General features: G+C 47.6%; 1 protein-coding gene across 1 annotated transcript; it reads left to right on the top strand.

Annotated features, from left to right (window-relative positions):
• Window positions 1-5870: 5870 nt before the first annotated feature.
• Window positions 5871-11546, top strand: CRYBA2 (crystallin beta A2). The gene is made up of 5 exons (XM_088472351.1): window positions 5871-5951; window positions 8657-8823; window positions 9279-9420; window positions 9655-9797; window positions 11289-11546. Exons 2-5 carry the CDS (start codon window positions 8666-8668, stop codon window positions 11434-11436), a joined length of 591 nt encoding a protein of 196 aa, XP_088328477.1. The 5' UTR covers window positions 5871-5951; window positions 8657-8665; the 3' UTR covers window positions 11437-11546.
• Window positions 11547-60948: the final 49402 nt, after the last annotated feature.

Below are 60948 nucleotides of genomic sequence, written 5' to 3'. Positions count from 1 at the left end.
TGTGTGTGTGGCTATGGGGGAAGTGTGTGTGTGCAGCTATAAAGGCAGTGTGTGTGGCTATGGGGGCAGTGTGTGTGCGTATATAATGGCAGTGTGTGTGTGTGCGGCTATGGGGGCAGTGTGTGTGTGACTATGTGGGCAGTGTGTGTGTGGCTATAATGGCAGTGTGTGTGTGTGGCTATAATGGCAGTATGTGTGTGGCTATGTGGGCAGTGTGTGTGTGTGTATGTGGCTATAATTACAGTGTGTGTGTGTGTGGCTATGGGGGCAGTGTGTGTGTGTGGCTATAATGGCAATGTGTGTGGCTGTAATTGCAGTATGTGTGTGGCTATAATGGCAGTGTGTGTGGCTATAATGGCAATGTGTGTGGCTATAATGGCAGTGTGTGTGTGTGTGGCTATGGGGGCAGTGTGTGTGTGTGGCTATAATGGCAATGTGTGTGGCTGTAATTGCAGTATGTGTGTGGCTATAATTGCAGTGTGTGTGTGGCTATAATTGCAGTGTGTGTGTGGCTATAATGGCAGTGTGCGTGTGTGTGGCTATGAGGGCAGTGTGTGTGTGTGTCTGTGGCTATAATAGTAGTGTGTGTGGCTATAATGTCAATGAGTGTGGATGGGAGGACAGTGTGTGTGTGGCTATGGGGGCAGTGTGCGTGTGGCTATAATGGCAATGAGTGTGGCTATGGGGCAGTGTGTGTGTGGCTATAATGGCAATGAGTGTGGCTATGGGGGCAGTGTGTGTGTATGGCAATAATGGCAGTGTGTCACAGATGCATACACTCCCGAAAGTCGTGGGAGGCTTCAGTTTTTTCGGGTAACCCACCACACTCCCGGCCCGTCATTAGGGGGCAAGGCTTAATGACGCAATTCTATTATAATTGTGTCATTTGCCCCACCCCTTATTAAAATATGCGTGATTTTGAGTGGGGCGGAACCTAATGATGCGCATGGTCCGTCCCTGCCCCCATCACTGCCCGACTGCTGCCTCTCCCCAGGCTTCTCCCGGGGAGGGCAGATTAAAAGTCGGCATGTATGCAGTGTGTGTAAAATTATTATTATTATTACATTTTATTTATAGGGCACCACAAGTGGTCCGCAGCGCCGTACATACAGTAAAGCGTACACAGAACATTACATTACAATACAGTAAAATATAAACAGAACACAAGTAACAATTAGCAACACAATTCTCCATACACAGTACAGCTCTGAAGGTGAAGGCTATCATAGAAGTGCTAGAGAAGAAGGCTGTAAGACATTGGGGAGGAGGACCCTGCTCCTAGGAGCTTACAATCTAGGGGAGAGGGGAGATGGATAGATGACATGAGGCGTGAGTGTGTAGAGGGGGACTTGGGTGCAGGAAGTAAGCAAAGTAGAGATGGCTGAGGCAGGAGAGACAGAGACCTAGTGACACGGTTATGTGGTGGAAGGGTATGCTTTGATGAACAGGTGGGTTTTCAGTGCACATTTGAAGCTCTGCAAGGTTGGGGAGAGCCTGATCGAGCGAGGGAGCTCATTCCAGTGAAGGGGTAAAATTGCATGCAGTTGAGGGAGTGGGGCCCCAAACTGATATCTTGCTTAGGGCCCCATGAGGTCTAAATCCGCCTCTGCCCACAACTCACTGGATTACACCCACACACCTGGGAATGTGCACTTATCTGTCTCTAATGAAACAAGGCTTCAGCAGCTCTGTCTTATTCAAATTTATTCTATCATTATGCTAGTTTTGCACGTTCAAGCACTATTTTATGCACTTTTTGTGAACTGATGGTTTTCTAGACATGCTAAATTGTGGTTTCTAAAGTATTTTTTCAATTACTATGTACATAAATCAATTTTAGCAGTTTCTGAATGATATGAAGGTGTCACTAATTGTATGGGAAAGCTATCTGCATGGCAATAGGGAGGGTGGTGTGGCTGGTGCCATAGGGCAGAGTGACGCGACGCCCAATACCCATGGTAACACGCACTGCCTAATATCCCTGTTTAAAAAATGTGTATATATTATAAATTTCTCAGAGTTAGATCATCTCCTGGGTCCATTTTCTAGTTTGTTTGGCTTAGGGAGGGGATGCAGGAGAGGAGGGGCTACAGAGGAGAGAAAATATTATTTTTCTGTTTGTTTTTTCCTTGATCTGTTTCTGTGTTTAGGTTTGTAACTGTATAAAGTGTACGGCTAACACCTATGATGTGCAATGTGTATGTATTCTATATGTTGTCTGACATATTTGTATTTGTCTTTTTTTTTATATGGAAAAATAAAAAAATATTGGATAAAAAATGTGTATGTGTGTGGGGGGAGGCCCCGATGCTATTTATAGCACAGGGTCCTGACTGCCAAGATAATTAAATTGATATACTGTATTTTAATGTAATTTTTGCAAAGTACATAGCAGGTGTTAAGAGTGCTGTAAGAACATGAAGAGGATGCACTGTATCTGTACTTATATCTATATTCTATTTGTTTTAGAAAAAAGAGACATGCATGATACCACACTCCCAATTTGTATTTATGCACCCTGAGAATATCATGTACTATACTAAGTGAGCCACAATTTATCACCCACCTCAAACTCCAGCACAAAGATTCCCTGAAATTATGAAATAATAATAAACTAGGTTTAAATACTTTCTAGCTTCCACCATTGCCTCTTGTTCACCCTCAGAACTGGTAACTTTTTAACCATTTTGTATAAATTAAATACCTCTAAATAAAAAAGAGAACCCTTTTTTATTGTAATGTCACTCTTTATTTTCCTAGTTTGTGGCTATACCCTATCTATCTTATCTTAAACCTTCACCACCATAGGGGGGTGAATGTCTAGCATTCAGACCTTCAGGTCTCCGAGGTGTGGTGCCCACACTGAACGGCATTCACTGAACATCATTCAGTGAAGGAGCCCGACCTCTTTTTCCTAACATGCAGAACCTGACAAAAATCATCAGGTTGACGGGCATGTTCAGTAGATAGTCGGGGACGGCAAGGACCCAGCGTGCACGCGCATCGCTGTTCCTTGCCGGCTATCCGACTTTGTGAACAATGCGACCAATACCTCCTGGTATAGGGATCATTTACTACCATTGTCAGTAGTGCAACAGAGTATGCTGACCTTAGGCAAATACAATGTAACAATAACTTATCTAAGTAGTTTGCAAACTGCAATATCTTACACCACTCACAAGAGGGCGCAGTAAACATGGTTACACTGTTACAGCATTCAGGGTTTTCACCTGATAAAACCTAAAACTATTATTGTCAAGTTAAGGGACATTTGCCATGCAAAAATAGTCCAAATAATATGAAAAGAAATATACGGCAGCAAATTCACTGCAGGAAGCACTATAAATATAAAATAGCCACACTCATTGTATATGTTTCAAAATAAATAAACTCTCCCTGTGAAATAATATTTTCTTTATGTATTCTGTTAAATAGTTCAGTCAACTAAAATATTTGACCTTGCAATTTTAGATTTCATTTTTCCATACATTTTTTTAGGTTATTGCTGAGGCAGCAGTTTGCCTGATTTATTTGTCTTTTACATGTACTCAATAAATAGACCCCTCCCATCTAATGATGAGACACGTCAAACCTATCACGGAATATACAAAAGTCAGTGGAAGCCAGTGTGCCTACATGGTGCACAAGCCCACTTCAAAGTACATCATACTTGCCTACTCTCCCAGGACCTGCGGGAGGCTTCCGATTTTTCATGTAGCCCCCCACACCCCAGGAAGAGCAGGCACTCCTCCTGCATCACACTTAATTCCTAGTGAAGTGGGCAGAACGGGGAGAATCTTGCCTGGAATCAGCGAATCTGTGAGGATGGGGCGGGACCTAATGACGTGATTTTATGATAATTGCATAATTTGACCCCACCCCCTATTTAAATATGCATTTTTTTCAGCATTTTGCTGCAAGGGGGCAGGACCTAAGAACGCGAATAGTCCGGCCCCACCACCATCACCGCCGACCTGAGTCTCCTCTCCATATGAGGCAAGTATGACTGATGCAGAGTTTCATGCAAGTTCATTTTGAGGACAGATCTTGCAATTATTAGCAGGGCTGCCGACAGCTATGCTGGGCCCTGGTACGGGGAGGGGGCATGGCCAATTCATTAAGATGTGGCCAGACCACCACCTTGCAAAATATAGAGGTAGCAGATATGGTGGGGTGGGGGTGTGTGCGCGATTGCTCCCCCTGACATCACGCAGGGAGAGAGAGTACTGACTACTGCTGCAACAGCAGCCTCTCGCTGTAGCCCAGCATACAGCAGAGTGTGTGCTGGGCTGGGGAGAGACTGCTACAGCAGCAGTCTCTTCTCTCTCCCTGTCCGAAGTACCGCTTCCTGTTTCGGGGGTGGGGGAATGGGGCTGCAGGACCTGGGCCCCTGCTGGGCCCCTCCAACAGGCACAGGCCCGGGTAAAGAGTACCTCCCCTTCTTGGCACTCCTGATTAAAAGTGCTCAACATGCTGTGTACCCAGTGTACAAAACTATAGCTGGGTACACGCTATACAATATATCGTCTGATCTTGCAATTGCTTAGTGTGTATGAGCAAATTCACCCAATTCATCATTTGATGAACTTGGTGGTTCAATTATTTCATCTATTGTGCTGCACATCATATGGGATAATTCCACGGATGATGCGGTATTGTTACATGACGCATGTAACAATATTTTGCACCTTCACATGGCAGATCGTGTAGTGTGTATGACAATACAATATACTGTTACATTGCAATGCTGGGTCACACCATTGTTCAGGTGTACCCAGCTTTAAAGTACCTACAGGCAATCTAAGATACATCTCCACTGTGGCTGTATGGGCATAACTGGGTGACAAATAATTAGCACTTTATAGCTCTACCAATCGCTGTACTACAAAGGAGACCTAAACTCTATGAGGCATATTCAATTGGGTGTGAGAATAGCTCAATTAGGTGCGTGTTTTCTTTTTTTTTTTTCATTAGGACTAGTTAAGCAATTGGAAGTTTCCTATTAGCTTAATTATTCCTTAATTACTCACCTTCCAGAGTGCTGTATTCTTCGACGGGAGCCGGCTCTTCGGCAGCAGCAGAGTTGAGTATGTCAGTGTCTGTGGTGCTTGTATGAGTGACTATGTGTGTTCAAGAGTGTGTGTTTGTGTGTGACCCCCGGTGTTTGTGTGGCCCCCCACGGAATGGGTGCTGGGAGAACTATTTCTAAATTGGGCACGAGGGGCGTGAGGTTTTTGCCTTGCTAAACCTCGTGCCCAATTGTATGTGCCCCATATATATATATATATATTTATTAATATCAGCTTCCATTATGTATTGTCAGTCACAATAGAACACTGCCTCTAGTGGCATAATGTAAAAGAGTAAAATATATCCAGAGAAATATGTAATTTTTGAATGACATGAATATGATGTGAGGGCTCTTATTTACACAGCAAGATAATATGAAAAATGTATATATTTTTTAAATAAATATCAGTTTAAGTTTGATTTCCCTTTAAATCCATTTTTTCTGCAGTTTCCAAGTGACTACAGTGACCCAACACTTTACTCTCGCCCAACGCCCCTGTGCTCCAGCACTCTACACCGAAGGTGCCAAGGCAGCAGGACTTACAATAAACCAAACAGAATGACCATTGATTACATCAGTCACTCTGCCCATTGTGCCTGATCCTGTACAAACACATAGCAGCAGTTTCCATTGTTCTTCCTGATCCTCTTTTACAATAGCCCAACTGGAACGCACAGCAAAAGTCTGGTTTGATGCAGGCCCTGTGTCTCATTCATACCCTGCCCCCCTTCTCCTATTCTGTTCTGCTCCCCTCCGGCTGTGCTGAGTCTGCACCTCTGATCTGCGGATTCTGCACAATTCAGTATGTTTGTGGGCATATATAAGGGCAAGGTGGGCAAACAAACCACAGCCCACTGCATCCAGTCTCCTGTGTACAGAGGTAAGGTCTGTGGCATATAGTGTTAGGCATGAGTCACTACAATGTGGCACCAGGGTGTCTGATCATGGAATTATTTCTATACAGTCTCTGGCTGCAAATAATATCCATAGACTGCAAAATAAGCCCAGCACATAGTAATATGGGTGTAGGGCAGGTGTAAAACCCAGGCCTCAGATAAAATACAAAAATCAGCTTAAAATGAAGTCGGAAACCATATATTACAATGTTTTAGTACAGAATGAGCAGTGCGGTTTTCACTTTTCTTTGTTGTCAGCCAGCTATATTCACTCATTTAATAGTATAACTTTCCCAATTCTTCGATCTTTCTTGAGAATATCCATCCCACTTCCTTAATGGAATTGGGTTTAGGATAAACTGACCATTTTAGCAGCTACCAGGCACGTGCCTAGGGGCACCACCTGTTGGGGGTGGCACAGCAGGCCATCCCCATGGCCCCAGCATCAGAGACGATGAACCTTTTTTTATGTAGCACCAGTGGGGAGAGGAGGTCGTGGGTGGTGTCTTGCCTGCAGGAGAGGTAGGAGCTACCTGCCTAACTGCTGTTTGCCAGGAGGCTTCAGTTTTGGGACCAGACGGCATCGGCTGTCATAAAGGTGGTAGAGCCTGAGCCAGCAGTGGCACTATCATGATGTACAGTATATGCAGAGCCGCCTGTCACTGCTGCTGGGCAACTCTGTAGCTATGCTCAACTGACCATGACCGCGGAGGCTGAGCACAGTTGTGAAGGAGGGGGGATCAACCAATAATATGACCCCTAAATCTGCCTCTGGCAGCCACAATGTATATTATACTTTTTTGTACTATTTAAGCTACCAATTATTGCAATAACCAATAAGAACAAAGCATTTTTTGTCCTGGGATTTTTTTTTGTTCGTAATAAGAAATACGGTCCAGCATTACAGAGTTCATGGAAACCACCAGGAAATGTGGAGACTGTAAAACAGTATACAGCAAGTAACAGATGTTTAGCTTTTTTAAAGTCATTCATTGATAAAAAGAGATTGCTACATTTAGGGTATATTTACTAATGCTTCTAAAGAGTAAAAGTGGTGTTGCCATAGCAACCAATTATATTCTAACTTACATTTCTCTATTGCATCCTAGAAAATGAAAGGCAGAATCTGATTGGTTACTTGCTATAGGCTACACCACCATTTTTCATTTTACAAGCTTTAATAAATCTTCCCCTAAGTCTTTTCATGTTTGTTTTACATTTTTGAAACACCTAGTTGCTGTATTACGGTCACAGTAGACAGTGACTATGAATGTGACCAGTGTTTAGGGTGTGGAATCTGTAGCCCTTTATTTGCGAGTACAATTATGACTACCTTTGACATGCTGAGGTGATAGTAATGGCTAAAGTTTTTTCTGAGGATTAGCTCTTTATTTGGAGTGTGGAGAATCTGAGGGGTTAGAATCCTCTGTGCTTATACTGGGATGTTACAGGACAGCTGATAATCTTCTGAGGTGTTAGAATTTTCTTCTCTAACATTAGTGAGTTAATGCAACAAAATACAGTAGTTTTCAGTGAGCTGGAATTGGGAGCAGCCACAGGAAAAACACCAGGCGTTATCTTACCCAGAATATTTAAATCTACAAACAATAAACAAACGTAAATTCCGCGCTCCTCTTATTGGGATATTTCTGATTTCCCGATGATGTCAGGAAATGATGTTGTATGTTTCGGATCCTTCAAATTTCACCAAATCCATCTCGATGTAGTACATAAAAATGTGAAAACATAGAAAAATACAATATATATCAATAACATTAATAATATAAATAGGTTATTTCTCTAGCCACACCACATACTATTCTGGGTGGGATAGGGTATCTGTGAAAATGGCTAAGGCTCACATGTATGCTTACTTGAGCAACATGGGATAAAACCCATAAAGGTATCTTTAAAGACTTCTATAAGTGAAGAAAACCTTCCCGCCTGTAAACACTCATATACTGTAGGTCACCACGTGTATTCAAAATTAGTAAGTAGATGCTCACATGTATTCTTACATGAGGGTGGTCTTTTGCAGATGTATAATGGTATCTATCTTTATCAAAGGCAAAAACTTTGCCCTTTCTCAAATGAAGTATTCCAACCACGTATTCCATACGGTCCAACCACGTATTCCATACGGTCACAGTAGAAAGTGAATGTGACCAATGTTTAGGGTGTGGAATCTGTAGCCCTTTATTTGCGAGTACAATTATGACTACCTTTGATATGTTGAGGTGACAGTAATGGCTAAAGTTTTTTCTGAGGATTAGTTCTTTATTTAGAGTGTGGAGAATCTGAGGGGTTAGAATCCTCTGTGCTTATACTGGGGTGTTACAGGACAAAGTGGCCATTTTTACAGATACCCTATCTCACCCAGAATAGTATGTGGTGTGGGTAGAGAAATAACCTATTTATATTATTAATGTTATTGATATATATTGTATTTTTCTGTTTTCCCATTTTTATGTACTACATCGTGAGGGATTTGGTGAGATTTGAAGGATCCGAAACATACACCTTCATTACCTGACATCAACGGGAAATCAGAATTATCCCAATAAGAGGAGCGTGGAATTAGCGGGTTAATATTTGCCCATATTTTTCGGACAGCTGAGCCAGACTCTGAACGGAATCGGTCTCTTGACTACATCCCCTCTGAACAGTGTACTCTCATTTACTTCCCAAGTAAATCGCTATGACCAGCCAGCCAATGGAGACCCTGGGCCAGTGGAGAGTAACTGTATGGGAAGAGGAGAACTTCCAGGGAAAGAGATGTGAATTCCTCATTGAATGCCCCAACATTATGGAGCGAGGATTCCGGAAGATCCGCTCAGTTAAGGTGGAGAATGGACCGTAAGTGTCGCTTGTATTTCCAATATCTTTTCCAGTATCAGTATTTTACCAATCCTTAATAAGCATTTCTACCAACATGTCTCTGTTACCACCTCTGGAAAGGATACAATATATTTGCTGTCTGGGGCACATAGGAGTTTTGTTATCATTAACTTAATAAATGAAAAGTAAATTAGTTAGAATGAAATAATAACTTTGCTGAAAAGCTATTATTGTCATTAGTAACTGAGCTGTTATAGGTTACAGCAGATTTGTGTAATAATTACATTATTATTACATAATGTTCATCGCATGCACATATGTCATATGCAACTACTTCTATTTGGACATTATAATCCTAATTATAAATTATAGTTTGGATACTTTCCCGATGACCTAAGACCCACATATGGACCATAAAGTCAGTCCTGAGCCATTGTTTCCTTCTACCCTCATTGTCTTCTTCTTCATAACAGATGGGTTGGGTTTGAGTACCCAGAATTTCAGGGGCAACAGTTTATCCTAGAGAAAGGAGACTACCCTCGCTGGGAGGCATGGAGTGGGAACAGTGGCTACCGAACAGAGCACCTTCTGTCCTTCCGACCTGTTAAATGCGCTGTAAGAGTCTGTCTGTTTGTGTACAACACAGTTATCTCTGGGCTCTGCGCTTAGGTTACCTCACGCAGATGTACTTACACAAGGGTATTTATAATATACAGTTAGTTCTAATATAATTTAGTGGATTATCTTTAACATACCAGTCTTCTTACCCTTATATACAGTAACAGACTAGATCCTTGTAATCCTGACACTTAAGTGCAACAGCATAAATGGAGTTTCTATGTCCCACAGAACCACAGCGACAGCAAAGTCACTCTGTATGAAGGTGAGAATTTCCAGGGCCGCAAGTTTGAGCTGTGTGATGATTACCCCTCACTGCAGGCCATGGGCTGGTGCTCCAAAGAGGTAGCTTCAATTAAAGTCAACTCTGGAGGGTGAGTATTCATACCCCCCACACATCCCCACACTTCCCCTTACATTCATAGTATTGTTATGTTCAAGCAAATTGGATGTGAGAGCTTTGCTTCATATAGAGGTGTGTTTTACACCCCAGTCTTCCCACATTGATTAAGGCAGTACCCTCACATCACCTTTCTGTACTGTTAGCAGTACCTGCACCTTCCACTTTGTAACTCTCAGTCTGTGGCTTTCTGTTGCCTCCATTCTCCTATGTATATCTTGGCAATGCCTCTGTCACATGCAGCCCTGTCCACACAGACATATCACCCAGGAAGCCTTGCGAAAATAAAGCAATTTTCAGATAGCATATGCAAGCTTTTCTTTTTTTTCCTACTCCTGATCTGCCCTGCGTGCATGCTGAGAGGCTGAGCAGAGCCTGGAGCCGGCTTCTGTGATCAGCCTGTGTGTCTATTAGACCACAGGCTGATCACAGAAAAAATAGTTATGATAGAAAATAAATAAAATAAAACTGACATGCACCTAGGGATCGGTGATTGATAAGCTCTTTCTGTAAATTGGTCAACTGATCTGTGCAGTCAGCTGAGGTTTAGTGGAAGTCCCGGCCGGTATTTCAGCTGACGACACAGATCAGCTAACCGGATCACAGAAGGAGCTCATCAATCACGATCCCTGGGTGCATGTAAGTTTTATGTTATTATTTTCTATTACAGATGAGAGAGGGGCAGGAGAGGAGGCTGGGACCAGGGCAGCAGCACATAAGGATCCGGGGGTTGGGGCACAGAAGAGGCAGGAGCACTGTCCCGAGATATGAATTATAATACATTCATGCAATATTTGCAAATATCACTTTGCAAATTTACTCTAAATAATCACATCACAATAGCATCTGAGATGCGGGTCGTGATAAATATGCCCCAAAGAATGATAACAAGCGGCCCAAACTCCAAAGCATTTAAAAAACTTGTCCATGTTCCTTATTCACAAAGCAATATTAGAATTAATCACTGCATGCACTGTTGCTTTTATTGACAAATAAGAAGACCTTATTCTAAAAGTGTAATATATTTCTTATTACTTATTAAGATGATTCAAGACAAAATAAAAACTCCATAAAGTGTTTGTGTCTAGAATGTGAAATTGTAACCAGAAAACTAAGTCTAATATGAGACGCCACTTCAAGAGTAATGATAAATATTGAGCTTTATTAGGTGACAGTTTCCTTTTTTTGTAATTAATTGTCAATCTTATAATTGTTTTATAACTGGGGCATTGTAAAGAGAATTAAGCAAATAGGAATATTTAGGAATTAAGAGGTAAAAAATTCAGTTTTTAAATTTTTTCCAAGTTAGACGTTTAAAATGGTATTTTACAGTCTCCAATGAGGACTTTTTTTCTCTGACTTTCTGTAAAATATATACACTGACATGTTTCTAATGTTATTATGTCCTTACTGTGTTTTTACCCCAACTCACCGATGCTCCCTCTCTGTTTCCCCCTCCCCATAGTTGGGTGGCATACCAGTATCCCGGATACAGAGGTTACCAGTATGTGCTGGAAAGAGACAGACACAACGGGGAATATAGAAACTACAATGAATACAGCACTCAGGCTCACACTAACCAGATCCAATCCATCCGCCGGATCCAGCACTAAGGACAGTGTACAGACCCTAACAGACCCCAGCCCCATCCAACTCCCCATCCCATGACTAGAGGCCTGCTCCCATAATCATTCTGACAGCAATAAATTCAACTTTAATGATACATTGTTCCACCTGTATTTTTTTTATTAGCAGAAACCTCATTAAGAAACCCAAACACGTTGGAGTCTACGACAATACACGTGTCCAAGATCAAACGATTGACTCTGCACTGAGCTGTAATAAATATGTTTTGGTGTGTTTAAAACAATGTATATGTTAAATCTCTCAGGAAAGTTATTTAAAGTTGGTGGTGCTCCCGACCCTAGGGTTAGTACATAAAGCACTTAAACCAGAAAGACAAACAGAAAAACCCTTTGTGAGGCACACTTGAAAAGATATATGTATGAATAAAACTTTCACTTTTATTTCTGATGTTTAATAAGGTCAAGGATAGACACAATAATATAAAATATTATCTAATTATCATATGCTCTACCCATCATATAATAAATCTCAATATCACAATATATTGTTATGACTAGTGATAGGATATACATAAATCACACCATAATTTTTTAATCCATTTGTTAATTAACTTATTAAAGCCATGTAATATATGTGACAAAAGATGCTGATATCTGGCTATTTTTCATACATGTGTGGTTGGTAAAGAAATTCTATAATATGTGAAAATATTAAGTAAGTGTTCTGCATTCATTTTCTTAGTAGAGTCACTGAAAGGAAATTCCAAACTCCTTAGTTTGAGTATGTATGCCGTGATATACCACCTTAAATTCTGCAACATATGTATCTTATTAACGTGGAAAAAGGCCAATTATTTCTAATTCTAATTATATAGAGATTAGATTATCCCATAACAATGTTGTATCATATACATAGATACCTTGTTACTTTCAAATTGGTAAGAAGGATTAAATCAAAAGGTGCTGACCTCCTCCTTACTCTGGATAGAGCACCTGATTCAGTGACGGACGATAATGCCATTGCAACTGCGTTTTCGCACACAATGCAGCTGAGAAAATATGTTTATGTTAGCAAAGATCACCTGAGGATATAGACGTCCACTGCTGCCTTCTCACCTGCATGTGATGACGCATACCTACGTAAACATCGGTAACATCGAAGCACATCGGCGGCCATCTTACCCTTGCGGCAGGTCTGACCTGGTGCAGCCTTGGGTACGCTTCTGACATGCAGAGCTGCACAGGCAATCACAGTTGCTAATTTATGCACGCCCATGTAACGGCATTTAAACGGAATGGCACGCATTCGTTTTTGTGACCACTCCCCGATACCACCCCGAAACGCTGGCAGTCTGTCACTCGCTTAGCAATGGATTCCTCTGTGCGTGCGTGATCACATTGCGATCTCAGCACACGCGCAGTGCGGTGCATAGGCAATGGCAAACAATCGCTCGATCTGCGTGAAACTTGCTTTAGCGTCCGTCTCTGAATCAGGCCCAGAGTGTGGTCTTTAAATGCAGTCAGAGCAGTCTGTGTAAATCAATGCTTAGTATCTAATACAGACATATCACGTATTGATACAAGACTTAATTCTTGTTGATACTGTTTATAATGGATAAGTTAGAAGCATACGAGCTGGGATACATGTGTCAAATTGGTTCCATATCTCTTAGGGAAAATCCAAAATGGTGTATTAACCCTTCATATGCCAACAGAAAAAAATGATGGTTTTTGCAGGTCAATGATTATCAATGAATATACAAAGAGCTTACAACATGTTGCAGAATCTATAATCTAAACAAGATATACTGTATATTGGTGCAAAACTTATTTCTTAGTAACACTGTTCAGTATAAATATAACAGGTAAATATTCCTTATACATATAGTGCCGCTACGGCGGTAGTAATTACACTGAATGACACCGCGCTTATAATACTAGATAGCACAATGGTAGTTGGAGGAGCATAGTGTATCCTAAAACAGCACAGAGAGGCTGATTGCATGGCATTGATCATCGGAGAGATCATATGGCAAGCATGTGTGTTTATTTAACGTGGAATTAGCTACATACAGTGTTTTCAGGCAAAGTTAAGCCTACAACTAAATAAAGACAAGTTATGATGTATCACGAGGCAAGCACCTGACTGTTGCCACTAGGGGGAGTCTGTGATTAACTAAGAAAAAATACATAATGACAGATGAAGGATCTGCAAAAAAAGAAATCCTGTTCCTTCCTAACTCTGGTGCCTCCTACAGTAAATTACAACATGAAAGGTCAATGTGGATATAATAGAAAGGCTTGCTTTGTCATGAGTAATGTGGCATTCAAATATAATGTCACCGGTACTGCTGGAGCCTCTACCAGTATTCAACTTTGCAGTTCAGTTTGTCCATGTGTGGCTCTTCTGAAAACTGACAGACAACTTTATGTACCAAGGAGAACATCAAATAGACCACTCTAAGAGGGGTATTCAATATGGGAGCGAAAAGTCCGTGCTTGACTTTTCGCTCCACATCGCAGATTTTCCTGGGATAAAGTATCGGGCGCACGCCCGCTTTATCCCAGTATTCAATATAAAAGCTACGAAAACGGCAAACTGCGAAGTGGGATCTGCGTAAAAAAAAAAATTTTCCTTTAATAAATTGTAGGACCCCCCTAAAGTTGTAAAAACATGGGGGATCACTATGGGTACCCCCGTTTTAGCCTGCAAATGAAAGTCGGGGATTTAAATAGCTGCAGCAGGTGTTTTTTCCCGACATTGAAGAAGTGTTGCAGAAGAGCACTTAGGTTATTTTTTTCATTTTTTTAAGTGGTCCCATCAAATTTGGGGTACATGAAAATGGGTACTAGCATATTTTTATGTCCCTAAAGTAAGTTTTAAAAAATTCTGCAAATATGCACCTGCCGCTAATAGCCTATTCTAGAATACACCTGCCGCATATTTGCAGAATAGCCCTGAACCTATTTCCCTATTGTTAAACACTATTTTCCCTTTTTTTTTTTTTCACCCCAATTTTTAAATTAATATTTTTGGGTGTCCCTATTTTTTTTTAAACTTTTTTTGACACAGTTATTTTTAAAATCTTATTCCCAGAGGTGCAGGCTATTTTTTTTAAGCCTGCACCCCTAAACCCCAATTCTGCACTTTTTTTCGCCACCTATTCAGTGGTGAAAAGTTATCCCCATTTTTTTTCAAAGACTTTTCGAACCTGCGAAAAGTCTTTGAAATTGAATACGGTGTAAAACTAAAACCTGCGATAATGACGTCATAGGTGCGATATTAACGCAAAAACGGAGTTCTCGCTCCATATTGAATTCCCCAATAAGTATCAGCTCAAATATAGAGGAGCAAAACTCACTTATATAATATACAGTGCCTTGCAAAAGTATTCACCCCCCTTTGCATGTTTTGTTGCCTCACAACCTGGAATTAAAATGGATTGTTTGAAGGTGTGCATCATTTCATTCACAGAACATGTCTACAACTGTGAAGTTGTGTTTTTTTTTATATTGTGAATCAAACAACATTTAGGACAACATAACAGAAAACTTCAGCGTGCACAACTATTCATCCCCTAAAGTCAGTACTTTGTCGAGCCACCTTTTGCGGCAATTACAGCTGCAAGTCGCTTTGGATAAGTCTCTATGAGCTTGCCACATCTTGCCCCTGGGATTTTTTCCCATTCCTCAAGGCAAAACTGCTCCAGCTCCTTTATGTTGGATGGTTTCCGCTTGTGAACAGCAATCTTCAAGTCTGACCACAGATTCTCAATTGGAGATCTGGGCTTTGACTAGGCCATTCCAACACATTTAAATGTTTCCCCTTAAACAACTCGAGTGTTGCTTTAGAAGTATGCTTCGGGTCATTGTCCTGCTGGAAGGTGAACCTCCGTCCCAGTCTCAAATCACAGGCAGACTGAAACAGGTTTTGCTCAAGAATATCCCTGTATTTAGCACCATCCATCTTTCCCTCAACTCGAATCAGTTTCCCAGTCCCTGCTGCTGAAAACCATTCCCATAGCATGATACTGCCACCACCATGTTTCACTGTGGGGATGGTGTTCTTGGGGTGATGGGATGTGTTGGGTTTGCGCCAGACATAGCGTTTTCCTTGGTGACCGAAAAGTTAAATTTTAGTCTCATCTGACCAGAGCACCTTCCTCCATACATTTGGGGAGTCGCCCACATGCCTTTTGGCAAACTCAAATCATGTCTTCTTATTTTTATCACTAAGTAATGGCTTTTTTCTGGCCACTCTTCCATAAAGCCCAGCTCTATGGAGTGTACGGCTTATTGTGGTCACATGCACAGATACACCAGTCTCTACTGTGGAACTCTGCAGCTCCTTCAGGGTTACCTTTCGTCTCTGTGCTGCCTCTCTGATTAATGCCTTCCTTGCCCGATCTGTAAGTTTTGGTGGGCAGCCCTCTCTTGGCAGGTTTATTGTGGTACCATGTTCTTTCCATTTGATGATGATGGACTTGATGGTGCCTCGGGGGATCATCAAAGATTTGAATATTTTTTAATAACCCAATCCAGAATTGTACTTCTCAACAACTTTGTCCCTGACTTGTTTGGAGAGCTCCTGGTCTTCATGGTGTGATGCCTCTTGCTTAGTGGTGTTGCAGCCTCTAGGGCCTTTCAGAAAAGGTGTGTTTATACTGACAGATCATGTGACACTTAGATTTCACACAGGTGGACTTCATTTCACTAATTATGTGACTTCTGAAGGTAATTGGTTGCACCAGAACTTTTGAGGGGCTTCATAGCAAAGGGGGTGATTACATATGCACATGCAATTTTCAGAATTTTATTTATAAAGACTCTTTTTTATATATATTTTTCTCATTTCACTTCACCAAATTAGACTATTTTGTGCAGATCCATCACATACAATTCAGATGAAAAAAATAAATAAATTACAGGTTGTAATCTAACAAAAAAGGTAAAAAGCCAAGGGGGGTGAATACTTTTGCAAGGCACTGTAACAAGCTAAGGACCTGATTTAGAGATGGACACAATGCTGGTGTTTAGGTAGGCGGGCGATTATCAGTGGTCTGTGTATGCATCTGAGTCACTCTGCGCATGCATCAATTTCCATATAACACTCGCAGTGAAGATTTATTTGCAAAGTGATTGATAGGGTCCGTTTGTGGGTGGCAACGGGGAAATCGACTCAGATGCATCAGGACCATTTTCGGGGTGTATCTCAGCTTGCCGTTTGCCGTAAAAATTGCTCCAGGATCTCAGTTGCGGTGTCCATTCTACGTGACTGTAGAGTTACTCAGAAGTCTGATAATGGACTGATCTGCAACAGATGCTGAGTCTTTGTATGTAGTTGCTTGGTTTTGTGAAGCCACCGGTGGGCGTCTCAATACAATTTCCAGCATCTGCGACATTTGCATATTTTCACACAACTGCTGCGTACAAATTTGCAGCAGTGGCGGCAGCATTAGTGTATATCAGAGACTCTGACACAGGCCCTTAGTGCAAACAAGTTTTTGTAATCTACCTCTGTCCACCATAGAACATCAGTGCACTCTGGATGCAAAGGACCTGACTTGGCCTGAGTGTTGTTCCATATTCTACTGTATCCACAGTTCCGGGAACTGCCATAATTCAGCTTTCTGGTCTGGCAACCAATCGCTGGTTTGGGGAATTGTGCTTTACCAAGACAGCTACCCGCCTAGTGTAAAATGCAAAATGTGCGACAACTCTCAGTCAGCAAAGAATTAAAATGTTATTTTTCATATAGTGGAGGCAGCCATTTTGTGTGATTTACCAATGCTAATGTGAATATAGCCTATCAATTCACTAGATACCAGCAGCATTGCTGAGGCACTGAGTGACATTCACTAGAAACCAGTAGAATCACAAAGGCACTGAGTGATACAATGAGCTGGATTATGGTCTAGGCAATATGCTGGTTTGGGCCTTCTTCCCACCCCAGTTTGTCAAACAAAACAAAATATACAAAAATGTATATAATCTCTGGACCCTAAACAGGAGCCTAGGTTACTTAATGGATGAATTCGCTGTTATGATGAACAGTGTTTTCTAATTGTAGGATTAGACAAGAGTCACATACAGGGCCGTAGCTAGGGTAGTGCTGCCGATGCCATCGCACAGGGCACCACAGGTCAGGGGGCGCTGTTTAAGCAAGTCAAATTTCTGTTTATTATCATTCTCACTTATAACTTTCTCTTATTTCATCCCCAGCATCTCCTGGCCTCCCCTATCTCTTCACTGACCCTTCCCCATAAGGCCATGGCCCTTTTTTGGGTGCATCATGTCCCTTTGAAAAATGAGGGGGGCACCAATGCTGTTTCTGGCACAGGGCATCAAAAAGTCTAGCTACGGCTCTGGTCACATATGTACTGTATCAGTGCTTTGGTACACCGTACACAGACATGAAGGTGAGTAAATCAGACACATAACCGTCTCACTACAGCCTGCGAACTGGAAGTTGATCAGTTTTGCAAACAGCAGATATCAGATGACACCTACAGTATCTGTCCCATTCCTGAGCAGGATTAGTTTCTAGGGAAACCTACAGGAGAGTAGAGTTCTACGGGCATAAAACTAACTCCCCAGATCCAGGTCTGCATCCAAACAACCCAGGCAGCGGGTTCAAATATTTATCCAGGTACAATTACAGACTAATTTACAATACATCTCCTCTAATCTGGGATAGAGTGATCTCTATTTACAGATTTCAGGCAGGGACATCTGGCTGTCTTTAGCGGTCAATACGACCTAGCAGTTTATTTTGCAGTATGTTATAACTATTAGTGCTAAGCCTAAGGCTTATTTTTATATTTCTTTTTTATATTGTTTTAACATTTGTCAGTGGAAGTGATTGGATGAACCTCTGCATTATGGGCCTGATTCAGAGCCGCTCGTAAGCGGCCGCTCGTTCGTTCCGAGCGATGTTTGCACAACTGCGCATGCGTACGGATGGTAATACGCATGCGCGAACCAGTCAGTGCAGCCGAAAATCGTTTGTTCGCTAAATAGCGAATGCCTGCTATTTTGAGTGACAGGAGGAGGCGTATGTGGGTGGTAACGGGGGAAGGTGCTTGAAAACGGGGAGTGGAGATCCGAACGCGGGCGTGCTTAAAAAAGTCAAAACGGGCGTTTTAAGGGTGTGCATAATTAATACAGCAGCGTCATTGACCACGTCACTGGGTTATTTTATAGTCAGAACTGCTCGCAAGATTGCGGTAGGAAAAACCAACCACAAGAATAGCGAGCAGTTCATACGCTGGTCGATGTACTCGATTAATCTAATAAATAGCGGACATGACGTAGGATGCGAGCGGCCAGGGGGCGTAGTTTTCAAAAAAACGACCGCATGTTTTGTTCGTTCGTTCAGACCTAGAGGCGTGAACAGACCGCAAAGAGCGAACAGTTCATTTGAATAGCCACCCCTTTTTCCTGAACGAGCGAGCGCAAATAGCGTCCGGCTCTGAATCAGGCCCCATATCAGGTTCAGTCTATCTTGTACAATATGAAGTAGCATTTATATCAATTAAAAGAAGGAGAATGACAATCCTCATAGCAGTTGATTAATAAGAACTCCATGTAAAGTCTTGTAGCAAATCTCGTACCACAACTCCAGCAGAACGTTAGGTTTCCTTCCCCTCGGCTTCCTGTGGCTCTGCAATGGAGTCTGTATGTACTGTAAGCTCCTGGAAGTGCAGATTTTCAAAGTTTTCCAATAATCTTTGTCCATAATATTATAATTCTTATTTGCTATTACTGAATCATTTATGTAATATTTGCTTAGTATGAATGTATGGTCAGATGCTCAGTACCACCTCTCTCTTTCTGCATGCTAAGTGTAATTCTCACTTTCATTTTATTGTTATGTATGGGCAGATGACTAGTACAACTTCTCTTGTTCTGTATGCAGAGTGCAATTCTCAGGGCTAGATTTACTAACCTGCGGCTTGTCAAAGCCTTTGATGGATGGATTTAAAGTGGCAACAGAAGTAAATGCTAAATCAGACTGGGCATAGAAATCCCACAAAATATGTCTCTCCTGAGTGCCAAGGGAAATTGGACCTCATTCAGAGACTCTCGCTAGGGCACGCTCGCTCGCTGAGAGAGATAATCGCACATCTGCGAATGCGAATAATTCACGGTGCGCGTGCGCAAGTAATTCGTTGCGATCTGATTTTGCTAGCTTGCAAGCCACTTTCAGGTCGCTGCTTTGAGTGACAGATAGTGCCGTTTGTGGGTGGTAACAGGGGAAGGTGCTTGTGAAATGGGGTGTGGATGTGCGAACGCAGGTGCGTCTGACCGTCAGAACGGCGTTTAATGGGTGTGCATAATTAGCAAAGTAGCGTCATTGCACACGTGACTTGGTTGTTTTTTAGCCTGAACTGCTCGCAGTGCTTGGGGTAGGTTAGGTCAACCCCAAGCGCTGCGAGCAGCTTCGATGGCCCTCGATGTTCACGATTAATCAGACTCTCCTGGAGATGACGTGTGCTGCGAGTGACAGGTGGGAGATTTTATAGTCCAGCATACGCTAACCGCCGTCGCTCACTTAGACATAGAGGGCGTCCTTACAGCGCAAAGAGCGATCGCTTGATTTGCATACCCAGACCCTTTTTGCAAGTGAGCGATCGCATCTTGCGAGAGACTCTGAATGAGGTCCATAGTCTTCACGGCTCAAGCAGGCATACCCATTCCATGCCCCAGTATACATCATTGCTCTCTGCGCCATGTTAGAATGCCTGAAATGCTAAACTATTGATGCGATAGGTAGGATAGGTTAGGCAGTTAAGCACTTTGATAATGGATGACAGGCTCAGATCTTGGTCTGATCATAACCAGCGCTCCCATGTGATTGGAGAGTGGCTGCATATACAGTCAGATTCTATCAGCTGTCCAAGTTTACACATGATCGGGAGCAGCAATAATTTTGGGACCATGTACTGTGCAATTTGTGGCCAGTTACGTTGAATAATACCTTGTTGATTAGTTTGCCTGGCTCAAAAACAATCAACAAAGATTCACCAAAGATCCCGGGTTTGGAAACAACTGGGGTCCATTACTACAAAAATAGTCTAGTAATTTTGAAATATCCATTACCCATAAGTGCTTACCTCTTTATAGCACTCAACGCTCCCATAAGAGACAATAACTGGACTATTTATTATTATTATTATTATTATTATTATTATAATAATCATGATTTAATCTCTATTCATATTTCATATGTATTTTGTATTACTATTTTGAATTTATATCGTAATCATAATGTTGTCCACGTTGTCACTGGGCCTGATTTAGAGATGGACGGTATTGCAGAGCTGAAAGGAAGCGGCTGTGCAATAACGTAAAACTAAAATGCAAATTCAGCAGGAGGTGTCTGTGCAAATTAGACAACTTGCTGCATCTGCTATCTGAGTGCAACATCCATAGAAGCTGCCTCGGATCACCATCGAAACCATCGCGACATTGCTCCTTTGGCCAGGCTGCGTAAGTTGAGACTTACTCAGCCTGGCCGGTTCCTGGCAGCCTGAGAGACCAGGAAATCGTCATCCACCGACACTGACCCTGGCCTCATCCCTCCCGGGAAAATCGGGGAGACATGCCACAGTTTCCAGAAATGCTGGCCAGTCACACCCCCGCTCCACCCACAAATGCCGCAGCATGTCAATCATGCTCTGGCTTGAGGGATCTGCAAGTGAGCAAGATCGTAGAACCCATTCTGTACATGCGCAGAATGGGTCCTGCTCATGTGTAGACTCCAAAATATCGGAGATGTATGCAAACCATTGAGTGTGTACGTCTCTGAATGAGGCCCACTGTATCTATGTGTTCCTAATAAATAACCTTGATATTTGGGCAGCAGTGTAATGTTCACATTTTGAACCTGAACATTGGTGATCGTCTTTTAATACTACTGGTAACTGTTTGAAAACTGCAGTACTAAAGAAATAGGGTACAGAGAATGTGTAAAAATGAAAAAGTCCTGCAAGTAGAAGAGCTTGTTCCTTGAATTATTTAATTTGCAGACTGGAATGATAAATATCTTCCAACAGGTCTGATTCAGATGTAGTTGAGCTATAATTTACAACTGTACATGTGCTACTAGTGCACGCAATAATGGTCTGTTCATTGGGCGTATTATAGTATTATCTATAATGGGTGCAGGGTGTGTGGTGCACACGGGGCCCCAGGTCTAACGGGATCGGTATGAATCCCGACGCCGGAATACCGGCAGCAGTGAAGATCCCGACAGGTAAGTAAACTAACTAACCTAACCCTGTCCCCCCCCAACCCTAACCCTCCCTTAGGGGTGCCTAACCCTAACCTCTCTCCCTAGTGCCAAAACCTAACCCCCCCATCCCGAAGCCTAAACCTAACCCGGGGGTGCCTAACCCTAACCTCCCCCCCGGGGGTGCCTAACCCCCCTTCCCCTAGCCTAACTCTAACCCTCCCGGGGGGGCCTAGCCCTAAGTCCCCCCTGGGAGCCCTAACCCTCCCCCCCGCGGCTGACCACGTCTGCCGCCTGGCTTACTTTCGTTCGGTATGCTGGGCGTCGGGCTCCCGCCATAGGGATAATGATAGGCGTCGAAATCCCGACGCCTATCGTTAGTCCCCTGACGGGACTGACAGTCGACTTCCTGACTGCATAACGTTTTAACTATTTATACACATCAGTGATACAAAAATAAGACTAAAGGTGCGTACACACGGTACTTTCAATGAACGATAACGATATCGTTCATCGTTAAATCATTCATATCGTAAATTTTTATGCAGCCAACGACCAACGATGCGCGTTCCCACATGGACGATAACGATATGCATGCAAGCTAACCTGGACGATATTGTTAATTTTCCATAGGGGTTTGCGAACGTTGGTCGTTCATCGTTAGTGATATCTTTTGTGTGTAGATGAACAATATTGTTCATCCCACACACCGGGAAATTCAAGGGAGGATATCATTCGCTGAACAGATCGTCCCGTACGCACCATTAGAACTGATCCATTGCACATGGAGATGTCCTGAAAGATCTCCCTCTCGGGAATTCACTTTGACGAGTAGCCTCAGGGATCTGGGCGGTTCTGTCTAATCAGGTGATTAGTGACAACATGGAATTATTTCCTTTGTTTTTCAATGAATAATTCACTGTGACATTTTTGCTGTAGGTAAAACTGACACAACACCTGACTGGCAGGCAAGAAGTGGTGGGGAGGAGATGTAGAACAAAGTTAAGTACAGTAACTAATAACATATGCGTATATGGGTATGCTGCTCAGAGGAGTTAAGCAAATTAGTCTAAGTAACCCTTTCATTGCCAGCAGAGCATTGGGTGCAAATCAATTACATTAATCATAATAATTATAAAAAGAATGGACATTTGCAACATTTAAAAAATAAATAATATTATTGGGAAGAGTATATACAATGTCTTGTGGCTCTTGAGCTTAGAGGGAAATAATATTATTTATATCACGGACTCTCCTACATGATCTATTCCAATAAGTTAAATATGTCCGGAACTTCCAGCATATTCTCCTTTTTCAGTAAATAGGAAGAGTGGTGGAATTGACCTAAGGGCCCTACAGCGCTCACCAGTTAAATCCACCACTACCCTCAGTAAGCCCCCACTCCATGCAATGGCAGTGACTTCATCCCATTTTGGATGCACTGTCTGTCTTTCTTCCCCTGGAACTGACAGTCCAGACTGACGTTAGCAGGAAGCCTCCTCTGCTTTATCATGCTAGCGATACCTGACTTCTAGAGGCTGCAGGTTTATTACCATCACCCAGCCGCACGCCCCTGCTTCCCTTTTATATTTCTGTGTACATGTGCTATGGAATGGCCTCTGGAGTCTCTGACCAGACCTCGAAGTCTCATTCAGGACACGACCTGGGACCGGGCTGCAGCCCAACTCCATTTAAAAGGGAAGAGTGGCCACTGAGCAGAAGTAATGAACGTAGCATGCTAGTGAGATGCGTGAGAACACCAAGGTAATACTATGATAGTCACAGGCGGTTTTCACATGTCTATCAGCATATCCGGTGCTACCATTACGCTAATCTAGGCAGTTGTTTTGGGTATTTAAGGTATACCTGCCGACTTAGTTTCCCTTCCCGGGAGAAGCCCGAAGAGGAGAAGCAGGCAGTCGGTGTTGGGGACGGGGACGGACGGATTTCGTCATTAAGCCCTGCCCCCTCGTGGGAATTTGCTGCAAGCGCAGCAAATTTAATTATCATAGAATCGCGTCATTAGTCCCCACCCCCTGCGCACAGACCTGCCGATCCCCTAGAATGTTCTCCCCACTCCACTAGGAAGTTTGCGGAATACAGGAGTAATGCCTACACTTCCAGGGGTGCAGGGGGGTTACCCAAAAAATCGTGAGCCTCCCGCAGGTCCCGGGGGGGTGGGCATGTATGATTTAAGGGGGCCATGAACATAACCTGATAATGCAAAACACAATGACTCTGACACTAGTGAGAGAGCTCAGAGGAAACAATGGCGACGCCCAGACTGAGGTGATGACAGGAGAGCAGGATAGAACAGCCTGTTGCTGATCTAATTGCACTCACATGAACATCCTCTTTTCGGGGGCAGGTCACCAGGATACAGGAAGGTTCCTTTTTATTGTGATTATACTAAACAAACAGCTGCTCAGAACTGAGATAAACACTAGCAGGTGCAGTACCGTGTCAGCACGGGGAGCGGGACAGGACAGGGTGTGACACCTGACCAAGGAGTCGGACGTTTCTTAGATATAGATGATGTACTTGTCAGCAGGTTCCCTAAATAAGATCTCATGTACTGTAAACCTGTTTATTTTTCACACAGGAGGGTTTAAGGAAGAACAAGGACACAGGAAAACTGTATACATGTGTCTCACAGTTGTCATCATCTGGAAACAATTTGGCCATTTGCTGTTGTCACATTTTGTAGTCAGCAGGGCCGGATTAACGAGGGGGCAACAGGGGCGGTCGTCCCGGGGCCCCCACAAAGAAAAGGCCCTCACATGTCCCCACCAGGGGTTGAAGTGGGTCGGAACGGGAGACGGAACCAGTTCCGCCTCCTCCAGCCCACCTTTGCCCGACGCCGCAGGGAGGCTCCATTTGCCGGGCGCCAGCTGAGATTTTCTTACCAGCAGACGCCCGGCTCCCTCCCCGCAGCACCAGCCGGAGCTCACTCCTGATCTCTGGCTTCCGGTTCCTGCAGTGTGCAGTGCACTATGGGAGAGACGTCATGACATCTCTCCCATCTTTCCGAGGAGCTGGCGGACCGGAGACAGCGGATGCAGGAGCTGGGCTTTAGGTAAGTATTGTTTTGGGTTTTTTTTTTTGTGTGTGTGTGTGTGTGTGTAAGCAGCTTCACTATAGGGGGCACTACTACTGGGGGCATTACTCAGGGGACATTACTATTGGGGGCACTACTACTGGGCCACTACTACTGGGGGCATTACACTGGGGTATTATTACAGGGGCACTACTACTAGGGGCATTACTATTGGGGCACTACTACTAATGCCCCTAGTAGTAGTGCCCCTGGAGGCATTACTATTGGGGGTTCTACTACATGGGACATTACTACAGGGGGCATTACTATTGGGGCACTACTTTAGGGGGCACTACTACAATGAGCATTACTACTGGGGGCATTACTACTGGGGGCATTATTACTGGGGGCATTACTACTGGGGGCATTGCATAGAGGGCACTGCATAAGGGGCACTACCACTGTGGGCACTACGACTACTGGGGGCACTGCATAAGGGGCACTACTACTGTGGTCACTGCATTAGGGGCACTACCACTACTGGGGGCACTGCATAAGGGGCACTACTGCTGTTGGCATTGTATAAGAGGCACTACTACTGTGGGCATTGTGTAAAAGGGCCACTGTGTGTCATAACATGAATAAGGGACATTACTATGTGGTGTAATGTGAATCAGGGGCACTATGTGCAGTGTAATGTGGATAAGATTGTGCAACTGCTGAGTGATAGTTCATGTAGGTGCCTATATGTGTTTTTTTCCTGTAAGTGTATATTGTGTGTTTTTTTTGTGTGTGTGTGTCTGTGTCTTTTTTTAAATGTGTAGCCCATGGGCCCCATTTCGCAATGAGACATAACCCCTTTAGCACTCGCTAAAGGGGTTATGTTCTCCTTTCAGTATGTTACAAACAGCGCTAAGCTTAACTTACTGCTGTTTGTCAATGTACCGCTTACGAGCGATATGGTCCCCATTGCGCATACCCCCATTTCGTCCATTGTATGTGTGTAGATATATACATATACTGTCCGTAGGGTCGACATTCACATAATGAAAACACTGAGGTGCCAGTCATAAGTTAAAATAGCAAGAACGAGAAAGCGGCACTCAACGGGTTAATAAAAAGATTTCAAACAAGTTCCATCAAATCAACTTGATGGAACTTGTTTGAAATCTTTTTATTAACCCGTTGAGTGCCGCTTTCTCGATCTTGACTTATATATATATATATATATATATATATATATATATATATATCCATACACAAAAAACCTTGCGGTTTCACATGTCCAATTAAGGCTGCTTAGACATGATCTGAAAATTCACAAAACCTATTGATTTTCTGCCACTCAAACTTCAAAAAGCAATGAAATTACAATCATTAAAGCTAACGCCTTAATGGACGTGTTCCTTGCGCAATACAGATATGGTATGCCATCACACCCTGTGGTTAACTGCAGATTCAGCACTCTCACGGAATGAGATTGCTGTCACTCACAAAATGGTGGAGCTGCTAAGTCAAAGAATTGTGAGCTCATTGGAATACATTGAAAAGCCTGGTGCTGGTTGTGCTTAATATGGGGGACTCCTACGTCGTTTGTCCCCTGTATTTAGCACAACCAGTACTAGGGCTCCAAAGCCCGATGCTGGTTGTTTTCTGGGGGGCGGGGCCATGCCATTTTTTTTTTAATTAAACACAGAAGCAGGTATCATGGATCTACCAGATCCGGGCCTGCATTCTGTGTGCTGCTACCTCCCCCGCCTCCTAGCGCCTGCCCCACCACCATCCGCACTGCCGCCCGCACCACCGCCACTAAAGCCCGCTACTGTCCCTGGGTTTCTGCTGGCTCCCGCTGCAGCTAACGCCAGCTTCTTTCCCCCGAGCCCACCACCGATAAAGCCCGCAAATGACGGCCATCTTTGTGCACCCAAATGAAGCCACAGTTATTACACCTGCTGGAGGCTCCAACTGAGGCTGCGCAACAAGTTGGAAAGTCCTATTTCTACATTGGCGCATTCTTGAGGTAATAGTTTAAAAACTGTAACTTTCTAATTTACCTGAACCCCAAAAGCACGTACCCTGGCACATTAGCTACCTAATAAAACAAACACCAAGTCTAAATTCCACCCCTACCCTGAGTTTTGCCTTCCCAAAAATCCCCCATAGACTACAGCAGCAACGTGTTCCTAATTGAGAATGTCAGAAAAAAGTGACAGTTGGGTATTTAGATTACTCCCAAATCCTCAATTTTTATGTTTTTGCCCTGAAATTTGGCATGCAGCACCCAGTGACAGTTCTACTTGGACATACCAAATTTAAGATCCGTACCTCTAATAGCTTTTGAGGTGCAGCCCCTTAAACACCATGCCCCCCCTCCAAAATTCTCTATGGAGAAATCCGTTTTTTTAGATGCAGCCTTAATATAAGGGCACAACTGTGCCCTTATAATATATATTAATATATATTTAATAGGGGCCCCCGCTTGTGTGTTGCACAGGGGCCCCCTACAGACCTTAATCCAGCCCTGGTAGTCAGCATTCTAAGCTCTCACTAATATCTAATGCTCCTAGCTATCACTTATCTAGTACATTCTATAAAGTGATATCTACAATCTGATTGGTTTCTATGGGCAACAAATGAGACACCGGAGCTATGTTTCCTGAATACAGGATTGCAGTCGGTAGCTGGTACATGCCCCAAAAATGTTGCAACACGTACGCGTTTTCATCCCCACTCCACATTACCTCCCACAAAACGGCCCCTGACTGCTAATAAATCCTAAGGGCTAGCATATTACAATTCAATTGGCGCGCAGTGCGGCTGTGACACATACGCAGTCGCAGAGCCATAACTAGACTTTTTGGTGTCCTGTGCCAGAGTGAGCATTGGCGCCTCACCCCCCATTTTTTAAATAGGGACATAAGATAGTGCACCTGAAAAAGGGTCATGGCCTCATGGGGAAGGGCTAGGGAAGACATAGGGGAGGCCTGGAGATGCTAGAGATAAGAGAAGAGGAAGCTACAAGTGAGAATGATAATAGACAGGAAAATTGACTGGCCTAAACAGCGCTCCCTGCCCTGCGGTGCCCTGTGCCATGGCACAGGTCGCACCTCCCTAGATACGGCCCTGCACGGTCAGCTATAATCACTCAACTGCGTGAACACCAGCAGAGCTCAGGTCTCTTATTGAACACCATCGGGATGTATGCTCGGTGCAACTCAGATAGATTCGAATATGAAAAACATCACTCCAGTGCATCTGACATCGCTGCTGCATCTGACTCAGAATCAGCTGCATAGGGGGAGATGTACTAAGCTCTGGAAAGTGATAAATTGGAAAGTGATAAACTACCAGCCTCTCAGCTCCTAATTGTCATGTTACAGGCTGTGTTTGAAAAATGACAATTTGGAGCTGCTTGGTTGGTACTTTATCACTGTCCAATTTATCATTTTCCAGAGCTTAGTAAATCTGCCCATAATGTTGTATACTATGTCATGGTGGTGTTTGCTATATAAAATAACTACAAAAGGGACATTCATGTTTATATGTCACTCTATCTGCTGATCTCACTCATTATAAAAAAAACCTTCAGATGTGCAATAAATAAAAATAGCAATTACATAATAATAATAATAATAATAATAATAATAACAATAGTAATAATGTTAGCAGCTTGTGTGCCCCTGATATGCCAATTTTTCAACTTTTCTGATGTGCGTGTGAGTTAACCTAAGTAGCCCATTGTGCTTTTAACATACAACACTATCTGTGTACCTTATTTGTTTTTGATATATTTATACTAGCTGGGATACCTGGTGTTGCCCGAGTTGAAGACTGAACCCTGAAGTACACCTGCAGCCTTTATTTGTTTAAATTCTCCCCGCCTATAACCCCACTGTTTGCTAACATGCATGTAAACAGTGGCATAACTACCGTGGGTGCAAGGGGTGCAGCTGCTATGGTCCCTGAGCTGCCTCCATGGCCCACCGATCCTCCTGCACCCAGTCACGCACACAAGATGGGCCGGACCAGTCGGAACCGTTGAAAGGGGGCCCGAGTGTGAGCGATGTTGATTTGGTGCCGGCACTGGCATGCAGTCATGGAGAGACAGAGCTGCCAGTCACGAGGCAATCGGAACTCGCGGACCGGCGCCAGATTCAAATTGCAACAGCGCTGTCTGTCCTTGTCTGCTGCTGCCTGCCAGTGCGCCAGCTATAATTATCTGGCAACCTGGCCGCAAATCCACACCTACTGGCTGCTGATGGCACACAGGGGTACGTGAGAGGCTGCTGGAGAGACACAGAGAAGTAAGTTGCTGGGGGGGCACTATTGTATGGAATAATGTGTTATATGGGGCACTACTACTATGTGGCATATTCTGTAAAAAGCATTACTGTGTGGAATAAAGTGTAAGGGGCACTACTACTTACTGGCTATGCGCTCGCAAGCGGGACGATGGTGGCCCAGTGCGCGTGTGCACGACGGAGCCGGCTCCCTCGTGTGCATGCGCGGGACCCGGATAGCAACGGGCAAACCGTCGCTCCGGGTCCCGTACCAAAGGGGGCGTGCTGTCGATGTGAGTGACAGTACGCCCTCTTTGGTGGGCGGGCCGGGGGAGTGGCTGCCGAAACGGAGGCATTCCCATGTCAACGCCTCCGTTTGGGGGCGGCCCCAGTGACATCACGAGTGATGTCAGTGGGAGAGATTTCGGCTCTGTGAGAGCCGAAATCTCTCTGGGGCTTGCGGCAACAAGACCCTACCACAAGGGTCTTGTCGCAAGCCTGATGGTCTTGACCATCGCGACCATCTTCCTGGCCGCTCGCTATAGCTGTGGGTGGTCACCCACAGCTATGCGAGCAGCCAGGAGGTCGCTCTAAAAAACAAGAAGGCTGATTCAGAGCAAGCGCTCTGTCAGAGCGTCCGGCTCTGAATCAGGGCCACTGTTTGGCATAACCTGAATGGTATAACATGTGTGGTATAACATGAATGGGCTCTGTGTGGGGGCAAATGTATGTGGTTTTTTTTACCTCTGGGGAGGGCTCTTTTAAGATCTTGCTATGTGGCCCACAAAGTTCTAGTTACGCCTTTGCATGCAAACACAGAGGCTCTGAATGTAATATGAACTTGCATTAGACACCAAGTTTGCTCAGACTGAGGTTAAAAGTATACTTTTGTAGCTTTCTCACAGGTTTTTGGCAGACTGCCAATTTCCACTGGAGCCAGCCCTGGAACCTGTACAATTTAAAGGTGTGAAGGAAAATCTGGTCCGTTTTCCAGTGATGCTAACAAATTTTTATTGCTACTTGCTCCCATACATTATCAGATTTTCCATCCCACCAGACGGATTGGACAGATATATCTATAGGTGTGTACGCAGCCTAAGAGTGTTCCCATCTTTAGGGTTTGTGTGAGATTGTGTGGCCCTGACAAAGGGCCTGATTCAGAGCCGAACGCTCTGACCAGAGCGCTCGCTCTGAATCAGGGCCCACCTCCATGAAAATGGAGCGTCCTCCTGGACGCTCGCATAGCTGTGGGTGACCACCCACAGCTTATGCAAGCGTCCATGATGATGGTCGCGATGGTCAAGCCCTGGATGGTCAAGCCCTGGAGTGATTTTGGCTCTATCAGAGCCAAGATCACTCCCACTGACATCACTAGTGATGTCAGTGGGGCCGGCTTCAGACGGTAGGCGTTCCCATGGGAACGCCTCCATCTGGCAGTAACGCCCCCGGCACGTCCGCCAAAGGGGGCGTGCTGTCAGTCACCATCGACAGCACGCCCCCTTTGGTGCGAGACCCGGAGCGACGGAGAGCCCGTCGCTATCTGGGTCTCGCGCATGCGCACGACGGAGCTCCCTCCATCGTGCGCATGCGTAGTGGGGCAACATCGAAGCGCTTGCGAGTGTCCTGCGCTTGCGAGCAGGTCTGAATGACCCAAAATGTTCAAACCTAGGCAAAAACCTAATCCTGATCAAACTACACCACCATACCAAATTTGGTCGAGCTAGGTCCAAAACTATGGCCGTGCATAAAGGACAAAGAGACGTACACATGGACAGACAGACAGACACACTCTGTCACTTATTATATAGATATATAAAGACCTAAAGGAGCGTACACACTAGACGATATGCTCCATGAGCGATATCGTCTAGTGTGTCCCCGGCAGGCTGTGCTCAATGTCGTTCATGACATTGAGCACACCCGCTGAACGATATCATTAACGATATAGTTCAGCGCTGGGCTCTCTCCCCCATTCCATAACATGCAGCAACCGGACGACATCGTCAGGTTGGCCTGCATGTTAACCCGATGAACGATAATGACGAACGGCCCGCAGGAACACGCGTCGTCGTTATCGTTCATCGTTTTTGTGTTAAAAATGGACGATAAAGTGGACGACTGAAAGATAATGATATCGTTATCGTTCAGTCGTCCACTTTAATCGCCAGTGTGTGCACACTTTAACTCTGCTCCTCACCTCTATGGGGAGAATTCAAGTGTGTTGTGTGCCGGCGACCCCTAGATGACGCCCGACGGAGCAATTTAATTGTTGCTCCGTTTGGGCAGTGCACAGCCATCGGCACTAACATTTCAACTTGCAGCACCTCGAGCTGCTGAGCAGAAATTACCATGCAAGAACAGGTCTATTAGGTGGACAGCACGATACAGGGGACAGCACCATACTGAGGGCAGCACTATACAAGGAGACAACACTATACAGGGAGGCAACGCTATATAAGGGACAGCACTATACAGAGGACAGGTCTATTAGTGGACAGCACCATACAGGGGGCAGCACTATATATATATATATATATATATATATATATATAAAGCTAATGCTAATCCTCACCTCTATGGGGGGAATTCAAGTGTGTTGCGCTCCAACAGCCACTAGATGGCGCCCGATGGAGCAATTCAAGTGTTGCCCTGTTCGGGCACGCACAGCTGCCAAGCAAAAATGATGGAAAAGCGACCCCTTTCAGAGCGCAAACTGTATTTTTCGTGGACGCAACAATGTCCCGTAATTTTGACTGGCTGCTAACTAGTATATATTGTGGTGAGAGGGCTGGTCTCTCACCTGAATTACCCACATTCTGGTGGGATCAGCTCCCTCCAAGGGAGAGGAAAACAAGATCGGCACATTCTGCACCTGCAATAGAAGTTTGGAACTTCGGGTTGTCTGAGCTGCAAAGCTCAAATTGGAAATATAGAATTCCGGGTTTTCTAGGTCACCCATAGCCAGCAGGAAGTCAGCAGCACAGGAAGGGTTTAAAACTCTCATCCACCTGTTGCTCATGGCCCTGATGCTGTCTAGAGACCAGGTAGTAGGATTAAGTGTCTGCAGTGCCAGGGACCAAGGGCTATGCTGGGAGAGCATGGCCAATTGTGGGTGAAACCCACTGCTGACTGCTAAGCACGGTTTATTTGTGTTATGTGCCTGTGTGTGTTCAGGCCTATGCTCATGTACAGGGCCAGCATCTGAAATCATGGGGCCCGGTAGACCCATTCTTTTAGGGGCCCTCATTTTAGGGTCCCTGGCAGAAACAGGCCAGTTGCTTGAGTCTGCCCTCCCTGCACAGTGAAGAGATGCAGGGAGGGCACGGCATCTATGCAACCGCTTCTCTGCGCATTGGTGAAATTGATTTCTCCCAACTCCCCCCACCATGGGACACTACAGCCCACGGGTGGGACGGTGGGACAGTACCTGAAGCAGGACAGTTGGAAAGTATGCCTATATGTGGTTTTTCTGGGGAACCTCTGAGCCCCCACAGTTTCCCTCCATGCCCAACACTTACCTTATTCTATGTATGCCTGCCGCAGCATCTCTGCTTGTGTGTCTTTTCCTCAGCTCGCCATGCGTCGAATCCTCTCGTCTTTCATGCTGACTTGATTCTGGAAGGACTTAACCTAAGCAGCATGGGGACTGGTATTAGCTCCTTTGCATAAGTATAATATATATATATATATATATATAATTATATATATATATATATATTTATATATATAATATTTATTTTAGATATATATATAATTTTTTTTACACATAAGCTCCCCATCCCACACTGTGCTTCCATATCCCACTGTGCTCCCCCATCTGACATTTTACTCTCTCATACCTACCTCGTCACACACTGTGCTCTCCTATTTACCATTTTGATCCCCATCCCACACTGTGCCCTCCTATTCACCATCCCACACTGTGCCCTCCCATCCCCCATCCCAGTTTGCTCTCCCATCCCCCACTTTGCTATACCATCCCACACTGTGCTCCCTTATTCCCCCTCTCACACTCTGCTCTCCCATCCCCCAGCCCACACTGTGCTCTCCTATCCCCTCACACTGTGCTCTCCCTTCCCCCACTGTGCTCTCCCATCCCCCACTGTGCTCTCTTATTCCCCCTCCTCACACTCTGCTCTCCCATCCCCCATCCCACACTGTGCTCTCCCATCCCCTCTCACACTGTGCTCTCCTATCCCACACTGTGCTCTCCCATCCCGCATACCACACTGTGCTCTCCCATCCCCCATCTCACACTGTGCTCTCCCATCCCCCCTCTCACATTGTGCTCTCCCATCCCCCCTCTCACATTATGCTCTCCCATCCCCCATACCACACTGTGCTCTCTCATCCCCCACTGTGCTTCCCAATTCTACAGTATCTCACATTTAGTATCCCCCCCCTCATCCCAGGCTGCACTTACCTGCTCGAGTTTCCTGGGCAGCTTCTGCTGAGTCCTGACTGCTGCTGCTGGGCAGGACTGCAGAGTGGCAGAGCACTGTGGAGGGGGTGGGGCTACCTAATGACTGCTTCTATCTCTCAGCCAGTGATCCGAGGAGTCATCAGGCACAGCCCCGCCCCCACCACAGTGTTGAGCTTCACCAAGCCGGGCCCCGGCAGCAGCCAGTAGTAAATAAGTGGCCGGCCCTTCTAGTATATGCAGCATGTGGCTGCAGTTAATATCTCCAGATCGAACGAAGGTAAGCCGGGCGGCGAGCATGGACAGCCGTGGGGGGAGCATTAGGTTAGGGGATCCTGGGGGGACTTAGGAATAGGCACCCTCCCTGGGAGGGCTAGGCTAGGGGAAGGGGGGGCTAGTGTTAGGCACCCCCGGTGGGAGGTTAGGATTAGGCACCCCCCTGGGAGGGTTAGGATTAGACTGCGGGGATGGGGGGTTAGGTTTAGGCACTTACGGAGGGGGTTAGGGTTAGGCACTAGGGAGGGAGGTTAGGGTTAGGGGGGGGAAAGACTTAGGTTAGTTAGTTTACTTATCTGTCAGGATCTTCACTGCTGCCGGTCTTCCGGCGTCGGGATTTGAACCGCCGGACATAGGTCCGGAGGTCATTCATACCGATCTCGCTAATACTCCCGAGGCGGCTGCTGTAAGATGAGACAGTGAGTGAAATGCTAATAATGTACACTGTTTAATGTCAAAGTTTATCATGAAAACACAGGGCTGACTCTGTATTTCATGTGTGAGGCTTTTGGAAAGTGATATAACACAATACTTTCGAAGAGATGAGAGTGTGACAAGTGTGTGTATGAAGCCAGACCTAGGGGCGCCGAGAGGGGGGGGAGCGGGTACAAATTACCCGGGTCTGGGCTTACTGCAGGGGCTCGGTGGGGGCCCGGGTACGGCACCGCTCCCCCTTAAGTCACAGCAGCCCAGCACACGCTGCTGTGGGGGTGTGGCTATGCCTCTCACGATTAGGCCATGCCCCCTGTCACCTGGGCCCAGCGCGGCTCTCGTCGGCCCTGGCCAGACCCGCAGCCCCATAACCTGTATAATTTAACAGTATCCTGGGTTTTATGAGATTGTTTGAGAGTGAAATGGTGTATACACACGGTCAGATTTTTCTTCAGATCTGAACGATAACGATTTAAAAAATTGTTCATATATGAAGGAAAATCTAACATATCTAACATGTCTGAACGATGAACGATGCGCGTTCCTGATGGTCAGATAACGATATCTGACATCTGATGTGTTTGCAGTCAGATTTGGATGATTCCATTCATTTTAATGCAGTCAAAAATCGTTCATAGTTCAAATCGTTCAAATCGTTGGTCAAATCGTTCATCAAATCGTTCAGATCGTTCAATCGTTCATCTGACACATCTGACAAATCTGACCGTGTGTATGCTCCATAAGGCCCCGACAAAGTTCAAACCTAAGGAACAAAAAGTATGGTGGTCGCTCATATCAGCTTAATGACTTTGCACAGGTGCTTGTAAAGGGTGGGGTTTACACTGAACTGCAGAAAAAAAAGGATTCCCTCCAGCTCACTGCAGCAATATCAACAAAAAATACTTAAATCCTACATGATAACAGAGATTCAGAGGTATTAGTTACATATATTTGCAAATATATGAATAAGCGCCAGGCCATCGTCAAGGCTCCTCTATACTGGCATCCCTAACATTAAGGGGTTCACGTCTGAGGAGCAAGGTACCCCAAAAAATTCCAGCCCAGGACCAACCCCAGGGCATCACACGAAAAGGGGAAAAAAGGTGTAATACAATAGATGTGTAAAGATAAATCAATAAGTGTTAATGAAATGAGAAATAATTAAAATGACATAAATAATAAACAAACTTAATTCACATAGATATTTTTTTTATCACTTTTCTAATTGTTTGTTTATTATTTAGGTCATTTTAATTCTTTCTCATTTCTTTAACACTTATTGATTTATCTTTACACCCATTTTCAGACAGACTCTCATTGGCTGCTGCGTCCAAGGAGGGAGACTGCTGGCCTTCCGGCTCCCCCCGCAGCGGGTGATGGGAGAGACCTCATGACGTCTCTCCCATAGTGCAGAAGAGAGGGCCGGGAGGAGCAGACAGCGATGGTTGCGGCAGGAGCGTGGATTCAGGTAAGTTGTGTTATTTTTGTGTGTGTGTGTAAGGTGGCTCGGAAACTGGCACAGCATAGGGGGGGCGCTACTGGGGTCACTGTATAGGGGCGTCACGACTATGGGCACTGTATAGGGGGGCGCTAGTGGGGGCACTGTATGGGGGGACTACTACTGGGGGAAATGCCTAGGGGGTACTACTACTGGGGGCACTGCATAGGGGGGACTACTACTGGGGGCACTGCATAGGGGGACCACTACTGGTGGCACTGAATAGGGGGGCCCAAAGCATATTCTTACACCTGGGCCCACCACTCTCTAGTTCTGCCACTGCCCTGACTGCAGTTACAGACTTACAAGATGTTTATTATCTGGGCTTCAGTAACAACTATGTGGCCCGCACCTACATTTTTCAACCAGCTGTCAATCACAAGCTGTACCTGGCTACTTTTGTATCTTCTATTGCTCCCTGACTAAGGTAGAGCTACAGCAGTCACCTTAACAGGTACTCACCACTACAGCAGCTAATTACGAACTGGCTACTGTATATTGTATTGACTTCAAAACCTTAGCTTCTGTGGCTCACTTCAGATCTTACTTCTGATACATGTGTTTCCTTTAAAGACACTGTGGCCCTGATTCAGAGCCGGACGCTCTGAATCAGGGCGTTTTTTTTTTGTGCTGCCTCCTGGTCGCCCACAGCTATAGCGAGCGGCCACGATGACGGTCGCGATGGTCAAGACCATAGCGACCATCGGGCTTGCGACGAGACCCTTGTGGTAGGGTCTCATGGCCGCAAGCCCCAGAGAGATTTTGGCTCTAATAGAGCCGAAATCTCTCCACTAACATCGCTCGTGATGTCAGTGGGGCCACCCTGAAACGGGAGGCATTCTCATGGGAACGCCTCCGTTTGGGCAGCCACCCCCGCGGCCTGCCCACCAAAGGGGGCGAGCTGTCACTCAACATCGACCCTTTGGTGCGAGACCCGGAGCGACGGATTGCCCAACGCTATCCCGGCTCCATCGTGCGCATGCGCTCTGGGCCACCATCGACCCGGTTGCGAGCGCTCAGCACTTGCGACCGGGTCTGAATCAGGTCCAGTGTACATACACAATGGATTATAAATATGTTTTTTTTTTTAGCATTTATGCACATGTATCTCTTTTTTTTTAAATTTTATTGGCAGATTAAGGGCTGATTTAGCAAGGGTCGCTATTCTTTAGCAGTTGCTAATATCAGCGGTGAAATGCAAATGTTTGCAATCACAGCCTAACATAGGGACGCCCACTTCCCTTACACACATCCGTATACTTGGGCCACATAGCAAAATAATTGGTAACATTGGACCCATACGCACAGTTAAGGCAGGTCAGACCTCACTCAGGAATTGGTAACGCACGCTATGAGGCCTCAGACTGCATATGGCCATGAAGTGTATAATTCATGCACACCCCTGCAACGGTATTGCAACATACTGGCATACCTGCGTTTGCCCGACCAACCCCCCCTCACCCCCGTCACCACCCACAAACGGCACTTCCTGTCAATCACTCTGCTCTGGGTCTACGTACCCTCTGTTCTGCACTGTTGCAGTTCGGATCGCAAATGCTAGTTCGCACACTGTGATGCATACGCATGTGCATTGCAAATTAATCGACCAGTTGCGTGCGTATTAGCAACTGCGTTCCTTGCTGAATCAGGCCCTTAGTTAGTTCTAATTGCCTACATTATATGAGTTTTTACTACTATTATTCAGTGTGATACCAATATTTTTTTTGTTTATTCTATTTTAAATGCATGTTTATGCATTCTTTTATTTATGTTCATTTATTGTACTTGATAGATTAAATATTCAATAGCTCAAGTATATGTGAATTGTATTTTTTCCTTTAGTGTTTTTATACATATTTTGTATTGGTTTTCCCTTCAGAGGGCTGGAAACCCCTATTAGCAGCAACCTTATAGACACTGGGCCTGATTCAGACCCACTCGCAAGCGGCTGTCCGCTTGCATGATGGTCGATGTTGTGCACTGCGCATGCGCACGACGGCGGGAGCTCCGTCGTACGCATGCGCCAGACGCGACGAGCGAAGGAAAGTCTTTCGCTCGTTGTGTCTGATCAAAGGGGGCGTGCTGTCAATGTTGATTGACAGCACGCCCCCTTTGGTGGGCGTGCCCGGGGCGTGCCTCCCTGACGGGGGCGTTCCCAAGGGAACGCCTACCGTCAGAAGCTGGCCCACTGACATCACTAGTGATGTCAGTGGGAGTGATTTTGGCTCTGATAGAGCCAAAATCAATCCGGGCCTTGCAGTTGAAAACCTCAACCGCAGGCTCCGGCTCGCAGTTTCGATGGTCGCGATGGTCACGACCATCGCGGCCATCAAACTGCACGCTCGTATAGGCTGTGGGTGGTGACCCACAGCTATACGAGCGTCCAGGAGGACGCTCCAGAATTATGGAGGGCGGCCCCCATTCAGAGCGTGCTCTCTGCTCAGAGCGTACGTCTCTGAATGAGGGCCACTGTTTGCTTTAGTGCCTTGAGGTACATATATATATATATATATATATATTAGGGGTGAGCGGGTTCGGATTTCTGAAATCCGAACCCCCCCGAGCCCCCCCAATCCGAGGCAAATCCGAGTCAGGCTCGACTTTTCCCGCCTGACTCGGATCTGAAATCGAGGCAAAACGTCATCATCCCGCCTTCCGAGTCTCACGGGTTTTGGAACCCATATAAGGTACCCGCGTCGGCGCCATTTTCTCACTCGGCTGTGGACAGTGAAGAGGGAGGGTGGCAGTTAGGGCTGGCTGGGCTGTGTAGTGTAGTGCAGAGTAGTGTTGTGCTGTGCTGTGCTGCGCTGTGCTGCTGTTGTCCACTACTTCAAAGTCCATAGGGGCTGGCTGTGTTGTGCTGTGCTGCTGTTGTTAATAGGGGCTGTGTCCACTACTTCAAAGTCCATAGGGGCTGGCTGGACTGTGTTGTGCAGTCAGTTCTCCATAGGGGCTGTGTCCACTCCAAAGTCCTGTGCAGTGTCCCAGTCCTAAAGGGGTGCTGTAGTGTTGTCCAGGGGGTGCTCTGTCCATCAGGGGTGCTCCCCCCAAGTGCTAAAAAAATAATATTTTTTGTGTGTTTGTGAATTGTGTGCGCAGTAGCCGCACGTGCATCAACAAAATAGTGCCAAGCATGCGCCGGTGTCATAAGTAAAGGGCCGGCTGGCTTGACCGTTAAAGGGTGCTGTAACCCCCAAAGTACACTCCAGTCCAAACCGAAAAAAAAAAAAATATTTTCTGTGTTTGTGAATTGTGTGCGCAGTAGCCGCACGTGCATCAACAAAGTAGTGCCAAGCGTGCGCCTGTGTCATAAGTAAAGGGCCGGCTGGCTTGACCGTTAAAGGGTGCTGTAACCCCCAAAGTACACTCCAGTCCAAACAAAAAAAAAATATATTTTCTGTGTTTGTGAATTGTGTGCGCAGTAGACGCACGTGCATCAACAAAGTAGTGCCAAGCGTGCGCCTGTGTCATAAGTAAAGGGCCGGCTGGCTTGACCGTTAAAGGGTGCTGTAACCCCCAAAGTACACTCCAGTCCAAACCGAAAAAAAAAAAATATTTTCTGTGTTTGTGAATTGTGTGCGCAGTAGCCGCACGTGCATCAACAAAGTAGTGCCAAGCGTGCGCCTGTGTCATAAGTAAAGGGCTGGCTGGCTTGACCGTTAAAGGGTGCTGTAACCCCCAAAGTACACTCCAGTCCAAACCAAAAAAATATATATTTTCTGTGTTTGTGAATTGTGTGCGCAGTAGCCGCACGTGCATCAACAAAGTAGTGCCAAGCGTGCGCCTGTGTCATAAGTAAAGGGCCGGCTGGCTCGACCGTTAAAGGGTGCTGTAACCCCCAAAGTACACTCCAAACCAAAAAAATATATATTTTCTGTGTTTGTGAATTGTGTGCGCAGTAGCCGCACGTGCATCAACAAAGTAGTGCCAAGCGTGCGCCTGTGTCATAAGTAAAGGGCCGGCTGGCTTGACCGTTAAAGGGTGCTGTAACCCCCAAAGTACACTCCAAACCAAAAAAATATATATTTTCTGTGTTTGTGAATTGTGTGCGCAGTAGCCGCACGTCCATCAACAAAGTAGTGCCAAGCGTGCGCCTGTGTCATAAGTAAAGGGCCGGCTGGCTTGACCGTTAAAGGGTGCTGTAACCCCCAAAGTACACTCCAGTCCAAACCAAAAAAATATATATTTTCTGTGTTTGTGAATTGTGTGCGCAGTAGCCGCACGTGCATCAACAAAGTAGTGCCAAGCGTGCGCCTGTGTCATAAGTAAAGGGCCGGCTGGCTCGACCGTTAAAGGGTGCTGTAACCCCCAAAGTACACTCCAAACCAAAAAAATATATATTTTCTGTGTTTGTGAATTGTGTGCGCAGTAGCCGCACGTGCATCAACAAAGTAGTGCCAAGCGTGCGCCTGTGTCATAAGTAAAGGGCCGGCTGGCTTGACCGTTAAAGGGTGCTGTAACCCCCAAAGTACACTCCAAACCAAAAAAATATATATTTTCTGTGTTTGTGAATTGTGTGCGCAGTAGCCGCACGTCCATCAACAAAGTAGTGCCAAGCGTGCGCCTGTGTCATAAGTAAAGGGCCGGCTGGCTTGACCGTTAAAGGGTGCTGTAACCCCCAAAGTACACTCCAGTCCAAACCAAAAAAAAAAATATTTTCTGTGTTTGTGAATTGTGTGCGCAGTAGCCGCACGTGCATCAACAAAGTAGTGCCAAGCGTGCGCCTGTGTCATAAGTAAAGGGCTGGCTGGCTTGACCGTTAAAGGGTGCTGTAACCCCCAAAGTACACTCCAGTCCAAACCAAAAAAATATATATTTTCTGTGTTTGTGAATTGTGTGCGCAGTAGCCGCACGTGCATCAACAAAGTAGTGCCAAGCGTGCGCCTGTGTCATAAGTAAAGGGCCGGCTGGCTCGACCGTTAAAGGGTGCTGTAACCCCCAAAGTACACTCCAAACCAAAAAAATATATATTTTCTGTGTTTGTGAATTGTGTGCGCAGTAGCCGCACGTGCATCAACAAAGTAGTGCCAAGCGTGCGCCTGTGTCATAAGTAAAGGGCCGGCTGGCTTGACCGTTAAAGGGTGCTGTAACCCCCAAAGTACACTCCAAACCAAAAAAATATATATTTTCTGTGTTTGTGAATTGTGTGCGCAGTAGCCGCACGTCCATCAACAAAGTAGTGCCAAGCGTGCGCCTGTGTCATAAGTAAAGGGCCGGCTGGCTTGACCGTTAAAGGGTGCTGTAACCCCCAAAGTACACTCCAGTCCAAACCAAAAAAATATATATTTTCTGTGTTTGTGAATTGTGTGCGCAGTAGCCGCACGTGCATCAACAAAGTAGTGCCAAGCGTGCGCCTGTGTCATAAGTAAAGGGCCGGCTGGCTTGACCGTTAAAGGGTGCTGTAACCCCCAAAGTACACTCCAGTCCAAACCAAAAAAATATATATTTTCTGTGTTTGTGAATTGTGTGCGCAGTAGCCGCACGTGCATCAACAAAGTAGTGCCAAGCGTGCGCCTGTGTCATAAGTAAAGGGCCGGCTGGCTTGACCGTTAAAGGGTGCTGTAACCCCCAAAGTACACTCCAGTCCAAACCAAAAAAAAAAATATTTTCTGTGTTTGTGAATTGTGTGCGCAGTAGCCGCACGTGCATCAACAAAGTAGTGCCAAGCATGCGCCTGTGTCATAAGTAAAGGGCCGGCTGGCTTGACCATTAAAGGGTGCTGTAACCCCCAAAGTACACTCCAGTCCAGCTGGCTCATTTCTTAAAGGCTGGTGTAACCCACAAAGTGCACTACTCTCCAGCAAAAATAAAAAAATATTTTCTGTGTTTAGCCGCACGTATATATCAAATCGATATAACATAAATGGAGGACCAAACTTTCTCCGATAAAAATAAAATAGAGAAAGATCAAGAAGCACTTCCTCCTAGTGCTGAAGCTGCTGCCACTAGTCATGACATAGACGATAACATGCCATCAACGTCGTCTGCCAAGGCCGATGCCCAATGTCATAATAGAGGGCACATACAATCCCAAATGACAAAGTTCAGGAAAATGACCTTGAAAAAAACATTTAAATCAGCTGAAGAGAAACGTAAACTTGCCAATATGCCATTTACGACACGGAGTGGCAAGGAACGGCTAAGGTCGATCCCTAGTATGTTCATGACTAGTGGTTCAGTTTCACATGACGATGGAAGCCCTCCTCCCACTAAAAAAATCAAAAGAGTTAAGCTGGCAAAAGCACAGCGAAGAACTGTGCTTTCTAAGAAGATATCACAAATCCCCAAGGAGAGTCCAATGTGGTGGTGGTTGCGATGCCTGACCTTCCCAGCACTGGACGGGAAGAGGTGGCTCTTTCCACCATTTGCACGCCCCCTGCAAGTGCTAAAAGGAGCACCCACATTCCAATTGCTGATATGCAAATTGAAGATGTCACTGTTGAAGTACAACAGGATGAGGATACTGGTGTAGCTGGCGCTGAGGAGGAAGTTGGCGAGGAGGATTCTGATGGTGATGTGGTTTGTTTAAATCAGGCTCCGGGGGAGACAGTTGTTGTCCGTGGGATGAAAAAGCCCATCACGGTCATGCCTGGACCAAACATTCCACCTCTTTGGTCTGGCAATATTTCTATCCAAATCCGGACAACAACTGTCTTGCCATATGTACCTTATGTAAAGGTGGAATAAGTAGGGGTAAGGACGTCAACCACCTAGGAACATCCTCCCTTATACGGCACCTGCAGTTCAGAAACTTTGGCTAAGACCGTAAGCAGTCCAGGGACACCTAAATCCCGTTGTCCTGTTGTATCCAAGCGCCTGCAAACCACACCGTCAACTCCCTCCTCGTCAATTTCCTCCTTAGTCAGGATCGGAAGTAGTCCTGCAGGCCATGTCACTGGCATGACTGACTCTCCTATCCCGGATACCTCCGGAGGATCCTGCATTGCTACGCCTCCTGCTGCCGCTGCTGCTGTTGCTGCTGCTGGGAGTCGTTCATAATCCCAGAGAGGAAGTAGGAACACCACTACTTTTACTAAACAATTGACCCTCCAACAGTCCTTAGCGAGGAGGATGAAGTACAACAGCAGTCATCCTGAAGCAAAACGTATAACTGAGGCCTTGACTGCTATGTTGGTGTTAGACGTGCGTCCGGTATCCGCCATTAGTGCAGTGGGATTTAGACAATTGATGGAGGTAGTGTGTCCCCAGTTCCAAATCCTGTCTAGATTACACTTCACTAGGCAGGCGATACCGAGACTGTACAGAAACGTCAGAAAAAGTGTCCTCAGTGTCCTGAAATATGCCGTTGTACCCAATGTCCACTTAACCACGGACATGTGGACAAGTGGAACAGGGCAGACTAAGGACTATATGACTGTGACAGCCCACTGGGTAGATGTATCACCTTACGCAGCAACAGCAGCAGCGTCACCAGTCGCAGCATCTCAGAAACGCCAGCTCGTTCCAAGGCAGGCTACGCTGTGTATCACCGGTTTCAGTAAGAGGCACACCACCGGCAACCTCTTAGAGAAACTGAGGGAAATCATCGCCCAGTGGCTTACCCCACTTAGACTCTCCTGGGGATTTGTGATATCTGACAACGCCACCAATATTGTGCGGGCATTACATCTGGGCAAATTCCAGCACGTCCCATGTTTTGCTCACACAATAAACTTGGTGGTGCAGAATTTTCTGATAAGCGACAGGGGCGTGCAGGAGACGCTTTGGGTGGCCCGAAAAATTTCTGGCCACTTTCTCCATTCAGCGACTGCGTGCCGAAGACTGGAGCGCCAGCAAACACTCTTGAACCTGCCCCGCCATCACCTGAAGCAAGAGGTTGTGACGCGGTGGAACTCAACCCTCAATATGCTTCAGAGGATGGAGGAGCAGCAAAAGGCCATTCAAGCCAATACATCCACCTATGACATAGGCAAAGGAGGGGGTATGCACCTGACTCAAGCGCAGTGGAGAATGATTTTCGTGTTGTGCAAGGTTCTCCAGCCCTTCGAACTTGCCATACGTGAAGTCAGTTCAGACACTGCCAGCTTGAGTCAGGTCATTCCCCTCATCAGGCTTTTGCAGAAGCAGCTGGAGAAAATGAAGGAGGAGCTAAGATGGAGCGATTCCGCTCTGCATGTGGGACTTGTGGATGAAGCCCTTCATTCGCTTTGCCAGGATTCCAGGGTGGTCAATCTGTTGAAATCAGACCACTACATTTTGGCCACCGTGCTCGATCCTAGGTTTAAAGCCTATGTGGTGTCTCTCTTTCCGGCCGACACAAGCCTGCAGAGGTGCAAAGACCTGCTGGTGAACACACTGTCAGCTGAAGCGGAACGTGACACGTCAACAGCTCCTTCTTCATTTTCTCCCGCAACTGGGGCTGCCAGGAAAAAACGTAGGTATCCTAAGCAACCCGCTGGCGGTGATGCAGGGCAGGCAGGACCAAGTTTGGACATCTGGTCCGGACTGAAGGACCTGGCAACAATTTCTGACATGTCTACTGTCACTGCATATGATACTGTCACCATTGACAGAATGGTGGAGGATTACATCGGTGACAGCATCCAAGTAGGCATGTCAGACAGTCCATACCTGTACTGGCAGGAAAAAGAAGCAATTTGGAGGCCCCTGTACAAACTGGCTCTATTTTACCTGAGTTGCCCCCCCTCCAGTGTGTACTCCGAAAAAGTGTTTAGTGCAGCCGGGAACCTTGTCAGCAAAAGGCGTAGGAGGTTGCTTCCACAGAATGTGGAGAAGATGATGTTCATCAAAATGAATTATCAGCTCTTCCAGGGAGACCAGCCTCCAGAACGTACAGAGGGACCTGTAGTGGTGGATTCAAGTGGGGACGAGTTAATACTTTGTGAGGATGAGGATGTACACACTGAAGAGGGTGAGGAATTGGTGGATGAGGAGGATGAGGATGACATCTTGCCTCCGTAGAGCCAGTTTGTGCAGGGACAGATTAATTGCCAGCTTGTTTTGTGGGGGCCCAAACGAACCAATCATTTCAGCCACAGTCGTGTGGCAGACCCTGGCGCTGAAATGATTGGTTTGTTAAAGTGTGCATGTCCTGTTTATACAACATAAGGGTGGGTGGGAGGGCCCAAGGACAATTCCATCTTGCACCTCTTTTTTTTCTTTGCATTATGTACAGTTTGGGGCCTAGTTTTTCAAACTGCCATCCTGTCTGCCACTGCAGTATCACGCCTAGATGGGTCACATGTTTGTGCCGCCCACTCGTGTCGCTTAGCATAGTCATCCAGCTACCTCGGTGCAACCTTTTGGTTATAAAAACACTATTGTGAGGTGTGAGGTGTTCAGAATAGACTGGAAATGAGTGGAAATTAAGGTTATTGAGGTTAATAATAGCATAGGAGCAGAAAAACCTACAAATTCTGTGATTTTAGCTGTTTTTATGCTTTTTTTCAAAAAAATACAGATCCAAAACACAAAACCCAGAACCCAAAACACGGAAGGGTGGTTTTGGCAAAACCAATCCAGATCCAAAACACGAAGAAAGATCCAGATCCAAAACCAAAACACAAAACACGAAAAGTGGCCGGTGCACACCCCTATATATATATATATATATATATATATATATATATATACTCTTATGTCAGCTCCAGCCTTATCTGTCTCTCCAGCCCCCATGTCTCTCCAGCTCCAACCTCCTTGTGTCTCTTCAGTCCTCTAGTACCTTCTTTGCCCCAGCCTCCTTCTGTCTCTCCAGCTCCCCAGTGTCTATTCAGCCCCTTTCTGTCTTTCCATCTCCCCAGTGTCTCTCCAGCCCCCTTCTGTCTCTGAAGGTCCCAAGTGTCTCTCAAGACCAGAGTGTCTCTCCTGCTGTAGCCCCCTTGTCTCTCCAGCCCACCAGTGTCTCTCCAGCTCCAGCCCCCTTCTGTCTCTCCAGCTCCCCAGTGTCTCTCAGCCCACCAGTGTCTTTCCAGCCTGGCCCCCATCTTTCTCTCCAGCTCCCCAGCGTCTCTCCTACTCCCTTCTGTCTTTCCAATTCACTAGTGTCTCTCCAGCCCCCTACATAACTCTGGCTCCAGCCCACAGTCACTTACCTTATTTTGTGTTTGCTGGCTGCTACTCTTCTTTGCACCATGGATCCTCCACCTCTTAACAATGTAGTGTGACAGTAAACAAGAAAAAACTTTATTCCACCGGCCGGAAGGGGAAGACTAAGGGGGTCATTCAGATGCGGTCGTTTGCGCCGATGCGCTCGGACCGGGTCGATGGCCCCCCCACAAGCTCTCCGGGGCTTACGACAAGGGAGACCCTACCCTAGGGTCTCGTCGTAAGCCCCAATGGTCGCGATGGTCTTGACCATCGCGACCATCACCTTAGGCGGTCGTAAGGCTGTGGGTTAACACCCACAGCCTTACCACCGCAAAGGAGGACGTCTTGAAAATTCAAGAGGCCCTCCCCTCATTCAGACCGACCGCACGCTCTGTGCGACCGGCTCTGAATGAGGTCCTAAGTGCTCAAAGGACCCCGGCCCGTACATGTATGTACCCTGCGGATTACTGCAGAAAGCCACTGAAGTAAATACGAGCCTGGCCCAGCAAAAACTGTCCTGTGCTCCCAGTGGCCCAATCTGCCCCTAATGTCAATCATAATGTCGATATGGTTCAAACTGTCTAAAGGCACCCTGTCAACATCCTCAGAATGTCTACATGTTCACAATGCTGAGGTGCCGCCGAGAGGGTTAGGGTTAGGCTATGTGTGTTCGGGGACAGAGGCTAGGGTTAAGGCACTAGACAGTAGCGTCACAAGGGAGGTACGGGGGGTGTGGGCTGCACTTCTCCTCAGTGACACTCCTGACACAGTGAGGGAGCCAGCACTGCACACAGAGTGGTCCCAAGGGGCAGTCTGGACCACCGGGACCCCCGCAGTGATTACAACAGGGGTTTGCGACTGCCTGCCTGCAAGGCCACATCCATACCCACAAGGCCACCCCCTTTTTACCAGCGTGCATCAGAGCCGCGTGCACTACTCCCCGCTCCGTGTATCACCTTGCGAGGTCACCACTGGCACTAGGGGCACGGTTAAGGGTAGGGATAAGGGGTTTAATACTCACCTGAATGTCACCTGAATTACCGTCAGGACCTGGATGAAGATGCTGGAGCCGTTGCAACCACCGGGAGAAGTTAAGACATTGCTAAACCACCAGGGACTGGATATGTTGACAGTTCATCATGTCGACATATCCATGTAGACATTATAAGTGCCAACATGGTCACTGTCACTATCAACATTCTTTGTCGATAGTTCAAGCATGTCAACATTCTCATATGAACATGATGAATGTCGAGATGACAGTTGTAGCCAATCATACCCAACCCCAGGATAAAACTGAGGGACACTTGAGGTTCTGCAAGAAGTCTTTGGAGGAGGTGGTGGGGTCGCAAGCAGTGCAACCTGTGTAACTGATGCATCTAGTGTGCAGCTGAGCCTTCATGTGATTTGGGACTGGACCACCTACGGATTGCTGCAGCTCACAGTTTCTGAGTCACTGTTTTAGGGGGGAACATACACTTTCCATGTACCCCTATCCCCCCATGGCTAAGCTACTGCCAGATAGGAGTGAATTAATTTTGCTAGCTTGTTCGTGATGGAGTGAGCAGAGGTATCATGTCCTTTCTGTCATTGGTATAGGCCCTTTCCCTAAATTCAACATTTAAATTTAAATGTTTTAACCCTAAAATACCATAAAATAATATACATCTTAAATTAATCGTAAGAGAGACCGGACATTGGGACTGTCTTTTTTACAGGTGTCACTTTTGTGTGTTTGAATATTTTTACGACTTCAACGGTTTAAAAACCACCTCTAAAGTAGAAATGGCATCCACTCGAAAGTATGGGCAGACCCCTATTTGCTGGCACCCCCTGAGTATTTGCAAATTGTTTTGAATGGGGACAAATGCTCTGCTCTCCCTTAATATCACCTCACTCTCATAATTTAAGACATTAATGAAGATAAACTAAAATAGTATTTTAAATGAAAAATGGAAAAGCTTAAATTAATGAATTGGTTAAACAGAATAAACAGAAATGGTTTATTCTGTGGCAAAACTTATTTTGTTATAACATTTCACTTGATTTTGTTTGTCTAAAGCGATAAAACCAGTTTAAATTATTGGGATTTATTACAGAAATGTTATTTTCCAAAACAAGATAAACAAATGAATAATAAACACATAATAGTGTTGTCCCCTGAGCATTAAACGTAAAAGTAATTACATAAAATGTTGACAAAAGCTGCTGTGCCAGGAGCAGAGCTGAATTGGTGGCTGCAGCCTGCAGATGGGGGAGCGTTTCAGAGGCAGCTGTGTTCAGCTGATTCTTTGCACAGATGCTGCTGCCTGATAAAGCCTATTCTTGTCTGCTGTAAAGTGTCCATAGATGGAAGTGGAAATAAATTGAACTGATATGAGTCCTATCACACAGCCTAATCCAGGAGTTAATCATTTACACACTGAAGATTTCCTGCTCATTAACTCTTCCATGACGAGTTGCACAGCTCTACCTTTAACAACAATTTAAATATATAAGTGAGGAAAATATATAGCTGCTGTAAGTAATCATACATTGTAGTGGCATGCATTCGTAAAGCAGATCTGCCATGGTCGTTATGAACATTTTCATGTTATGTACCAGTGGATAACTGAAACTATGAACAGCTTAGTTACTTAACCAGTAGTGTTGGCTTATTGAAAGATAACAGGTACAGTGGGTTAGGTATGGGATGCCAGTGCTCGGGATCCCAGCGGTCAAAATCCCAACGCTGGTATCCCGTCAGGGTTAGGATACCGACACTTGTTGGTAAGTATCCTAACCCCATCCCTTACCCTACCCCTAACCCTCCCTGCCCACACCCTCAAACTAACCTCCCCCTAGTACCTAAACCTAATCCTCCCAACAGTGCATAACCCTAACCCCCTCCCAGTGCATAACCCTAACCCCCTCCCAGTGCCTAACCCTAACCCTTCCCCTAGTGCAGGGGCGGATTGGGATGGAAAACCAGCCCGGGAAATTTCTGAAGCAGCCCTAAATGGGGGCTGGAGTCTGTGGAGGAGGCAAGGTCTGATGGCAAGTTCACTTCACTGTTATATTATCTCCTGCTATAAGTACCTAGCATAATGCTGATGTGAGAGGCTAGGGGGTAGATTTACTAAAGCTTCTAAAAATGAAAAGTGGAGGTGTTGCCTACAGCAACTAATCAGATCCTAACTATCATTTCTGTATTGCATAATAGAAAATTATAAACAGAATCTGGTTTGTTGCTATGGGCAACACCACCACTGGGTCTGTTTTAGAATCTACCCTTAAGTGTCCCTTCTCATAACAATACCATGAATCCTATAGCCCTGCAACCCACGTCCCCCCTACACTCCCATCTACCTCGAAACATCAGCTCTCGAAACCAATGCAGCATCATACTTATTATTATTAGTATTAACTACTTAACATAAAACTCCATCCTATGCGCTCTGCGGGGTCTATGTTCTAAGCAGTGAAGAGAGATAAAGTGAATGGAGATACAACCAATCAGCTCCAGTTTCAAACTTTGTTAGAAAAATGTCAGTTAGGAACTGATTGTTTGGTACTTTATCTCCATCCACTTTATCTCTCTCCAAGGCTTAGTAAATTTAAATAGACCCCTGCATCTTCTTTACAATCCAGATAACAGCTCCTCTACACTGACGTGCCACAGTGTAGCGAAGCTGAAAGTACTTTGAGAAGCTGGGTACATGTCAAAGTTGTACAAGACTGCTCAGGCTATACCCCAATAAGGAGGGTTGGTGCTCACTTAAGCCCTAGGCTGCAGTCTGATCTACCTAATGGCTGATCAGTTACTAATCCTCCTCTTGTTTCACACCCCGGCCACATCCTCTCCTCCTCAGTAGCGTAACTAGGGCAGGGCGGGCGGGGTTCGTGCCCTGGGTGCCGTTGGACCGGCGGCGCGGGGGGCGCTGCCGACCACGGTACCGGCCTGCCCGCCCTAGTTAGCCAGTGTAGCGCTGACCGCAGTGAGTGCGGTCAGCGCTACACATTTACACAGGACCGGCGCTAGGCTTCCAGCGCCGGTCCTGTGCTGCACGCCTGAGCCCGTTCCCTCCCCCTGAGCGCTTGCCCAATAGCGCCAGGAGGCGGGCTCAGGCTGTGCATAACACACGCATCGCCGCCAGCGCTGGCGGCAATGCGTGTGTTAAACAGCAGCCAATGAGAGTCAGATAGACTCTCATTGACTGCTGCAGCACCCACTGCAAGAGCCGGACTTCCGTCCGGCTCCTGCAGTGGGTAATGGGACTGACATCATGACGTCTGTCCCATAATGCTGAGCGCGCCCGCCCGGGCGGGAGCAGCGTCGAGAGCAGGACCAGGACCGGGACCAGGAGCAGAGATTCAGGTAAGTATATTTTTATAGATATATATATATATATTTTTTTTTTTAACCTATCTGCACAACGGGGGAGGGGGGTGGCTACTACTGGGGGGACCTCTACTGGGGAGGGGTGGCTACTACTGGGGGGACCTCTACTGGGGGAGGGGTGGCTACTACTGGGGGGACCATTGGGAGGACCTACTCTACTGGGGACTACTACTTGGGGGGGAACTACCACTGGGGGCATTATAAAAGGGGCCTACTACTAGAGGCACTGCACTCGGGGGACCACTACTGGGGGAAGTAATAGGAAGGGCCACTACAGGGGGCACTGGATAGGGGGATCACTACAGGGTGCCTGCATAAGGGGACCACTACTGGGAAAACTGCATGGGGGGGGGACTACTGCTGGGTCACTATATAAAGGGCACTGTATAGGGGGGGACTACTACTGGGGGCACCATATAAAGGGCACTGCATAAGGGGATACTGCTACTGGGGGCACTGCATAAGGGAGAACACTACGTGGGGCACTGCATTTGGGGGGCCACTAATGGGGGTACTGAGTAAGGGGAACTAATTGGGGGCTGTATAAGTGGGACCACTACTGGGGATACTGTATAAGGGGCACTACTATGGGCCTGCATAAGAGGGAGCACAACTGCATACTGGGGGTACTGTATAAGGGGTACTACTGGAGTTAAGGTGCATATGGATAGGAATGTTCAGCGTGAAAATAAAGGGGTGTGTCATGTTGACACGCCCCATTTTTAAGTGACCACGCCCAATTTTTCCGCGCACAGGTCGGTATGTTAATGGGGGGGGGGGGCTCCATTTTCAAATTTGCCCTGGGCTCCAAATACCCTAGTTACGCCACTGCTCCTCCTCCATCATCCTCCTTCCCTCACACTCGGGCCACATGCTCTACTGCATCATCCACATTGCCTCGTACCCCAGCCACATCCTCTCCTTCATAATCCTCCTTCCCGCACACCCGACCATATCCTCTCCACTATCTTCCTCCTTTCCTCATACCCCATCCACATCCTCTCCTCCATCATCCACCTTCCCTCATATCTCTCCTCCATCATCCTCCTTCTCCCACACCCCCACCACATCCTCTCCTCCATCATCCTCCTTCTCTCACACCCCCACCACATCCTCTCCTCCATCATCCTCCTTCTGTCGCAGTGGTGGCTCAGTCAGTGTTATAGAGCTGGTGTGCTGTCACATAACTTAGTTACTGTATGTTGATGTGGCTGATTGTTTGGTAGCTAATCAGTCAAATGCATGAATATCCTTCCTTATAGTGTTTACTTTACATGACATGGACAAGGTGCCAAATTCAGCACAATTTTTATCACCTTGCAAAGTAAAGGTGCCCATCCACTAGGCGATTACACTGAGCGATTCTACGATTACGACATCATAATCGTGCAATCGCTCAGTAATTGTGAACAAATTGGGCATCCAAATGTCGGAAACAACCAGCGATGCATGCTCCCGCTGGTCGTTTACGACATCAATCATCGCCCAAACATGCAGGCCAATCTGCCGATAACATCAGATTGGCCATGTTCGGGGATGATTGATGTGCCTACACTGAGCGACATATCGTTAAGTGTAGGCACTGCACCCCCTAGGGAAACGACGGTACAATTATGATGTCGTAATCGTACCGTCTGTCCCTGATCTTGTAGTGGATGGGCACCTTCACACATATGTTTCAACTATATGAGTGTGAAACAATGGCTGGGAAGGATCACAGTCACCTTCAACATGTTAAAATTCAGCAGTAAAATGTGCATATGATTAACATGTTGCAACACCAAAATGACAGTGTAACATGCAGTATATTTGTGATTGTCACAAAGTATAAAGAAGGCTTATACTTACATCTACCGGTCAGTTGCAGCAATTATGGCAGAGACGAGAGGCAACCAATGCACTGGCTTGAGGTGACATTCTGTTCCTGATTGAATAGGAGATGACTAGTGTCAGAGGCGTAATTTCATGAGAACCATCCAAAGGCAAAATAGCGGCTGGTGCCCCCCAACCTGTACGCGCATGCATTCATTCATTAATTTGTTCATTACCAACACCCCATCTGCACCCAGACACTGCCCTCATTCACGCCCCTCCTCCCTCATTCCTTAATTTACCTCCAAAGCATTCAGACACCTCCCCTCCTACACCACCAGCACCCAGACATCCCCCTCCTACATCACTAGCACCCAGACATCCCCCTCACACACCACCAACACCCAGGCACCCCATCCTACACTACCAGCACCCAGACATCCCCCTCCTACATCAGTAGCACCCAGACATCCCCCTCCCTCACCATCAACACCCAGGCACCCCCATCCTATACTACCAGCACACAGACACCCTCCTCCTACCCTACAATACCAACACCCAGACACCCCTCTCCTACACCAACACCCAGACACCCCCCTCCTACACTACCAACACCCAGACACCCCTCTCCTACACCAACAGCCAGACACCCCCCTCCTACACTACCAACACCCAGACACCCCTCTTCTACACCAACAACCAGACACCACCTCCTACACTACCAACACCCAGACACCCCCATCCTACACTACCAGCACCCAGACATCCCTCTCCTACACCAACACCCAGACACCCTCCTCCTACACTACCAACACCCAGACACCCCCTCCTACACTACAAGCACCCAGACACCCCTCTCCTACACTACCAGCACCCAGACACCCCTCTCCTACACCACCAACACCCATACACCCCCCTCCTACACTACCAGCACCCAGACACCCCCTCCTACACTACCAGCACCTAGACACCCTCATCCTACACTACCAGCACCCAGACACCCTCCTCCTACACTACCAACACCCAGACACCCCTCTCCTACACCAACAACCAAACACCCCCCTCCTACACTACCAACACCCAGACACCCCTCCCCTACACCAACAACCAGACACCCTCTCCTACACTACCAGCACCCAGACATCCCTCACCTACACCAACACCCAGACACCCTCCTCCTACACTATCAACACCCAGACACCCCTCTCCTACACTACCAGCACCCAGACACCCCCCTCCTACATGACCAGCACCCAGACATCCCCCTCCTACATCACTAGCACCCAGACATCCCCCTCACACACCACCAACACCCAGGCACCCCATCCTACACTACCAGCACCCAGACATCCCCCTCCTACATCAGTGGCACCCAGACATCCCCCTCCCTCACCATCAACACCCAGGCACCCCCATCCTACACTACCAGCACGCAGACACCCTTCTCCTAGCCTACACTACCAACACCCAGACACCCCTCTCCTACACCAACACCCAGACACCCCCCTCCTACACTACCAACACCCAGACACCCCTCTCCTACACCAACAGCCAGACACCCCCCTCCTACACTACCAACACCCATACACCCCTCTCTCACACCAACAACCAGACACCACCTCCTACACTACCAACACCCAGACACCCCCTCCTACACTACCAGCACCCAGACATCCCTCTCCTATACCAACACCCAGACACCCTCCTCCTACACTACCAACACCCAGACACCCCCTCCTACACTACCAGCACCCAGACACCCCTCTCCTACACTACCAACACCCATACACTCCCCTCCTACACTACCAGCACCCAGACACCCCCTCCTACACTACCAGCACCTTGACACCCCCATCCTACACTACCAGCACCCAGACACCCTCCTCCTACACTACCAACACCCAGACACCCCTCTCCTACACCAACAACCAAACACCCCCCTCCCACACTACCAACACCCAGACACCCCTCCCCTACACCAACAACCAGACACCCCCTCCTACACTACCAACACCCAGACACCCCCTCCTACACTACCAGCACCCAGACATCCCTCTCCTACACCAACACCCAGACACCCTCCTCCTACACTACCAACACCCAGACACCCCCTCCTACACTACCAGCACCCAGACACCCCTCTCCTACACTACCAGCACCCAGACACCCCTCTCCTACACCACCAACACCCATACACCCCCCTCCTACACTACCAGCACCCAGACACTCCCTCCTACACTACCAGCACCTAGACAGCCCCATCCTACACTACCAGCACCCAGACACCCTCCTCCTACACTACCAACACCCAGACACCCCTCTCCTACACCAACAACCAAACACCCCCTCCTACACTACCAACACCCAGACACCCCTCCCCTACACCAACAACCAGACACCCCCTCCTACACTACCAACACCCAGACACCCTCTCCTACACTACCAGCACCCAGACATCCCTCACCTACACCAACACCCAGACACCTTCCTCCTACAATACCAACACCCAGACACCCCTCTCCTACACTACCAGCACCCAGACACCCCCCTCCTACACCACCAGCACCCAGACATCCCCCTCCTACATCACTAGCACCCAGACACCCCCCTCACACACCACCAACACCCAGGCACCCCATCCTACACTACCAGCACCCAGACATCCCCTTCCTACATCAGTGGCACCCAGACATCCCCCTCCCTCACCATCAACACCCAGGCACCCCCATCCTACACTACCAGCACCCAGACACCCTTCTCCTAGCCTACACTACCAACACCCAGACACCCCTCTCCTACACCAACACCCAGACACCCCCCTCCTACACTACCAACACCCAGACACCCCTCTCCTACACCAACAGCCAGACACCCCCCTCCTACACTACCAACACCCATACACCCCTCTCTCACACCAACAACCAGACACCACCTCCTACACTACCAACACCCAGACACCCCCTCCTACACTACCAGCACCCAGACATCCCTCTCCTATACCAACACCCAGACACCCTCCTCCTACACTACCAACACCCAGACACCCCCTCCTACACTACCAGCACCCAGACACCCCTCTCCTACACTACCAACACCCATACACTCCCCTCCTACACTACCAGCACCCAGACACCCCCTCCTACACTACCAGCACCTTGACACCCCCATCCTACACTACCAGCACCCAGACACCCTCCTCCTACACTACCAACACCCAGACACCCCTCTCCTACACCAACAACCAAACACCCCCCTCCCACACTACCAACACCCAGACACCCCTCCCCTACACCAACAACCAGACACCCCCTCCTACACTACCAACACCCAGACACCCCCTCCTACACTACCAGCACCCAGACATCCCTCTCCTACACCAACACCCAGACACCCTCCTCCTACACTACCAACACCCAGACACCCCCTCCTACACTACCAGCACCCAGACACCCCTCTCCTACACTACCAGCACCCAGACACCCCTCTCCTACACTACCAGCACCCAGACACCCCTCTCCTACACCACCAACACCCATACACCCCCCTCCTACACTACCAGCACCCAGACACTCCCTCCTACACTACCAGCACCTAGACAGCCCCATCCTACACTACCAGCACCCAGACACCCTCCTCCTACACTACCAACACCCAGACACCCCTCTCCTACACCAACAACCAAACACCCCCTCCTACACTACCAACACCCAGACACCCCTCCCCTACACCAACAACCAGACACCCCCTCCTACACTACCAACACCCAGACACCCTCTCCTACACTACCAGCACCCAGACATCCCTCACCTACACCAACACCCAGACACCTTCCTCCTACAATACCAACACCCAGACACCCCTCTCCTACACTACCAGCACCCAGACACCCCCCTCCTACACAACCAGCACCCAGACATCCCCCTCCTACATCACTAGCACCCAGACACCCCCCTCACACACCACCAACACCCAGGCACCCCATCCTACACTACCAGCACCCAGACATCCCCTTCCTACATCAGTAGCACCCAGACATCCCCCTCCCTCACCATCAACACCCAGGCACCCCCATCCTACACTACCAGCACCCAGACACCCTCCTCCTACCCTACACTACCAACAACCAGACACCCCTCTCTCACACCAACAACCAGACACCACCTCCTGCACTACCAACACCCAGACACCCCCTCCTACACTACCAGCACCCAGACATCCCTCTCCTATACCAACACCCAGACACCCACCTCCTACACTACCAACACCCAGACACCCCCTCCTACACTACCCGCACCCAGACACCCCTCTCCAACACTACCAGCACCCAGACACCCCTCTCCTACACCACCAACACCCATACACCCCCCTCCTACACTACCAGCACCCAGACACCCCCTCCTACACTACCAGCACCTAGACACCCCCATCCTACACTACCAGCACCCAGACACCCTCCTCCTACACTACCAACACCCAGACACCCCTCTCCTACACCAACAACCAAACACCCCCTCCCACACTACCAACACCCAGACACCCCTCCCCTACACCAACAACCAGACACCCCCTCCTACACTACCAACACCCAGACACCCCCTCCTACACTACCAGCACCCAGACATCCCTCTCCTACACCAACACCCAGACACCCTACTCCTACACTACCAACACCCAGACACCCCCTCCTACACTACCAGCACCCAGACACCCCTCTCCTACACTACCAGCACCCAGACACCCCTCTCCTACACCACCAACACCCATACACCCCCCTCCTACACTACCAGCACCCAGACACTCCCTCCTACACTACCAGCACCTAGACACCCCCATCCTACACTACCAGCACCCAGACACCCTCCTCCTACACTACCAACACCCAGACACCCCCTCCTACACTACCAGCACCCAGACACCCCTCTCCTACACCAACAACCAAACACCCCCTCCTACACTACCAACACCCAGACACCCCTCCCCTACACCAACAACCAGACACCCCCTCCTACACTACCAACACCCAGACACCCTCTCCTACACTACCAGCACCCAGACATCCCTCACCTACACCAACACCCAGACACCCTCCTCCTACACTACCAACATACCAGACACCCCTCTCCTACACTACCAGCACCCAGACACCCCCCTCCTACACCACCAGCACCCAGACATCCCCCTCCTACATCACTAGCACCCAGACACCCCCCTCACACACCACCAACACCCAGGCTCCCCATCCTACACTACCAGCACCCAGACATCCCCCTCCTACATCAGTAGCACCCATAAAGCCCCCTCCCTCACCATCAACACCCAGGCACCCCCATCCTACACTACCAGCACCCAGACACCCTCCTCCTACCCTACACTACCAACACCCAGACACCCCTCTCCTACACCAACACCCAGACACCCTCCTCCTACACTACCAACACCCAGACACCCCTCTCCTACACCAACAACCAAACACCCCCCTCCCACACTACCAACACCCAGACACCCCTCCCCTACACCAACAACCAGACACCCCCTCCTACACTACCAACACCCAGACACCCCCTCCTACACTACCAGCACTCAGACATCCCTCTCCTACACCAACACCCAGACACCCTACTCCTACACTACCAACACCCAGACACCCCCTCCTACACTACCAGCACCCAGACACCCCTCTCCTACACTACCAGCACCCAGACACCCCTCTCCTACACCACCAACACCCATACACCCCCCTCCTACACTACCAGCACCCAGACACTCCCTCCTACACTACCAGCACCTAGACACCCCCATCCTACACTACCAGCACCCAGACACCCTCCTCCTACACTACCAACACCCAGACACCCCCTCCTACACTACCAGCACCCAGACACCCCTCTCCTACACCAACAACCAAACACCCCCTCCTACACTACCAACACCCAGACACCCCTCCCCTACACCAACAACCAGACACCCCCTCCTACACTACCAACACCCAGACACCCTCTCCTACACTACCAGCACCCAGACATCCCTCACCTACACCAACACCCAGACACCCTCCTCCTACACTACCAACACCCAGACACCCCTCTCCTACACTACCAGCACCCAGACACCCCCCTCCTACACCACCAGCACCCAGACATCCCCCTCCTACATCACTAGCACCCAGACACCCCCCTCACACACCACCAACACCCAGGCACCCCATCCTACACTACCAGCACCCAGACATCCCCCTCCTACATCAGTAGCACCCAGACATCCCCCTCCCTCACCATCAACACCCAGGCACCCCCATCCTACACTACCAGCACCCAGGCACCCTCCTCCTACCCTACACTACCAACACCCAGACACCCCTCTCCTACACCAACACCCAGACACCCCCCTCCTACACTACCAACACCCAGACACCTCCTCCTACACCAACAGCCAGACACCCCCCTCCTACACTACCAACACCCAGACACCCCTCCCCTACACCAACAACCAGACACCACCTCCTACTCTACCAACACCCAGACACCCCCTCCTACACTACCAGCACCCAGACATCCCTCTCCTACACCAACACCCAGACACCCTCCTCCTACACCAACACCCAGACACCCCCTCCTACACTACCAGCACCCAGACACCCCTCTCCTACACTACCAGCACCCAGACACCCCTCTCCTACACCACCAACACCCATACACCCCCCTCTTACACTACCAGCACCCAGACACCCCCTCCTACACTACCAGCACCTAGACACCCCCATCCTACACTACCAGCACCCTGACACCCTCCTCCTACACTACCAACACCCAGACACCCCTCTCCTACACCAAAAACCAAACACCCCCCTCCTACACTACCAACACCCAGACACCCCTCCCCTACACCAACAACCAGACACCCCCTCCTACACTACCAACACCCAGACACCCTCTCCTACACTACCAGCACCCAGACATCCCTCACCTACACCAACACCCATACACCCCCCTCCTACACTATCAGCACCCAGACATCCCCTCCTACACTACCAGCACCCAGACACCCCTCTCCTACACCACCAACACCCAGACACCCTCCTCCTACACCACCAACACCCAGGCACCCTCCTCCTACACTACCAACACCCAGACACCCCTCTCCTACACCAACACCCAGACACCCCTCTCCTACACCACCAACACCCATACACCCCCCTTCTACACTACCAGCACCCAGACACCCCCTCCTACACTACCATCACCAAGACATTCCCCTCTTACACCAACAACACCCCCTCCTACACTTCCTGCACCCAGATACCCTTCTCTGACACTACCAGCACCCAGACATTCTCCTGTTACACTACCAACACCCAGACATCCGCCTCTTACACCAACACCTCCCTCCTAAATTACCAGCACCCAGACATCTCCATCCTACACTACCAACACCCAGACACCCCCTCCTACACTACCAACACCCATACACCCCCTCCTACACTACCATCACCCATACATCCCCTCCTACACTACAAATACCCAGACACCCCCCTCATACACAATCAACACCCAGGCACCCCCTCCTACACTATTAACACCCAGGCATCCCCCTCCTACACTACCAACACCCATACACCCCCTCCTACACTACCATCACCCATACATCCCCTCCTACACTACTAATACCCAGACACCCCCCTCATACACAATCAACACCCAGGCACCCCCTCCTACACTATTAACGCCCAGGCACCCCCCTCCTACACTACTAACACCCAGGTACCCCCCTCCTACACTACTAACACCCAGGCACCCCCCTCCTACACTACTACACCCAGACACCCTCTTCCTACACTACTAACACCCAGACACCCCCTCATACATTAGCAATACCCAGACATCCAGCCCTTTTCACCCCCACTCACTGTCTGTTGCTGAACTGTGGTCATCTGGCTGTGCTGCTAGCCTGCTCCATGGTGCTCACTCACTGGTCACTGCTTCCACTTCTCCGTCCAAAGCAGGGGAAGCAGGTCCTGCCGGTGGAGGAGCCGATAGAGGAGGTAGGGACACGCGCTTCAGCTTGCCTACAGTGTTCCAGCTGCTGCTCCTCACACATAGGGCCTGATTCAGAGTTGGGAATAGAGTGAGATATCTCTCTCAACTGTGAACCTGAACAAACCATATTGTTTTTGCATGTAGCCCACAAATACTGCACAGCTTTATTATTACTCTACAATTTAGATGTCAGCTTGGAAACACTCCTCCCAAATCTAAATCTGTCTGCACATTTTAAATTTGCCCCACCTGCAGTGCAGCATGGTTTCACCAAGATGATCAGTTGAGAGAGATCTCTCTCTCTATTCCCAACTCTGAATCAGGCCCATAGTTCTTTGCTTGCGACGCGGCCCGTCCCATCTTCCCCTGCAGCCTGTGCGGGCGCAGGCGCTCAGTGTGTCTGGTAATACTAGCGCACCAGACTGCTTGTTGTTACTGATTGAGGCAAGCTGTGCATGCCTGCATAGCGGCCGCCGGCCACAGTGATGCACTGAGCACGGCCGCGGCTCTGATAGAAAGGGCCGCCGCTGATCTCTGCACTGCAGTCACTGACAGGCTAATTGACAGCAGGCGGTCCTGCCAGCAAGGTTTCTCTCCTTTAATTTAGTGAGTTAGGGGTCCGGCCCAGCGGGACATCTCCCGATGTCCCGGTGGCCCAATCCGCACCTGCGTAGTGCCTAACCCTAAACCCCTAATTCTCCCCCTAACCTCACTACTTACTGTCCGGATACCGGCAGTCGGGATGCTGGCGTCGGCATTCTCAGCTCCAGCATCCCGGGATTTCAACTACCTCCCTGTATAGCCATACTCAATGTTATATTTACACTGGACTGAGGTGGGTGGATCCGGGACGTGTATACGCAATTGCCCCCGATATCCGCAATCCAGGGACGTCTTAATTAGAGGTGAGCGGGTTCGGATCTCAAAGATCTGAACCCACCCGAACTTAGGAGATCCGAGTTAGATCCGAGCCGCGATCACCACCATTTACATTCCGGCTGTGGAAAGTGAAGAGGGAGTTGGGAGCTGTGAGCTGTACTTTGCTGCTGTGCATAGGGGCTGGCTACA

Source organism: Taudactylus pleione, unplaced genomic scaffold, assembly GCF_031769625.1.
Source record: "Taudactylus pleione unplaced genomic scaffold, aTauple2 ptg000122l, whole genome shotgun sequence".
Classification (NCBI taxonomy): domain Eukaryota; kingdom Metazoa; phylum Chordata; class Amphibia; order Anura; family Myobatrachidae; genus Taudactylus; species Taudactylus pleione.
Note: the sequence above shows the minus strand (reverse complement) of the source record. Positions and strands in the feature narration are given on the sequence as shown.

Coding starts and splice junctions, on each gene's coding strand:
- CRYBA2 (XM_088472351.1), top strand. CDS start 8,666: ATGACCAGCCAGCCAATGGAGACCCTGGGCCAGTGGAGAGTAACTGTA. Junction 9,421..9,654: donor TCCGACCTGTTAAATGCGCT/GTAAGAGTCTGT, acceptor TATGTCCCACAG/AACCACAGCGACAGCAAAGT. Junction 9,798..11,288: donor ATTAAAGTCAACTCTGGAGG/GTGAGTATTCAT, acceptor CCCTCCCCATAG/TTGGGTGGCATACCAGTATC.